The sequence below is a fragment of the Natator depressus genome, chromosome 23 (genome assembly GCF_965152275.1).
Source record: "Natator depressus isolate rNatDep1 chromosome 23, rNatDep2.hap1, whole genome shotgun sequence".
Lineage (NCBI taxonomy): Eukaryota > Metazoa > Chordata > Testudines > Cheloniidae > Natator > Natator depressus.
In genome coordinates, this window is record NC_134256.1 from 11,065,095 (window position 1) to 11,136,601 (window position 71,507).

Here is a 71,507-nt window from a genome sequence, read left to right on the forward strand (position 1 = left end):
GTAAGTGAGGAAGATGGTTCCGATGATGATGAGAGCAAAGAGGGAAATTACAGCAGTGGTCAGGAGAATGATCTGAGCTAACAGCAGTTTAGACCTCTCTATATTTTCTGGTGAACAAGGCAAGAGAATCCCCTGTAGTTATTCAAAATCTGTAACATATATTTGCATAGCTCTAGAAATATCTTTCTATGTTAAACATAGAGAATAATTTTACATTGTTCCAGGTATTTTTGTTTGTTTTAGGCTAACCTATGATTATAAGTATTTGACAAATGCAACAAATAAGGAACTCTTGGACTTTGTAGAAAGCAAGGAGCACAACACCACACCATTTTCTTTTTTCCTCTCATTTGGTCTTATTGTAATTATTATTAAATATGCAAATACATTGTTACTGAAGAGTTAAGGTTGCCCTGTGGTGCCTCATACCCTTTCATAATCATAGAAGATTAGGGTTGGAAGAGAGACCTCAGGAGGTCATCTAGTCCAACCCCCTGCTCAAAGCAGAGAGTGCCTAAATGTAACCTCTGAAAACCAGGAAATACAAAGGTTTCAGAGTAACAGCCGTGTTAGTCTGTATTCGCAAAAAGAAAAGGAGGACTTGTGGCACCTTAGAGACTAACCAATTTATTTGAGCATAAGCTTTCGTGAGCTACAGCTCACTTCATCGGATGCATACTGTGGAAATCGCAGAAGACATTATATACACAGACACCATGAAACAATACCTCCTCCCACCCCACTCTCCAGCTGGTAATAGCTTATCTAAAGTGATCACCAAGTTGGGCCATTTCCAGCACAGATCCAGGTTTTCTCACCCTCCGCCCTCCCACAAACAAACTCACTCTCTTGCTGGTAATAGCCCATCCAAAGTGACCACTGTCTTCACAATGCATATGATAATCAAGGTGGGCCATTTCCTGCAGAAATCCAGGTTCTCTCACCCCCCTCCAAAAACCACACACACAAACTCACTCTCCTGCTGGTAATAGCCCATCCAAAGTGACCACTCTCCTTACAACCTGCATGAAAATCAAAGTGGGCCATTTCCAGCACAAATCCAGGTTTTCTCACTCCCCCACCCCCATACTCACACAAACTCACTCTCCTGCTGGTAATAGCTCATCCGAAGTGACCACTCCCCCCACAATGTGCATGACAATCAAGGTCGGCCATTTCCAGCACAAATCCAGGTTTTCTCACCCCCCCCCACACACAAACTCAAAAGTTAAGGTGCCCCATCTCTGCAACACAACTTGGAGCAGGTAATAGCCATTGGGAATGATAAAGTAAGGGGTTGTGGGTGGAATAATAAGTATATGTGAGGAAGTTCTACAAGAATGTGCCATTGTTTGTATTGTGCTCCATAGATTTGAACTGTAGCACTGGTCTGCATGCTTGCCATCTGTGTTTGCTGTGTGGGGTGCAGCTGTTTGGGGGAGGGGGTAGTTGGAGCAGCTGTCACTGTGGTCTGAGGAGAGAGGTGTGTGTACCTTGAGAGACCCATTGTGCCTCATTTCAGTGCTGCATTGTGTAGGCTGGGCACAGGGGTCTTCTTGTCTTGGGGACTGCCAGTAGTCTGGTGACAATTTGGCAGTGATCACCACGGCTTAGTGAGGGCTAAGTGAAGAAGGAATTCTCAGAGCAATAGGGGGTATAACATTTAACAATTCTGCGGTGGTTTCTGTGGGCTCAGTGTGTAAATGCAAACCAGGTAGAATGGGTCTGAAATTTTCCAAGGGACTATTTTTTCAATCAGAAATTGCCAACTTTTTAAAATAAAAATATGCTGCAGGAACATCTCAATTTGGACAATGTTTCATGCCAGCTTACCCACCCCACCCCCCAGTTCTTGGGCAGTGCACCAGGCTTGCTGTCCTGGAACCAGAGGCTCTATCTCTAGCTTCCAGCAACTAGGATCAACAACTACATGGAAACTCCTCATCACTGGGCTCAGAGCGTGCTCAGTATCTCTGTGGGGATGGTGCATGCACAGCCTGGTCTGCACTAGGTGCTGTGAGAGGATGGAGCATGCTCAGTAAGGATGGAATCTCTGCAGATTTTAGTGGCTACATTCCAAAAAATCTCCACCAAGCATATGCAAAATGAAATTTTTCAGAGGCTTAAAATGTGACCAAATTAGGGTGGATTTTCACAGCCCCACAAACAATATAGTGTTATAGTAGCACTTGGATTCTATGAATCTATGCATGTCTAAGTCCAGAAGGGACCATTGTGATCACTATGTCTGACCTCCGATATAACGCGAGCCAGAGAGCTTCCTTAGGAAAATTCCTAGACGGCAGACCAAACCAGACCAGTGGCTCCACTGTGCTGGCTGCTGCACAGACACATAGTAAGAGACAATCCCTGCCCAAAGAGATCCCAGTCTAAACAAACCTCAGAGTGTGTCATGTGCCCTTGAATGTTGTCCCCAACATTTAAAAACAGAACATGACAATTATTAGTGGCAATCAGATATCAACTACAGACTCCAACATCTGCATAGAGCAGCACTGTGGCCTCAGAGGGAAGGAAGGACCGGTAATGTTGCTGCACCAGGACCTCTGCAGCTCCATGTCTCCTGCTGAACAACTTGTGAACTGGATGACTAGAATCTATTCTCAAACACTTCTCTGAAACAGAATACAAGGCTAGATTCAGCCAAGTCCTGACTCTTTGCTGTTCATGAGCATTAGCAGAAGTGCTGTCTTTTACACGTGAACTTCCATATGGTTAACTTTGCTTTCACACAAGTCCACATTTGTTTAGAGTTAGATTTTGCCACCTGTGGAGGAATAAGGGTACCGTTCCTTTGGGGTCAGAGGCCTGGAGCTGACCTGGTCTGCCTGTCTGAGTAGCTCTGCCCATTGCACCTGAGAGGAGAACTTTATTAGCTGACCCTTAAATAAAGAGAGCAGCAGGAAGGGAGGGACGAAAAGGAACTCCAGCACTCTCCAGGAACTTGAGGGGCCAGAGGCAGTGTCCTGAGGGACTGATACTAGGTACTCCTGGGGGGGAACTGCATCTGAAAAACAGACAGACAAGAGGAGAGACTACCTGGGAGCTCTGTATTGCTGATGGTCTGAGGTAAGAGACAGGAAATCTGTGACTGGAATTACTGGTGTGAGAGATGAATTTGGGGTGAACAACTGCTATGCTTGCGCAGACTTTGAAGTAAGAACATGCAAGGATTTGGTTATGTTTTGTTAAGAAGGCTCAATTAAACAAACTACCCCAACTGAGAAGTAGCTTCCCTGGGTTCCTTGAGAAAGCACCGTCAAATTAACCTCAGAGAGTGTGCTGACCCAGAAGAACAAAGCTTATTCCAATAGGAGGAGAGTGCTATCAAATAGGCCTAATCCTTTACACATCACTCATATGGGGTAGTGCCTCACTCCACAAGAAGCACCATTGGCAGAGTCTCACACTTAGCTTTGGCACACTGGGGAAAAGAGTTTAATTAACATGTTACAGCACCTACTGTAGACAAAAAAAGCCATGTTTACTCTATTAATCATGTTAATCATGACCTGTTAACATGTTCTTAAATATGTCTGACTCAGTCTACACTAGTTGTTATGTGCAGTTTAAAAAAGTGTTAATTAAATGGGCTAGTTACATTTTCTAACACAATTTTTTTAAAGAAATGATTTCCTTATTAATCTGTGAAATTACTGGTCATCCTAAATATTTTGTCTTATTAGAATAATAGAATATCAGGGTTGGACGGGACCTCATCTAGTCCAACCCTCTGCTCAAAGCTGGACCAATCCCCAATATTTGCCCCAGATCCCAAACATCCCCCTCAAGGATTGAACTCACAACACTGGGTTTAACAGGCTAATGCTCAAGCCACTGAGCTATCACTCCCACTCTCTTCTCTATGAAAACAAATACATTCCACTTGCCAGAACTTACACCAAGCAGCAGTATGAGTAAGCACCTTTTTCGGATTCTGTACTTCTGTTTCCGTAATATGAAAGACACATAATTTGACATTTTGATAAAAATAGCTTAGCAGTTAGTCACTACTTTGACCCCTGGACCATTACAAATCAACATAGCCTATTGTTAGGGAGTTATAAACAAATAAACAAACACAAGAACTCAGTGATGGTGTCAAGGTTCCTTCCCCACTCTGAACTCTAGGGTACGGATGTGGGGACCTGCATGAAACCCCCCTAAGCTTATTTTTACCAGCTTAGGTTAAAACTTCCCCAAGGTACAAACTATTTTACCTTTTGCCCTTGGACTTTATTGCTGCCACCACCAAGTGTCTAACAAATATATAACAGGGAAAGAGCCCGCTTGGAAACGTCTTTCCCCCCAAAATCCTCCCCAAACCCTACACCCCCTTTTCTGGGGAAGGCTTGATAAAAATCCTCACCAATTTGCATAGGTGAACACAGCCCCCAACCCTTGGATCTTAAGAAGAACGAAAAAGCAATCAGGTTCTTAAAAGAAGAATTTTAATTGAAGAAAAAGTAAAAGAATCACCTCTGTAAAATCAGGATGGTAAATACCTTACAAGGTAATTAGATTCAAAACATAGAGAATCCCTCTAGGCAAAACCTTAAGTTACAAAAAGACACAAAACCAGGAATATACATTCCATTCAGCACAGTTTATTTTCTCAGCCATTTAAAGAAAACAGAATTTAATGCATATCTAGTTAGATTACTTACTAAGTTCTAAGACTCCATTCCTTTTCTGTTCCCAGCAAAAGCATCACACAGACAGAGAGAATCTTTGTTTCTTCCCCCCTCCAGCTTTGAAAGTATCTTGTCTCCTCATTGGTCATTTTGGTCAGGTGCCAGCGAGGTTATCCTAGCTTCTTAACCCTTTACAGGTGAAAGGGTTTTTCCTCTGGCCAGGAGGGATTTTCAAGGTGTTTACCCTTCCCTTTATATTTATGACAGATGGGTATCTAGATCAGAGCCAAATTTCATAGCCCAAAAGCCAAAACACTGGATCCAAACCCACAAGTGTTTTTGTGGGAGCAATTGAAAGTCTGGATTCAAATTCTGGATCACGTCTCTGGTAATCCTTTGTAAAACTGTCAAGCTGTGGATCAAAAGCTGCAGCCTCTAAACCACAAAATTCCCCTTGATGTCAAGGACTGAGTAAGAGCTGCAAGATTAGCGTGATAAGTACAGAGAAAGTGAGGCAATGCAGAAGGAAGGTTTCCATACCTTTGCGATGATAAATGAGGAAAGCAATCCCAATGGCTATGAGCATGAGGGCAAGAACAAGAATGTCCATGAGAATCTTGTCATCTAGCACCAGTTTAGGAAAGTCCATGTTTTCTGTAGAACACAAAAATATGGCCTGCACTTTCTGAAAATATCCATTACAGAGATTTTTTTTCTGCTCCGGAATGTTTTTTCCATTTACAATATAGAAAATGATTCTAGGTTGTATGTGTGTGTGGTATTTGTTTGTTTGTTTGCTGAAACCACAATCACAATTATTAGGCAGATGAAACAAAGGCTCAGGCTTTCAAGAAAACAAGGAGCACAGTGGCATAAAGGGGGAAGAAGGGTGGGACATGCTGCCATTTTAGAACATAGATGACTTTATTTTCCCTTGAAGAACAGATCACAAACTACTAAAGCCAGATGAATCCAGTCAGCACCCGTTGTCAGACAATTCCCTGAATTATAACCCAAGGCTGGATTTATAAGCGTTTGTCCTTTTCTGTTCACAGATTCTGGTGGAAGCACAGTACTTTCCATGGAACATCCTGATGGTGAACTTTGCTTTGACAGAAAAAACAATGTTTGTTTAGGGATAGACCATGCCACCCTTATGCTGCAAGTAGCTCCACTGGCAGAACTTGGCCCTTAGGCTTTGCTTGTGTTGGGAATATGAGTATGGTGGAAAAGGTGTTACCTGTCAGGCTTTCATTAACATCACCCCAAGTACCTCATGTGGACAAAGACCCTAGTGTGATGCTGTAATGATATACGACAATTTATTAATCATATTCTAGATAAGTGGCCGATACACATGTCCAACCTTCATGCTGGAAAGTTTATTCGTATTGTCCACAAAACAAAAGGGGAGCAGGTAGGTAGGCTCTCTGAAAACCAACTTTGTTCTCAGAGAAACAAAGGTTCCCAGGCAACAGGACAGACCTACAGTAATCCAGGAGCATGGCCGATTAAAACACAATGGCACATCCATGCAAACAGTGACAATCACCCAGGCCATTAACTTTGAGGGCCCTGGCAGTCACCTTTACCACCTGGAGAAGCAGTTGGGATAAGTGAAATGGACTCCCTAGGAGATAAAGAGTCAAGGGTATGTGAGGTAATATGTTTTATTGGACCAACTTCTTATGGGGAGTAAGACAAGCTTTCGAGCCACACAGAGCTTTTCAGTGTTATTGTAGCTGTGTTGGTCCCAGGATATTAGAGATAAGATATATTAGAGAGACAAGGTGTGTGAAAAATATTACCTCACCCACTTTGTCTCCCTGGGAGATACACTGATAAATCTGGACACAGGGACAATGAAACCTGTAAAGGGGGTGAGATAAGAATCGGACGGGGACAATCAGAGGACAGTGGAGGCAGATGGACAGACAAAGTTCAGTCTCTAGCATTTGCTCACTGAGGATGTAAGTTGGTTTTTGACCCTCTGTTCTGTAACTATCTGCTCAGCTTCTGAGAAGTAAAATTGAGACTTGATAAAATAATTTAATTTGTTTAAAATCTTTTTCTATCTGACTGCAGATCAGACTTGGTTTACCACGAATTTGTCTGTAAGTTTGGAATTCCCACGCAGTGCCATCTCTGAAGAGGAAATTTGCAGGTGACCCCAAATGAGGGAAGAACTCTAGAGCCTGCAGCACCCCTTCTCTGTTTTGAGTTGAATGTATATGAGAAAAGGGTCCTTTTTCTAGTGAAGGGAAAGCTGCAAAAAGATGGAAGTGGGCACTCACCTAGGGGAACTGCTGAGGGCCTAAGAAGTGGTGGAAGGTCTGTAGGTAACAACTAGAGTTAATCATGACCAGCTAATTTGTTTGCAAACCTGTTTGTCTTCATCAACACTAGCTGCTTTATTGAGTTTAACAAAGTGTTCATTAAATATGTTAATTCACACACTTTCTAACACATCTCCTTTTCCCAGGGAAGACAAAGTGTGACTAGAGACAGCTACTTTGGGGCAGAATCAGGAATAGTGGCTGTGTTATAATTCTGTGGGTGCTGTTCAGAAAGAGGGATAGGAAGAGACAGAAAGAAGAAGCTAAGGGAAGGAAGTGTGAGGCTATTGGAAGGAGAAGGGTGAGAGACTTTAGAGGAGTCACAGACTGTGCTAAGGGTACCAGGAATCAGGGGCAGTCAATTATTTTTTTCAAGGTCCAGATTTCTTGGTCAAGGTCTAGTCAAGGTTCAGACTCCAGAAAAAATAATTAAAAAAACCAATAATAATAAATAAAATAAAAATATTTTGAGGTCAGTTCAAAAGAATCTGTCAGTCCAGATTTGGCCTGCTCTCCACCTATTGACTGCCCCTGTACCAGGTTATATGGGTAGGAGGGGCCTAGGAGGCTGTGCAACCTTCTTTAACTGGAGAAGAGACGTTAATGCAAGATTCTACTGTAATTACAAAATATTAAATATTTAATAGTGCATTTCAGGGGTTCTGCATTCATCCTTATTATAGAGGGTGCACAACTGGTTCAAAAACTCTACTCAAGGAGTAGTTATCAATGGTTTGCTGTCAGAATCGGAGGGCACATCTGGCGGAGTCCTGCACGGTCAGTCCTGGGTCTGATACTATTCAATATTTTCATTAATGACTTGGATAATGGCACGGAGTGTACACTTACAAAATTTTCAGATGACACCAATCTGGGAGTGGTTGCCAGCACTTTGGAGGGCAGGATTAGAATTCAGAATGACCTGGATAAATTGAAGAATCGGTCTGAAATCAAGATAAAATTTAATAGACAATTGCAAAGTACTGCACTTAGGAAGGAAAAGTCAAATGCACAAATGCTTAAAGTAGAATTACTGACTAGGTGGCTGTACTCCTGAAAAGAATCTGGGGATTATAGTGGATCACAAGTTCAAAATGACCCAACAATACACTGTGGTAAAAAAGGCAGATATAATTCTGGGCTATATTAACAGGAGTACCATATACAAGATACAAGAGGTACCTGTTCCACTCTACTTGGCACTGTGGAGGCCTCAGCTGGAGGACTGTGACCAGTTTTGTGTGTTACACTTTAAAAAAGATGTGAACAAATTTGAGAGAGTCTAGATGAAAGCAGTAAAATTGATTAGAAATTTAGAAAACCTGACCAATGAGGAAAGGTTAATAAAACGGGGCATGTTTAGTTCTGAGAAAAGACGGGGGTGGGGGGCTAATAGTCTTCAGATATGTTAGAGGCTGCTCTTAAGAAGACAGAGATCAATTGTTCTCCATTTCCACTGAAGGTAGGACAAGAAGTAATGGGCTTAATATTCAGCAAGGGAGATCTAGGTTAGATATTAGGAAAAACTTTCTAACTATCAGGATAGTCAAGCTGTGGAATAAGCATCAAAGGGAGGTTGTGGAATCCCCATTATAGGAGGTTTTTAGGAACAGGTTAGACACCTGTCAGAGATGGTCTAGGTTTACTTGGTTCTGACTCAACATGGAGGAATGAACGGTAGGACCTCTTGAGGTCCCTTCCTGGTCCACATTTCTATGATTCTATGTGCAGTGCTATGTGGCTGTCATAAATATAAAGGGAAGGGTAAACCCCTTTAAAATCCCTCCTGGCCAGAGGAAAAATCCTCTCACCTGTAAAGGGTTAAGAAGCTAAAAGTAACCTCACTTGCACCTGACCAAAATGACCAATGAGGAGACAAGATACTTTCAAAAGCTGGGAGGAGGGAGAGAAACAAAGGGTCTGTGTCTGTCTGTATGATGCTTTTGCCGGGGATAGAACAGGAATGGAGTATTAGAACTTTTAGTAAGTAATCTAGCTAGGTATGTGTTAGATTATGATTTCTTTAAATGGCTGAGAAAGGAACTGTGCTGAATAGAATGACTATTCCTGTCTGTGTGGTTTTTTTTTTTTGTAACTTAAGGTTTTGCCTAGAGGGATTCTCTATGTTTTGAATCTAATTACGCTGTAAGGTATCTACCATCCTGATTTTACAGAGGGGATTTCTTTACTTCTATTAAAAGTCTTCTTGTAAGAAAACTGAATGCTTTTTCATTGTTCTCAGATCCAAGGGTTTGGGTCTGTGGTCACCTATGCAAATTGGTGAGGATTTTTACTAAACCTTTCCCAGGAAGTGGGGTGCAAGGGTTGGGAGGATTTTGGGGGGAAAGACGTGTCCAAACTACGTTTCCCAGTAAACCCAGTTAGTTAGAGTTTGGTGGTGGCGGTGGAGATCCAGGGACAAAGGATAAAATTAATTTGTACCTTGGGGAAGTTTTAACCTAAGCTGGTGAAAGTAAGCTTAGTAGGTTTTCATGCAGGTCCCCACATCTGTACCGTAGAGTTCAGAGTGGGGGAGGAACCTTGACAGTGGCACTGCTTTATTATGGAAAGTACTTTAGATTTGGACTCCATCTCCTATTATTAGGCCTTATTCAAGGATTAGGACAAAACACAGTGTGCTAATTATCCCTCTTCTTGTACATGAGCCATGAGAGCCACCAGGAGTTTAATAAAAAGTCTGCGGAGTGATACTTCCTAGAGGGAGGGGTAGGGAAATAGATGGAAGCAGCACCTCATGGACAGTGAATAAAATCATAGAATATCAGGGTTAGAAGGGACCTCAGGAGGTCATCTAGTCCAACCGCCTGCTCAAAGCAGGACCAACACCAACTAAATCATCCAGCATAGAGACCTCTTGTGCCAGAAGGGAAGAGCTCACAAACCCAACCAAATTTACCCTTTTCAGCTGGCGTTGACTCTGCAAAGGAATAACAGATATTTCAGTTGGAACCGATTGCCTTCAAATGGGGACCCTGATTCTGCAGTTGGACCCCTCTGCTTATGGAGACCCATTGAAGTCAGCTGGAGCCAATGTGGGTGCAGACATCTTTCTATGTGAAACCAATTGCTGGATGAGGTCTGGTTTAACAAATAAATTTGTAATGGAGAATGTGCATGGGAAGGAAACATGCACGGACATTAAAGCTGAAGCGACTCCAGCTGTAGCTAACCTGCTCTCAAGCAGTAAGCCAAGTGACCGAGGCACGATACTAGGGTTATCTCACCAATGATCAGAGCTGTTGTCCATCAGCATGTCTCAACGTGACTTGAAATCAACTGGAAACTATAAATAGAAATGCAAATATTGGTGCATTTTCTGATTTAAATACAGCCTAGAATAATGTAGAAATGTAGGCTCTCTCCTTTGTCAATTGTATTTTTGAAGGACTTATTTTTCTAAAGAATAGTAATAATAACACCTACCTAGCACTTTGCATGAGTAGATCTCAAAGGTCAGGATTGTTACCTTCTGAATGCCTAGCCCCACTATGAGGGTTTCAGTTGTTCTCCCTTCTCCCCGGCATGAGCTGGGAGGGTTGAACCTCTGTCCATCCTGTATATGCATGAGCCAGAATACTAAATAACTGAAGGCGTTAAGGTGGCATAAACTCACGCCTCTGAAACTTGGAAAATACAAAATGAAGGTAAATTCCACTAAAATAAAATCTTCACTTTTCTACACAAAAAGGGGAAAAAGTGTGATAGATAGATAGATGACGACTATGAAGTGCCATTGTGAATGATAATGAATAGCCATTGAGAACCAAGGCTAGGAAGAAAAACATGAGAATTGCTCTAGAGCTTGGAGCATTTACCTAGGATATGTGAGACCCAAATTCAAATAACCGCTCCGAAGACCATTTAATTATTTAACCACAATGGCACAGGAGAGCTTGATGAAACCTCACACCAGCACATCTCATAGCTGAGTGGGAAATTGAATCTCGGTCTCCCATATAAGTGCCCTAATCATTGGGTTAGAAAGAGGGCACTGCCATTGTGGGAATCTAGTCATCTTTTGCTTTTAGCAAAATGCAAAATTTCAAGTTGGGTCAGAGGAAATATATTATGACTTTTGATTCCCCAAACATTTGTTTTGGTTCAACCCAAAACAAAATATATTTCCAATTTTTTGTAATTACCAGTGAAGAAAAAAAATCCACTGTTTACCCAGCTCCAGTTACAGTAAAGGTAAAGACACAAATATTTCAAAACAACTTCTGTTCATGTTCTGTTCAATTTTTAAATAGATTTTAAACACAAAATATGCAATATCCAGCAATACATCACACCTGGTAGGTTTTATTGCTGCATTATAAACACAGGAGATTTTATTGCATTCATTTCTGAGGTTTTTAGACTAGTAAACACGGAGAAAAGAATTCCAGAGAATCTGACTATTCATTAATGCATTATCAGTCTACACACCTGTATTTACTTACTGTAAATTGGTTTGTATATATATAAAAGCTTTGAACTGATATTTTCATTAACTGTAGTTGGGCAGACACATAGAATCAGAAGATTATGGCAGGAAGAGGCCTCAGGAGGTCATCTAGTCCAATCCCCTGCTCAAAGCAGGACCAACCCCGAATAAATCATCCCAGCCAGAGCTATGTCAAACTGGGTCTTTAAGCCCTCTAATGATGGAGATTCCACCACCACTCTAGCTAACCCATTCCACTGTTTCACCACCGTCCTAGTGAAATAGTTTTTCCTAATATCCAACTGAGACCACCCCCACTGCAACTTGAGACCATTGCTTCTCGTTCTGACACAGGTCCTTTTTTAAAAAATAAATTCTTAGTAACTGGACAGATACAGGTTTCAGAGTAGCAGCTGTGTTAGTCTGTATTCGCGAAAAGAAAAGGAGTACTTGTGGCACCTTAGAGACTAACCAATTTATTTGAGCATAAGCTTTTGTGAGCTGTAGCCACAAGTACTCCTTTTCTTTTTGGACAGATACAGTTTTGCTATATTCAAGTTCTTTTTACACTAAAGAAAGGAAAGAATTATTCTCTATGATTTCCTTACATAGGGCCCGATTCTTTCTCCACTTAATCATAGAATCATAGAATATTAGGGTTGGAAGAGACCTCAGGAGGTCATCTAGTCCAATCCGCTGCTCAAAGCAGGACCAACACCAATAAAATCATCCCAGCCAGGGCTTTGTTAAGCCGGGGCTTAAAAACCTCTAAGGATGGAGATTCCACCACCTCCCTGGGTAACCCATTCCAGTGCTTCACCACCCTCCTAATGAAATAGCATTTCCTAATATCCAATCTAGACCTCCCCCACTGCAACTTGAGATCATTGCTCCTTGTTCTGTCATCTGCCACCACTGAGAACAGCCTAGCTCCATCCCCTTTGGAGCCCCCTTTCAGGTAGTTGAAGGCTGCTATCAAATCCCCCCTCACTCTTCTCTTCTGCAGACAAAATGTAGGTCCTTTTCTGAAGAACTGCTTCTTAGCCAGTCATTCCCCTGTAGCGGTGCATGGGATTCTTCTGTCCTAAGTGCGGGACTCTGCACTTGTCCTTGTTGAAACTCATCAGATTTCTTTTGACCTAATCCTCCAATTTGTCTAGGTCACTCTGGACCCTACCCCGACTTCTGTTCTCATATAGACAAATGTAAACTTCCCCGGTGCTGCACCAGTGTAAACAAGACCAGACTTGCCTCCTTTTTATATTGAACATCTGTTCTTGCTTTCACACCATGCCCAGGATATAGCCTGCATGTGATAGGCGCTCTTTCTCCCTAGTTTTCTAAAGTTGTCTATTAAGTTGATGTCCAGGTTGGGAGGATGATGCTTCTCTGATAGTTCACCCCAAATTCCCATGTACCATTTAGAACAGGGGTGGGCAAACTACGTCCCACGGGCCGGATCCGGTCCCTCAGGGCTTTGGATTCGGCCCGCGGGATTGCCCCCCGTGGTGCTGCAGGCCCCACGCCACTCTCAGAAGCGGCCGGCACCACATCCCTGGAGGGGGGGTGGGGGGTAGAGGGCTCCGTGCGTTACCCCTGCCTCCAGGCACCACCCACCGCAGCTCCCATTGGCCGGGAACCTGCATGCTAATGCATCCAAAATCCTCTGGTATAGTGCCCTTGTCTTGTAATTATTGTGCATTGTTCACATCCGTATTACTGTGTGAGCCTCAGTTTGTTGCAGTTTCTACAGGTTTTGTCCTTAAACCAACAGTCAGTTGCACTGTGAGACTGTTTTCCAAATGAAAGCACCAGTCTGTGTTAGCACTGTCCATGTTGTGCTTCCACTTGACTGCCAGTTTGTTTATTGCACAGATCACATGACGTGGTTGCAGCTCCACGATGTCTTCAGGAGCAGTTTCCATTGATACAGCAAGTTCTAGCACGTGTTGTAGGGTCCAATCAGCCTCAGTCAATAATTTGTTTGGATTCCTTCATTTTGCTTATTACACAATTACATCATTTAAATTCTCCTGAAACTGGCCATATTCTGTTAAGATCCTTCAATCAGCCACAGATTCAGGTATTGTTTCATTTTCTTTTTTATTTCATTTATAAAATCAGAAACGCTCTGCAATCGCCAGTGGCTTTGGCGAGAGGCGATTTTGGAGAATTTCCACAATCTCAGCAAATGCTCTGTCTGCTGGTTCAACGGGAGCTGTCAGGCTACATGGCATGTTGTAGGCTTTAGTCCTCATTACATTCAGTAAAATTGACACCTTTTGCTCAACACTGATACCATTAGCTATCATAATGTGTTCCAGTCTCTCATCACAGCTCAATGGAGGGCCAACCCACCAATCAAACAAGTCAGTTTTCCCCAAACAGTGAGACATTTATAAACTTTTTTTTTCTGGAATGATCAGTTTTCTCACAGTCCAAGTGGCTGCAGTTTCCTTTTAGTTTAGGACTTTGCAGTTATTCTCTGTTCCACTGTACTCTGGGATTGGGCTTTCCTCCTGGTTACCAATCATTATGTCATCTGTTCTTTACAAAGCCAAAACAATATGAAGGAACAACACAGGCTCCAAATAATCCAAATAAACAAATTTATTCCAGAGAAATGAGTTTTCTAAATATACACAAGCTTGCATGGCCTAGGTCCATACATATTGCTGCGCTGACTGGTTTCCGTCAGCTTCCAGTTCAGAAACTAAGGTGAACACAAACAGAGAGCTCATAGATGATTTAAAGGGATATTACTCTATATACTACAGAACTGCAAAATAAAAATACTTAGAATTTTAAAAGGCTTTTGGTTATCATTGGTCACAGTTTCCTGAAAGAAGGATCAAGCAGATGGTCAATCTGAGATGGGACTGACAGGTGGTAAGTAGATGGTATGACCCAGTGGCGGATTAAAGATTTTGCCGCTCCTAGGCCTTGAAATAATTGCCGTCCCCACTGCAGCTCACCTCTGCTCCGCCTCCTCCCCTGAGTGCACCACTGGGTCCTGCTTCTCCCCGCTCCCTGCCAGTGCTTGTACGCAAAACGGCTTCGCAAAGGAGGGGGGAAGAGGGGGAAACACGGCATGCTTAGGAGAGGAGGCCAGGATGGGGATTTCGGGAAGGGGATCAAAAGGGGCAGGGAGGGGGCAGGGAATGGAGGAGGGGAAAGTGTGGGGTTGGGGCGGGGCCGGGACAGAGGGCGTGAACTGGCACCGTGGGAAGCAGCCTTTGGCTGCTATTATAGAATTGCTGCCCCTGCAAATTTGTCGGCCTAGGCATTAATACGCAGCCGGTATGACCAGGTTACTATAGTCAGACCCCCTGTGTAAGAGCTGAAGACTCATGAGATTCCACGCTGCGATAGGTAAGGTCAAGAGACCTCAGGGTGGGGTGCTCTCAGAGGGACTAGAAAGGGGTCAGTGGTTCATCTGCCTTGTAACTATGACAGTAAATCTTGTGTGGCTGGGTAGAGAGATGGGAGTTATTTTATATTCCCTTACCTCGCTGTGTGGTACACAGGCCAGTGACAAGCCATTAATTTGTTATGTTATAAGTTTGGTGATGGTATGTCTCTGAGATAAAGAGGACTGTGTGAGACAGGATGGTTTTTTTCCATTAATATCCACCCAGCTGCTCTCACTGTGACAGTTATTGTCAGGTTTTCTAAGAAGCTCTTCATGCTGGGTAAAGGGCAGCTGAGCTCTTGAAAATATTGAAATCTTGAAAACCTAATTTTGGTGCTGATTTCTCTTGAAGATCTGCAACATTAATATCTTTTTCTTAACAGCCTAGTCAAATAATAATATTTTTCAGAAGTGACAAATGAGATCATTTGTGGTTGAAAGCGAGTAATTAAGATGGCAGCTCACAAAGTACAGAGTAAAAACTACAGTTCAAATTTTATTGGAGCAAAATTTGATGTTATAGGTTAATGGCCATAATTTGAATAATGGTGCTGTTTTAGAGATGGCATTATGGATAATAGAGACTAAGTGTAATTTGAATTCATTGATGGGAAATTTGATTTCATAGATACAGTGGGATGAGTGAGTGACAGTGCCACATTAAGCTCATTCATCTTCTCTTATAGAACAAATTCTCATTGCTGTTTCTTTGTGTGAATTTTTCAAGAATGGATAAACAGCACCCGAGAATGAACAATTGTTAAATGTGAACAACACAGACCTGTCAGTTACACTGAAAAAGGTCACCTGCTTGTCTTGGTAACTAAGGTAAACTCCAATTTTCTTGGGCTTTTTCTGCACCATGACCCGGGTCCATGGATCTGTTCTTGCCCAATAATCTCTCCCATTCAGACCCAGAGCCCAGAATCCCTCTTTAGGCGACAGGGAAAGTTTTCCTTTTCTCTGTATGGATTTTCTGGCCACTCCCAGGTCCCAGTCAGTGCTGCTCATGACATCCACCTCCCAGTAGTGCTTTCCAGAGGAGAATCCTTCAGAGCCCAACACACAGACAGTCGAATCAAACCTCTCTGGATTTGGTAGAACTTTCTGAGGTTGGGCTTCATGTTTCAAACTCTTCTGATCCCCAGCAATGGAGAAGTTGGGGTGGGCTGTGCCTGCATCAAGAGTGATGTCATCTACAAAGAGAGATTTGGATTTAAGAAAACTTTGTCTCATGCAAGCATAAACTGAAACTTGGAGAAAATGGCTTGTGGGCCAATTCCTGCTGTCCTTACTCAGGCAAAACTCCCATTGATATCGGGTTTTGTTCTATTCTGACAATGTGGTTACGCTGAAATATTTCAGAGATGTGATATTTGATTAAACTGTACTGAGAAATGGGAGGGATCCTGAAATGTTTATCGTATTGTTACTCAAATGTATTGTGCCAGATTCTGATATAAGTTACACTGGTAGAAAGAACAGAATGAGTAAGGCCTGAGAGGAAATGGAGTAAAGCTCCAGTTGTTATCTCCACGATAGCAATATGTTCTGTTTCTAGGTTTTTTTTTTTAATTATGAGGATGATTTCTGATTACCAGGAAGGATGTGAATTCTGTTACCTGCATACTTGTAAATCCTTCTCCAATCTGAAATGAAAGTGAGAAACAACAGACATTGAAGTCAAAAGAGGCATCTATTACCTATTTTCCTCCTTTTGGCAGCAGAAATATCCCAGGTTGATAACTATCAAAGGTAATATCTTTTATTGGAGTAACTTCACCCACCTTATCTCTCTATATCCTGGGACCGACATGGCTACAACTGCACTGCAGATAACTGAGATAGTCAGACACAATACAGAGTGATGTACTTGTGCAGAAAAGAGAACGTAAAGCACATTAATGGTGCACACACACTGTGGTTATTGTATACTTTTGGACCCCATAATGTGGCTCTCATGGAGTCACCAGGTCTGTTCCATCCTTCACTCAGACCTCAGTCTCAAGCAGAGACAGCACCACAAGAAAATATGGTGGTGATGCTGGGAAAGTGGGGAGCTGCATTCATAGAATCATAGAATATCAGGGTTGGAAGGGACCCCAGAAGGTCATCTAGTCCAACCCCCTGCTCAAAGCAGGACCAATCCCCAATCAAATCATCCCAGCCAGGGCTTTGTCAAGCCTGACCTTAAAAACCTCTAAGGAAGGAGATTCTACCACCTCCCTAGGTAACGCATTCCAGTGTTTCACCACCCTCTTAGTGAAAAAGTTTTTCCTAATATCCAATCTAAACCTCCCCCATTGCAACTTGAGACCATTACTCCTCGTTCTGTCATCTGCTACCATTGAGAACAGTCTACAGCCATCCTCTTTGGAACCCCCTTTCAGGTAGTTGAAAGCAGCTATCAAATCCCCCCTCATTCTTCTCTTCTGCAGACTAAACAATCCCAGCTCCCTCAGCCTCTCTTCATAAGTCATGTGCTCTAGACCCCTAATCATTTTTGTTGCCCTTCGCTGGACTCTCTCCAATTTATCCACATCCTTCTTGTAGTGTGGGGCCCAAAACTGGACACAGTACTCCAGATGAGGCCTCACCAGTGTCCAATAGAGGGGAACGATCACGTCCCTCGATCTGCTCGCTATGCCCCTACTTATACATCCCAAAATGCCATTGGCCTTCTTGGCAACAAGGGCACACTGTTGACTCATATCCAGCTTCTCGTCCACTGTCACCCCTAGGTCCTTTTCCGCAGAACTGCTGCCTAGCCATTCGGTCCCTAGTCTGTAGCGGTGCATTGGATTCTTCCATCCTAAGTGCAGGACCCTGCACTTATCCTTATTGAACCTCATCAGATTTCTTTTGGCCCAATCCTCCAATTTGTCTAGGTCCTTCTGTATCCTATCCCTCCCCTCCAGCGTATCTACCACTCCTCCCAGTTTAGTATCATCTGCAAATTTGCTGAGAGTGCAATCCACACCATCCTCCAGATCATTTATGAAGATATTGAACAAAACCGGCCCCAGGACCGACCCCTGGGGCACTCCACTTGACACCGGCTGCCAACTAGACATGGAGCCATTTATCACTACCCGTTGAGCCCGACAATCTAGCCAGCTTTCTACCCACCTTATAGTGCATTCATCTAGCCCATACTTCCTTAACTTGCTGACAAGAATACTGTGGGAGACAGTGTCAAAAGCTTTGCTAAAGTCAAGAAACAATACATCCACTGCTTTCCCTTCATCCACAGAACCAGTAATCTCATCATAAAAGGCGATTAGATTAGTCAGGCATGACCTTCCCTTGGTGAATCCATGCTGACTGTTCCTGATCACTTTCCTCTCATGTAAGTGCTTCAGGATTGATTCTTTGAGGACCTGCTCCATGATTTTTCCAGGGACTGAGGTGAGGCTGACTGGCCTGTAGTGCCCAGGATCCTCCTTCTTCCCTTTTTTAAAGATTGGCACTACATTAGCCTTTTTCCAGTCATCCGGGACTTCCCCCGTTCGCCACGAGTTTTCAAAGATAATGGCCAAGGGCTCTGCAATCACAGCCGCCAATTCCTTCAGCACTCTCGGATGTAACTCGTCCGGCCCCATGGACTTGTGCACGTCCAGCTTTTCTAAATAGTCCCTAACCACCTCTATCTCCACAGAGGGCTGGCCATCTCTTCCCCATTCTGTGATGCCCAGCGCAGCAGTCTGGGAGCTGACCTTGTTAGTGAAAACAGAGGCAAAAAAAGCATTGAGTACATAAGCTTTTTCCACATCCTCTGTCACTAGGTTGCCTCCCTCATCCCTCTAATCACATAATTAGAGACCTAGTGTCAGGGCCTAACTCCCGCTATATTCACAGACATGTAAGGATTTATTTGGGGTGAAATTCATCCCTGGACAGCGAGCAAGCGCTAGGACTCTGCAGCACAAGGTACACACCTATGCCCTATTTTGAAGAAATGTGTGGGATCTAAGTGATATATGTCGGATATAAGCCTATTTGCATAGGAGAGACTTTCACCCAATGGGAGCAGGAATTGATCTGTAGCATTCATCTGTCCATCCTAGTACATTTGATCAAAATAATATTCTAACAACAACAAAGATCCTTCAGTTGCCTTATTTCTAACTGTGAGAACTTCATTTCTATTTGCATCAATTTTCCATCGTGGAACTGAATTGACTTTTACATTCAAAGAATCAACACACACTTACTCAGTTCTCCTTGGAGTTCATCTGCAAAGAAAAAAATATGTTTTTAATGCACACACCTGGGGAATTTCAGCTGGGTTAGCTAGCAGATATTACGCCTCTCCCCAAAAGCTTCTAATCTGATACCTCACAGCAATTATGTTGCTTTTGTCCAAACCAGACTCATCCCCCTACTGTAAAACACCTCAATAAATCCTGTCACTGCAATAAAGGAAATTCTGAATATTGTCACTGCTTTAGAGATGCTACACACTGCCTCTTTCTGGAGTCCAAACACAAGACAACGAACAGCAGAGATGCTCACAGAGGGAGTTTGCCTGGGATCTGCCTGAGAGGAGGTACGCTGAAGGCTGCATTAGGGAGGCTGTGTTGGTGAGTATCTGAGTGTCTGTTGTGGGGACAGTTGGACAGTTTAACCATGTGCTTGATTGGTTATTTGAAAAGTGTGAATTGGGAGTGCTTTGTTCCAGGTGAGCCTTGAGTCGGCCTGACTGTTATAAAAAGCCAGTGAGCTGCGAACCAGCGGACAGCAGAGAGGCTAACAGAGGGAGTTTGCCTGGGAGTTCGACTGGGGAGAGCCCACTGAGGCTTACATCTTGCCGGCTTCTCTGAGTAGTTACTACAGCTCCTGAGGAAGCTTGTAGAAGGAAGGTAATATGGATGAGAAGTGTTCAGCTGTTGTGACCTGCACTGGATATGCTATGTTTGTCTTTCTGCCACAGGACAGAAGCGACTTTGTCTGTACAAAGTGCAAGCTGGTCTCCATATTGGAAGAGAAGGTTCAAGGTCTGGAGAAACAAGTATCCACCTTGCGTTGCATAAGAGAAACTGAAGATTTCCTGGACAGATGTCAGGATATGCTTCTACGGACACAATGTTCTGATGATTCAGAGCAGGCTGCGCAGTGGGGACAGGAGGACGGTGAAGAAATTTGGCAGCATGTGACGTCCAGAAGAAGAAAGGGGAGCGTCCATGTACCAGCAATGCAGATGCAGGGGAAAACCGTTTTCATGTTCTCTTCACTGGTACGAATGTGGAGAGTGGACTAGATGATACATCTGAGGGAAGGGAACAGAAGGAGACTCCGCCGATTGGAAGGCTTGAGATGCACTGTCCTAGGGATGGGGGTTCCACAACCACCATTCCCAAGAGGAGGAGGCGGGGGGGGGGGGTGGTCGGGGACTCTCTCCTCAGGGGGGCTGAGTCATCTATCTGCCGCCCTGACCGGGAAAACCGAGAAGTCTGCTGCTTGCCAGGAGCTAGGATTCACGATGTGACAGAGAGACTGCCGAGACTCATCAAGCCCTCCGATCACTACCCTTCCTGCTTCTCCACATGGGCACCAATGATACTGCCAAGAATGACCTTGAGCAGATCACTGCAGACTACATGGCTTTGGGAAGAAGGATAAAGGAGTTTGAGGCGCAAGTGGTGTTCTCGTCCATCCTCCCCGTGGAAGGAAAAGGCCCAGGTAGAGACCGTTGAATCATGGAAGTCAACGAATGACTACGCTGGCGGTGTCGGAGAGAAGGCTTTGGATTCTTTGACCATGGGATGGTGTTCCAAGAAGGAGGAGTGCTAGGCAGAGATGGGCTCCACCTAACGAAGAGAGGGAAGAGCATCTTCGCAAGCAGGCTGGCTAACCTAGTGAGGAGGGCTTTAAACTAGGTTCACTGGGGGAAGGAGATCAAAGCCCTGAGGTAAGTGGGGATGTGGGATACCGAGAGAAACCACGAGCAGGAGAGCGTGAGAGGGGAGGGCTCCTGCCTCATACTAAGAAAGCAGGACAAACAGCAAGTTATCTCAAGTGCCTATACACAAATGCAAGAAGCCTGGAAAACAAGCAGGGAGAACTGGAAGTCCTGGCACAGTCAAGGAATTATGATGTGATTGGAATAACAGAGACTTGGTGGGATAACTCACATGACTGGAGTACTGTCATGGATGGATATAAACTGTTCAGGAAGGACAGGCAGGACAGAAAAGGTGGGGGAGTTGCATTGTATGTAGGAGAGCAGTATGACTGCTCAGAGCTCTGGTATGAAGCTGAATAAAAACCTGAGTCTCCGGATTACATTTAGAAGTGTGAGCAACATGGTTGATGTCATGGTGGGAGTCTGCTACAGACCACCAGACCAGGGGGATGAGGTGGACGAGGCTTTCTTCTGGCAACTAACAGAAGTTACTAGATCGCAGGCCCTGGTTCTCATGGGAGACTTCAATCACCCTGATATCTGCTGGGAGAGCAATACAGAGGCGCACAGACAATCCAGGAAGTTTTTGGAAAGTGTAGGAGACAATTTCCTGGTGCAAGTGCTGGAAGAACCAATGAGGGGCAGAGCTCTTCTTGACCTGCTGCTCACAAACAGGGAAGAATTAGTAGGGGAAGCAAAAGTGGATGGGAATCTGGGAGGCAGTGACCATGAGATGGTCGAGTTCAGGATCCTGACACAAAGAAGAAAGGAGAGCAGCAGAATACGGACCCTGGACTTCAGAAAAGCAGACTTTGACAACCTCAGGGAACTGATGGGCAGGATCCCCTGGGAGAATAACATGAGGGGAAAAGGAGTCCAGGAGAGCTGGCTGTATTTTAAAGAATCCTTATTGAGGTGATAGGGACAAACCATCCCGATGTGCAGAAAGAATAGTAAATATGGCAGGCAACCAGCTTGGCTTAACAGTGAAATCCTTGCTGATCTTAAACACAAAAAAGAAGCTTAAAAGAAGTGGAAGATTGGACGAATGACCAGGGAAGAGTATAAAAATATTGCTTGGGCATGCAGCAGGGAAATCAGGAAGGCCTAATCACACCGGGAGTTGCAGCTAGCGAGAGATGTTAAGAGTAACAAAAAGGGTTTCTTCAGGTATGTTAGCAACAAGAAGAAAGTCAAGGAAAGTGTGGGCCTCTTACTGAATGATGGAGGCAACCTAGTGACAGAGGATGTGGAAAAAGCTAATGTACTCAATGCTTTTTTTGCCTCTGTTTTCACGAACAAGGTCAGCTCCCAGACTACTGCACTGGGCAGCACAGCATGGGGAGGAGGTGACCAGCCCTCTGTGGAGAAAGAAGTGGTTCGGGACTATTTAGAAAAGCTGGACGATCACAAGTCCATGGGGCCGGATGCGCTGCATCCGAGAGTGCTAAAGGAGTTGGTGAATCTGATTGCAGAGCCATTGGACATTATCTTTGAAAACTCATGGTGATGGGGGAGGTCCCGGATGACTGGAAAAAGGTTAATGTAGTGCCCAACTTTAAAAAAGGGAAGAAGGAGGATCCTGGAAACTACAGGCCAGTCAGCCTCACCTCAGTCCCTGAAAAAATCATGGAGCAGGTCCTCAAGGAATCAATTCTGAAGAACTTAGAGGAGATGAAAGTGATCAGGAAAAGTCAGCATGGATTCACCAAGGGCAAGTCATGCCGGACTAGTCTAATTGCCTTCTATGACGAGATAACTGGCTCTGTGGATGAGGGGAAAGCAGTGGATATGTTGTTCCTTGACTTTAGCAAAGCTTTTGACATGGTCTCCCACAGTATTCTTGCCAGCAAGTTAAAGAAGTATGGGCTGGATGAATGGACTATAAGGTAGATAGAAAGCTGGCTAGATTGTCGGGCTCAACGGGTAGTGATCAATGGCTCCATGTCTACTTGGCAGCCGGTATCAAGAGGAATGCCCCAAGGGTCGGTCCTGGGGCCGGTTTTGTTCAATATCTTCATTAATGATCTGGAGGATGGTGTGGATTGCACCCTCAGCAAGTTTGCAGATGACACTAAACTGGGAGGAGAGGTAGATACACTGGAGGGTAGGGATAGGATACAGAGGGACCTAGATAAATTGGAGTATTGGGCCAAAATAAATCTGATGAGGTTCAACAAGGACAAGTGCAGAGTCCTGCACTTAGGACGGAAGAATCCCATGCACCGCTACAGACTAGGGACCGAATGGCTAGGCAGCAGTTCTGCAGAAAAGGACCTAGGGGTTACAGTGGACGAGAAGCTGGATATGTGTCAACAGTGTGCCCTTGTTGCCAAGAAGGCCAATGGCATTTTGGGATGTACAAGTAGGGGAATTGCCAGCAGATCGAGGGACGTGATCGTTCCCCTCTATTCGACATTGGTGAGGCCTCCTCAGGAGTACTGTGTCCAGTTTTGGGCCCCACACTACAAGAAGGATGTGGAAAAATTGGAAAGAGTCCAGCGGAGAGCAACAAAAATGATTAGGGGTCTGGAACACATGAGTTATGAGGAGAGGCTGAGGGAACTGGTCTTGTTTAGTCTGCGGAAGAGAAGAATGAGGGGGGATTTGATAGCTGCTTTCAACTATCTGAAAGGGGGTTCCAAAGAGGATGGTTCTAGACTATTCTCAGTGGTAGCTGATGACAGAACGAGGAGTAATGGTCTCAAGTTGCAGTGGGGGAGGTTTAGGTTGGATATTAGGAAAAACTTTTTCACTAGGAGGGTGGTGAAACACTGGAATGCGTTACCTAGGGAGGTGGTGGAATCTCCTTCCTTAGAAGTTTTTAAGGTCAGGCTTGACAAAGCCCTGGCTGGGATGATTTAGCTGGGGATTGGTCGCGCTTTGAGCAGGGGGTTGGACTAGATGACCTCCTGAGGTCCCTTCCAACCCTGATATTCTATGATTCTAAGACATGAGATTAATTTAAAGATTATTAGGAATAAAACAACAGGGAGCCCTGCACAGCTCTTTATAGATATTTTACTAGTATAGTTAGTTTAATAGAACTGTATTGAAGAAGAACCAATTCAAAGTTAGTTTTTTCTGCTTTGGTAGTCATCTCTTCTTGCACTCATTTGTGTGTGTGTGTGTGTGTGTGTGTGTGTGTGTGTGTGTGTCTCTGGGTGTGTGTCTGGGTGTGTAATGAGTTAACAAATACTCACAAATATTAGATTGTAACCACTTCCGAAGCCTTCACCATGAAACACCCCACATATTCCACTGTCACACACTGCCAACTGCTATCTCCATGCTCAGTATCCAACCAGACTCATCTGCCAGCCATGACAGGCCTCTGAATAAGCCTCACCCCATGAGGAGGAAATCCCAACCCTTCTCTCAGCATGGAAACTCTACCGACTCCTTTTCTTCTCATGGAAACTTCCCTCACAACCCATCACTCCCATCTGCTAGTCTCTCTTCATCAACACACAGACAATCATCAATCTCTCTTGTATCACATTTTTTGTCTCCCAAAACGTCCCCCAAATATTACACAACCAGACATCCTCCAAGCCACAGAAGTCAATGGGACTTAACCATTTTCTTTCTGGATTCTTCCTAAAAAAGAAAAGCAAAAATAAAACCATGTGTTTAAGCCTATACTTCCAATTTTGTCTCCATAGCATACAGAAATAATATAATAACCAAAACCAAGACAAAGTTTGGAAATTTACAAAATATTGTAAGTACAGAAATAGTAAAATGCAAGAATCAAAGCCAATGGTACTTGTATACCACTGCAGATTCCTAGATTCCAATGCCAGAAGTGACCACTGTGATTATATATCCTGAATCCTGGGATAAGACAAGCCACAGAATTTCCCCAGAGTAATTCCTAGAGACCCTTGCTAAATTTTTCCAGTGGTTAATTACCATCATCATTAAAACTGTACTTCTCATTTCCAGTCTGAATGTGTCTAGCTTCAGCTTATAACCCTAGATCGTATTATACCTTCCTCTGCTAGTATGAAGAGCCCATTAGCAGAGAAAGGCATAGCATGATCCAATGAAAGCCGAAATTAGACAACGTCAGACTGGAAATTAGAGCTGATTGGGAATGTTTTCAAAGAAACGGTCTTTAGCTGCAAAATGCTGATACTTCAAAACTGATTTTTTTTTTTTGAGAAATAGTGTTCTGTTCACGGAAACAATGAATCAAGAAGCTTTTCATAAAAGAAGGTTTCAGTTTTTAAAAACATCCCGAAGGGGGGGGTTCACCCGCCACCCATGGCAATGGGCTTTTAATACATTTCAAAATCTGTATGAGGAGTTTGATATCCTAAAAACAAGCTATTTTTTTGATTTACAAATGCATGGTTTTGGTTGGTTGTTTTTTTTCTCTTTTTTAATGTCAGGTATATGTTAAATGTTTCATCCACTCTAAAACAAAAATATTTCGAACAATTTCTTTGATACTTAAAAAAATCTTCCCATAAGAAAGAAACAGATGGGAGCAGAAATTAAAACAACAAATGCCCAAGGGTGGATAAAAATCAATGATTTTATTACAAAAATCAGACTTCTTTAATTTATATCAGATTTAAAAAAAATAAAATTTTCTTTTTAAATATAAACATATTTAAAATTAAATGTCAAGGCACCAATCCATGTTGGCTCTGCTACTCCTCTCCCCTCTGACTCTTTCACTAGGAGGGTGGTGAAGCACTGGAATGCGTTACCTAGGGAGGTGGTGGAATCTCCTTTCTTAGAGGTATTTAAGGTCAGGCTTGACAAAGCCCTGGCTGGGATGATTTAGTTGGGGATTGGTCCTGCTTTGAGCAGGGGGTTGGAATAGATGACTTCCTGAGGTCCCTTCCAACCCTGATATTCTATGATTCCATGATTCTCTAGCTCCACCAAGACCCTAGGGTCAGGAGTGGAAGTGAAGAGATTCCCTCTGTACCATCTCTCAAAGACATGGAGGTGCACCCCTCAGGCCTGGCCAATGTGAGAGGCATTGGAGGAGCTCCCACACTGTTCAAGCTTTGCAGGAGTGTGTGTCCTGCCCTCCCTAGACCTCAGGAGGCAGGAGGGTGGTAGTGGAGAAGACACAATTGATATATCAAAAAATCAGCAAGGGTAATAGAATATTTCATATTTTGAGTGTGGGACACCCACACACAGTCACTAGCTCACAGGGCGTCATCCTACTGCCATTATTGACATCAATGGCAAATTCCAAATCACATAATTAGAGACACAATGTTAGGGCCTAACTCCCGCTATATTCACAGACATGTAAGGATTTATTTGGGGTGAAATTCATCCCTGGACAGCGAGCAAGCGCTAGGACTCTGCAGCACAAGGTACACACCTATGCCCTATTTTGAAGGAATGTGTGGGATCTAAGTGATATATGTCGGATATAAACCTATTTGCATAGGAGAGACTTTCACCCAATGGGAGCAGGAATTGATCTGTAGCATTCATCTGTCCATCCTAGTACATTTGATCAAAATAATATTCTAACAACAACAAAGATCCTTCAGTTGCCTTACTTCTAACTGTGAGAACTTCATTTCTATTTGCATCAATTTTCCACCATGGAACTGAATTGACTTTTACATTCAAAGAATCAACACACACTTACTCAGTTCTACTTGGAGTTCGTCTGCAAAAAAAAAAAAAAAAAAATTAATGCCCACACCTGGTGAATTTCAGTTGGGCTAGCTAGCAGATATTACGCCTCTCCCAAAAAGCTTCTAATCTGATACCTCACAGCAATTATGTTGCATTTGTCCAAACCAGACTCATCCCCCTACTGTAAAACACCTCAATAAATCCTGTCACTGCAATAAAGGAAATTCTGAATATTGTCACTGCTTTAGAGATGCTACACACTGCCTCTTTCTGGAGTCCAAACACAAGAAAACGAACAGCAGAGATGCTCACAGAGGGAGTTTGCCTGGGATCTGCCTGAGAGGAGGTATGCTGAGGGCTGCATTAGGGAGGCTGTGTTGGTGAGTATCTGAGTGTCTGTTGTGGGGACAGTTGGACAGTTTAACCATGTGCTTGATTGGTTATTTGAAAAGTGTGAATTGGGAGTGCTTTGTTCCAGGTGAGCCTTGAGTCGGCCTGACTGTTATAAAAAGCCAGTCAGCTGTGAACCAGCGAACAGCAGAGAGGCTAACAGAGGGAGTTTGCCTGAGAGTTTGACTGGGGAGAGCCCACTGAGGCTTACATCTTGCCAGCTTCTCTAAGTAGTTACTACAGCTCCTGAGGAAGCTTGTAGAAGGAAGGTAATATGGATGGGGAGTGTTCAGCTGTTGTGACCTGCACTGGATATGCTATGTTTGTCTTTCTGCCACAGGACAGAAGCGACTTTGTCTGTACAAAGTGCAAGCTGGTCTCCATATTGGAAGAGAAGGTTCAGGGTCTGGAGAAACAAGTATCCACCTTGCGTTGCATAAGAGAAACTGAAGATTTCCTGGACAGATATCAGGATATGCTTCTATGGACACAATGTTCTGAAGATTCAGAGCAGGCTGCGCGGTGGGGACAGGAGGATGGTGAAGAAATTTGGCAGCATGTGACGTCCAGAAGAAGAAAGGGGAGCGTCCATGTATCAGCAATGCAGATGCAGGTAAAAACCATTTTCATGTTCTCTTCACTGGTACGAATGTGGAAGTGGACTAGATGATACATCTGAGGGAAGGGAACAGAAGGAGACTCCGCTGATTGGAAGGCATGAGATGCACTGTCCTAGGGATGGGGGTTCCACGACCACCGCTCCCTAGAGAAGGAGGCAGGGGGTGGTGGTGGGGACTCTCTCCTTAGGGGGACTGAATCATCTATCTGCCGCCCTGACCGGGAAAACCGAGAAGTCTGCTGCTTGCCAGGAGCTAGGATTCACGATGTGACAGAGAGACTGCCGAGACTCATCAAGCCCTCCGATCACTACCCCTTCCTGCTTCTCCACATGGGCACCAATGATACTGCCAAGAATGACCTTGAGCAGATCACTGCAGACTACGTGGCTTTGGGAAGAAGGATAAAGGAGTTTGAGGCGCAAGTGGTGTTCTCGTCCATCCTCCCCATGGAAGGAAAAGACCCAGGTAGAGATAGTCGAATCATGGAAGTCAACGAATAGCTACGCAGGTGGTGTCGGAGAGAAGGCTTTGGATTCTTTGACCATGGGATGGTGTTCCAAGGAGGAGGAGTGCTAGGCAGAGACGGGCTCCACCTAACGAAGAGAGGGAAGAGCATCTTCGCAAGCAGGCTGGCTAACCTAGTGAGGAGGGCTTTAAACTAGGTTCACTGGGGGAAGGAGATCAAAGCCCTGAGGTAAGTGGGGATGTGGGATACCGAGAGAAACCACGAGCAGGAGAGCGTGAGAGGGGAGGGCTCCTGCCTCATACTAAGAAAGCAGGACAAACAGCAAGTTATCTCAAGTGCCTATACACAAATGCAAGAAGCCTGGAAAACAAGCAGGGAGAACTGGAAGTCCTGGCACAGTCAAGGAATTATGATGTGATTGGAATAACAGAGACTTGGTGGGATAACTCACATGACTGGAGTACTGTCATGGATGGATATAAACTGTTCAGGAAGGACAGGCAGGACAGAAAAGGGGAGTTGCATTATATGTAAGAGAGCAGTATGACTGCTCAGAGCTCCGGTATGAAACTGCAGAGAAACCTGAGAGTCTCTGGATTAAGTTTAGAAGTGTGAGCAACAAGGGTAATGTCGTGGTGGGAGTCTGCTGTAGACTACCAGACCAGGGGAAAAGGTGGACGAGGCTTTGTTGCGGCAACTAACGGAAGTTACTAGATCGTAGGCCCTGGTTCTCATGGGAGACTTCAATCACCCTGATATCTGCTGGGACAGCAATACAGAGGTGCACAGACAATACAGGAAGTTTTTGGAAAGTGTAGGGGACAATTTCCTAGTGCAAGGGCTTGAAGAACCAAATAGGGGCAGAGCTCTTCTTGACCTGCTGCTTGCAAACAGGGAAGAATTAGTAGGGGAAGCAAAAGTGGATGGGAACCAGGGAAGCAGTGACCATGAGATGGTGGAGTTCAGGATCCTGACACAAGGAATAAAGGAGAGCAGCAGAATATGGACCCTGGACTTCAGAAAAGCAGACTTTGACAACCTCAGGGAACTGATGGGCAGGATCCCCTGGGAGAATAACATGAGGGGAAAAGGAGTCCAGGAGAGCTGGCTGTATTTTAAAGAATCCTTATTGAGGTTATAGGGACAAACCATCCTGATGTGTAGAAGGAATAGTAAATATGGCAGGCAACCAGCTTGGCTTCACAGTGAAATCCTTGCTGATCTTAAACACAAAAAAGAAGCTTACAAGATGTGGAAGATTGGACAAATGACCAGGGAAGAGTATAAAAATATTGCTCAGGCATGCAGGAGGGAAATCAGGATGGCCAAATCACACTGGGAGTTGCAGCTAGCGAGAGATGTTAAGAGTAACAAGAAGGGTTTCTTCAGGTATGTTAGCAACAAGAAGAAAGTCAAGGAAAGTGTGGGCCTCTTACTGAATGATGGAGGCAACCTAGTGACAGAGGATGTGGAAAAAGCTAATGTACTCAATGCTTTTTTTGCCTCTGTTTTCACGAACAAGGTCAGCTCCCAGACTATTGCACTGGGCAGCACATGGGGAGGAGGTGACCAGCCCTCTGTGGAGAAAGAAGTGGTTCGGGACTATTTAGAAAAGCTGGACGATCACAAGTCCATGCGGCCGGATGCGCTGCATCCGAGAGTGCTAAAGGAGTTGGTGAATCTGATTGCAGAGCCATTGGTCATTACCTTTGAAAACTCATGGTGATGGGGGAGGTCCTGGATGACTGGAAAAAGGCTAATGTAGTGCCCAACTTTAAAAAAGGGAAGAAGGAGGATCCTGGAAACTACAGGCCAGTCAGCCTCACCTCAGTCCCTGAAAAAATCATGGAGCAGGTCCTCAAGGAATCAATTCTGAAGAACTTAGAGGAGATGAAAGTGATCAGGAAAAGTCAGCATGGATTCACCAAGGGCAAGTCATGCCGGACTAGTCTAATTGCCTTCTATGACGAGATAACTGGCTCTGTGGATGAGGGGAAAGCAGTGGATATGTTGTTCCTTGACTTTAGCAAAGCTTTTGACATGGTCTCCCACAGTATTCTTGCCAGCAAGTTAAAGAAGTATGGGCTGGATGAATGGACTTTAAGGTGGATAGAAAGATGGCTAGGTTGTCGGGCTCAACGGGTAGTGATCAATGGCTCCACGTCTACTTGGCAGCCGGTATCAAGAGGAATGCCCCAAGGATCGGTCCTGGGGCCGGTTTTGTTCAATATCTTCATTAATGATCTGGAGGATGGTGTGGATTGCACCCTCAGCAAGTTTGCAGATGACACTAAACTGGGAGGAGAGGTAGATACACTGGAGGGTAGGGATAGGATACAGAGGGCCCTAGACAAATTAAAGGATTGGGCCAAAATAAATCTGATGAGGTTCAACAAGGACAAGTGCAGAGTCCTGCACTTAGGACGGAAGAATCCCATGCACCGCTACAGACTAGGGACCGAATGGCTAGGCAGCAGTTCTGCAGAAAAGGACCTAGGGGTTACAGTGGACGAGAAGCTGGATATGAGTCAACAGTGTGCCCTTTTTGCCAAGAAGGCCAATGGCATTTTGGGATGTACAAGTAGGGGAATTGCCAGCAGATCGAGGGACGTGATCGTTCCCCTCTATTCGACATTGGTGAGGCCTCCTCAGGAGTACTGTGTCCAGTTTTGGGCCCCACACTACAAGAAGGATGTGGAAAAATTGGAAAGAGTCCAGCGGAGAGCAACAAAAATTATTAGGGGACTGGAACACATGAGTTATGAGGAGAGGCTGAGGGAACTGGTCTTGTTTAGTCTGCGGAAGAGAAGAATGAGGGGGAATTTGATAGCTGCTTTCAACTACCTGAAAGGGGGTTCCAAAGAGGATGGATCTAGACTGTTCTCAGTAGTAGCAGATGACAGAACTCAAGTTGCAGTGGGGGAGGTTTAGGTTGGATATTAGGAACAACATTTTCACTAGAAGGGGGTGAAACACTGGAATGTGTTACCTAGGGAGGTGGTGGAATCTCCTTCCTTAGAAGTTTTTAAGGTCAGACTTGACAAAGCCCTGGCTGGGATGATTTAGCTGGGGATTGGTCGTGCTTTGAGCAGGGGTTTGGACGAGATGACCTCCTGAGGTCCCTTCCAACCCTGATATTCTATGATTCTAAGACATGAGATTAATTTAAAGATTATTAGGAATAAAACAACAGGGAGCCCTGCACAGCTCTTTATAGATATTTTACTAGTATAGTTAGTTTATAGAACTGTATTGAAGAAGAACCAATTCAAAGTTACTTTTGTCTGCTTTGGTAGTCATCTCTTCTTGCACTCATTTGTGTGTGTGTGTGTGTGTGTGTGTGTGTGTGTGTGTGTGTGTGTGTGTGTCTGGGTGTGTAATGAGTTAACAAATACTCACAAATATTAGATTGTAACCACTTCCGAAGCCTTCACTATGAAACACCCCACATATTCCACTGTCACGTACTCCGAACTGCTATCCCCATGCTCAGAATTCAACCAGACTCATCTGTCAGCCATGACAGGCCTCTTAATATACCTAACCCCATGAAGAGGAAATTCCAAACCTTCTGTCAGCATGGAAACTCTACTGTCTCCTTGTCTTCTCATGGAAACTTCTCTCACAACCCATCACTCCCATCTGCTAGTTTCTTTTCATCAACACACTGACAATCATCAATCTCTCTTGTATCACAGTTCTTGTCCCCCAAATATTACACAACTAGGCATCCTCCAAGCAAAAGAAGTCAATGGAAAATAACCTCTCTCTTCCTGGATTCTTCCTGAAAAAGAAAAAGAAAAATGAAACCATGTGTTTAACCATGTACTTCCAATTTTGTTTCCATAGCATACAGAAATAATCTAATAACCAAAACCAAGACAAAGTTTGGTAATTTATTGTAAGTACAAATATAGTAAAATGCAAGAATCAAAGCCAATCGTACTTGTATACCACGGCAGATTCCTACATTCCAGTGCCAGAAGATACCATTGTGATTATATATCCTGAATCCTGGGATAAGACAGGCCACAGAATTTCCACAAAGTAATTCCTAGAGACCCTTGATAAATTTTTTAAAATGGTTAATTACCCTCACCATTAAAAATTGACTTCTTATTTCCAGTCTGAAAGTGTCTAGCTTCAGCTTGTAACCCTAGATCGTATTATACCTTCCTCTGCTAGCATGAAGAGCCCATTAGCAGAGAAAGGCATAACATGATCCAATGGAAGCTGAAATTAGACAATGTCAGACTGGAAATTAGATCTGATTGGGAATGTTTTCAAAGAAACGGTCTTTAGTTTAAAAATGCTGATACTTCAAAACTGAATTTTTTTTGCAAAATAGTGTTCTGTTCACTGAAACATTGAATCAAAAAGCTTTTCATAAAAGAAGATTTGAGTTTTTTAAAAACATCCCATTTCAACATTTTTGTAATGAGAAGTTTTGAATTTGAATTTTCACGTCAAAAGATGTTTTGTTTAGAAATTTAGGTAAATGTACATATAAAACAAATTTTAAAAAGCGAGAAAACTTTAAAAACTAAACAAAACATTTCAAAATAACATGTTTTAATTGACTTAAACTGAACTCCATTGGGATGGGAGGCTTTTGGTTTGTTAAACGTTTCAAGATTTCAACAATTCATCCTGCTTCAGGATGAGAAAATGTTTTGAAATGTTGAAAATTCTAACGGGACAGGAAAACCAACTCAGGCCTACTATTACTAATATAATTTTTAAAAAGAAGCTACGTTGATAAAGAGCTGTTTGATTAAGTTTGAGGACATTTGTCCTAGCTCTTGTAAGGTGAGGTTGGAGGGCATCAGGTGGAAAGGTAAAGAATGTGTCCCCACCTTCTAACACAGCCCATCACCTTTTCATCTTTCTAGGAGCAGGAGTGTCTGGTTTTACATGTTCTGATGATGCACATAAGGAATGTGCTGATGCCGTCAGCCCTTTCACCTCAGTGCAATGCTAGGAAGGAGCCAATCCATGTTGGCTCTGCTACTCAACTCTCCTCCCTTACTGCACCAAGGCCCATAGACCAAGAATTGTAGTGGGAAGATTTCTCACTACCAGTGCCCCAAAACATGGAGGAGAGAGGAAAAAATTCCTGCCTGCACCTCTCAGGGAAACACCCTGGCCAAGGTGACAGGGCTTGGAGGGGCTCTAACACCCCTGCAGCATGACAGAAGTGTGTGTCTTTAACTCCCCAGACCTCAAAGGGGGGGAGGGGAGATTATTAAAAAAATACAGGGGATGGGGGGAAAACCAGAAAAAATAAAGGTCTATATTTGACAGCAGGAGACCCACACAGAGAGTGTGTTGTTACTTTTATTATTAAAGTCAATGACAAATTGTAAATCATATAATTGATGACACAATGTCAGGGCCTCATTCCTCCTATATTCACAGGCATGTTATGACTGATTTAGAGTGAAATTCATCCCTGGAGAGAGAGAAGGACTAGACCTGTGCTGCACAAGGTAGACACCTATGCCCCATTTTGAAGGGATATAAGTGACATAGGCCATTGAATAGGAAAGACTTTCATCCAATGGGAGCAGGAATTGATCTGTAGCATTCATCTGTCCATCCTAGCACATTTTATCAAAATAATATTCTAACAACAACAAAGATCCTTCAGTTCCATTTCTAACTATGAGAATTTCATTTCTATTTGCATCACTTTTCCACCATTGAATTGAATTAACTTTTACATTCAAGGAATCAACACACACTTACTCAGCTCTACTTGGAGTTCATCTCAAAAGAAAAAAATATGTTTTTAATGCCCACACCTGGTGAATTTCAGCTGGGTTAGCTAGCAGATATTACGCCTCCCTAAAAAGCTTCTAATCTGATACCTCACACCAACCAGACTCATCCCCCTACTGTGAAACTCCTCAATAAATCCTGTCACTGCAATAAAGGAAATTCTGAATATTGTCACTGCTTTAGAGATGCTACACGCTGCCTCTTTCTGGAGTCCAAACAGAACACATGAGACTAATTAAAAGATTGTTAAGAAAAAAATATTTTTGCTCCCGTACTTCTAACAGGGAGCCCTGCACAGCTCTTTATAGATGTTTTACTAGTGTAGTTAGTTTAATAGAACTGTATTGAAGAAGAACCAATTCAAAGTTACTTTTCTCTGCTTTGGTAGTCATCTCTTCTTGCACTCATTGGTGTGTGTGTGTCTGTGTAATTGGTTCACAAATACTCACAGATATTACATTGTAACCACTTCCGAAGCCTTCACTATGAAACACCCCACATATTCCACTGTCACACACTGCCAACTGCTATCCCCATGCTCAGTATCCAACCAGACTCATCTGCCAGCCATGACAGGCCTCTGAATAAGCCTCACCCCATGAGGAGGAAATCCCAAACCTTCTCTCAGCATGGAAACTCTACAGACTCCTTGTCTTCTCATGGAAACTTCCCTCACAACCCATCACTCCCATCTGCTAGTTTCTTTTCATCAACACACTGACAATCATCAATCTCTCTTGTATTCACAGTTCTTGTCCCCCAAAACATATAATTGATGACACAATGTCAGGGCCTCACTCCTCCTATATTCACAGACATGTTATGACTGATTTAGGGTGAAATTCATCCCTTTGGAGAGAGAAGGAGTAGGCCTGTGCAGCACAACGTACACACTTATGCCCAGTTTTGAAGGGCTAACTGGGATTTAAGTGATGAATAATCCATTCCACAGGGGAGATTTTTCACCCAGTGAGAGCAGGAATAGGGCTGTATCTTTTCAACTTTTTCTTTTCAACTCTCTCTAATGCTAAAAATCAATGAGGGAAAATATAAAATCTATTTTTCTCTTCAGAAAGCAAACCCAGAATATGGTAGAGATTGGCTCAGACGCTACCCATAAATAACTGAGTCCAAAACAATCAGCTCTATTTCATAGAGTCATAGAATATCAGAGTTGGAAGGGACCTCTGGAGGTCATCTAGTCCAACCCCCTGCTCAAAGCGGGACCAATCCCCAACTAAATCATCCCAGCCAGGGCTTTGTCAAGCCTGACCTTAAAAACTTCTAAGGAAGGGTATTCCACCACCTCCCTAGGTAATACATTCCAGTGCTTCACCACCCTCCTAGTGAAAAAGTTTTTCCTAATATCCAACCTAAATCTCCCCCACTGCAACTTGAGACCATTACTCCTTGTCCTGTCATCTGCTACCACTGAGAACAGTCTAGATCCATCCTCTTTGGATCCACCTTTGAGATAGTTAAAAGCAGCGATCAAATCCCCCCTCATTCTTCGCTTCTGTAGACTAAACAATCCCAGTTCCCTCAGCCTCTCCTCATAAGTCATGTGTTCCAGACCCCTACTCATTTTTGCTGCCCTTCGCTGAACTCTCTCCAATTTCTCCACATCCTTCTTGTAGTGTGGGGACCAAAACTGGACACAGTAGTCCAGATGAGGCCTCACCAATGTCGAATAGAGGGGAACGATCACGTCCCTCGATCTGCTGGCAATGCCCCTACTTATACACCCCAAAATGCCATTGGCCTTCTCGCCAGCCACAGCCCCAGGTCAGCAAAGAATTTAAAGCACCCCTTTAGTTTAGAGCATATGGCTAATCTGTTTGACTTCTTCAATGGGACTATGCCTGTGAGTAAAGTAAAGCATCTGCTTAAGTGTATTTCACATCTGGGCTTTAGAGATTAAAGGAACATGGGGCTCTCCTTTCTGAAGAGACACTGCCCCTTTCACGCTTCTTGCACCATGCAGACTAAGGTCAAGAGAGACTGAGTCCCATTCTCACACATGGCAGGGCAGTCTCCCATGAAATTTAGCTTGGCCAGATTTCATACTTTAACCTGATGCGACATGAAATGTTTTGAAGTTGTTCTCTTTTTCAACATACTTTGGAAACTAGAACTGGACACGGTGCACAGTAATGGTCTAAACAATGCTGTATACAGCAGTATTATCACCTGCCAATTGCTACTTGATATTCCTAGGCAGAGCCATTCAAAGATCTGGACCCTTTTTGCTACCGGAAAATTCTCCCTAAGGCATTTTCATGGATAACCTCTCCAGGGCATTACCTTTAGGGGGGCAGTTTTAGTTTGTGGATGGAGCTATACAGAAGCCAGGCTGATGGAGGCTGCACTGAGGATGCTCTTCTGGCTAGCACCATCTACTTTTTGTCAGCGCTGACCCCTTGTGGAAGGTTTTATCCTGACACTATTCACAGGGTGCACTTCATCCTAAAAGAACAAGAATTCCAGTACTTTGTTTATTTGTTTGATTGTTCTCCTTATAATCAGGTTTCTAGTAGAGCTATTCAAAAATGGTAATTCTTTTTTGTGAAATTTTCTGAAAAACACACAAAAATCATTGTTTTGTTTGAATTTTTAGTGGACTTTTCAAACAAAAAAAAGATTGAAAAGAGGAAAAATTTTGGTTTCCCCCCACTTTGTCTCCCTCGGGGGGGGGGGGGAAGGAGGGGAAGAAAAGTAGAAGAAAACTAAATAAACCTAAAAACATTTGAAAACTGAATTTGGCTTTGCATGTTTCATCAAGAAATCCAAAAATATTTGGCAAAGTGAAAACTTCTCACAATTTTTCACTTCTGTTGCAAAGCCATTTTTAGTTGAAAAAAGTTTGGATGCAGGTATTTTTGGCCAGCTGTAGTTTGCAATGTGAATACTCTTGTTTATTAATTCAACATTTATTTGCTGTGAGCAGCTGAGCTCTGGCCTGCCCCGGGCGCATGCTGTATACAAGGGGGGAAGAAAAGGGAATCTCCTATGACCCCTTTAGTCTGCTGATTAGCTGAATAGGATCTACCCCAGAATTTGCTGTTAATGAGGTGCATGCACTGTGGAGACCAGAGTCCTGCCCTGTGTGTTTGTAAATGAAGATATACTATAACCTGTTTATAAAAGACATTTGCACTTACCCTGATTCTGACTCCAACCAACTCCGCGTCCTGACAATAAATAAAATAATAATAAATACTAATTAACAATTACAATCACATGGAGATTTTATTAATGTGTTAAATAAATGTGTTAAATAAAACTATTTTCTATAAGGTTTATTCTGAAAAAAATGAGTATTTAAAAATAACATTGTATATTACCACAGGGATGTGTGTATGGCACTTTTCAGGTAATTAAAAAGACCAGGTCTCTATTATTGGAAGTGTGTGCTCATAATTAGACTGAAAATAAAACATAAATAAAAAGTAGTCCATAACAACACTATCCCATGGGCCAAGAATGAGATTTGAGGCCCGGACTTTCAGCATGAGCTATAGCAGTAAATCATTCAGGATGCTAAAGTAGTGGACCAGACAGTAAAGTGGGACAAAGTCCCCCCCACACCCCTATTTGTGGCTACAAGAGCATGGTGGTAGATATACAGAGAGACAATGTACTATGCACCCAGTCAGTGGGGCACTCAATAACCCTCTAGTGGTGACTGGGCTGCATAAAAAGCTTTATGAGTAGAGCTCGGTGAATAATGGATTTTTCCTCTTCAGAAAAGACCAATCAAATAGAGCAGTGGTTCAGAAGTGGGTTCCTCGGACCTCCGGGGAGAGTGGGGTCTGCCCTCATTTATGTGGGGGTCTGTCCCTTAAGGAGTACTACAGTGGGACCAGAATGTGCCAGAAAAGTATTCTGGCACTTTTGCTGCATGGCAGGATGCCATTTTGTTCTCAAAATGATGTCCTTCATACAATGTGATCTTTCACACACCATGTGTGAAAGGTCATGCTGCTGGGGGTATTCCCACACTGGTGCGGGCATTTGGGTACCACCAGTACTTGCCCATTCAGAATTACACCACAAAATAATTTAAATTAAAGTAAAAATCAGTCTGATGTGATAACTTGTAATGATTGCAGACTCTTTATTTTTGGTTCCTTTATAATTCTTATTTTAATTACAAAACATATATTTTAAAATAATAAATTTATCTAACTAACAGAATAATAACAACAACAACAACATGAAATTTATGTATAAAAATGAAAGTGGTTCAGGAAATTTAGTCAGATGCCACAGGAGTCCTTGGAGGAAAAAGATTGGGAACCACTAACATAGAGCACTAAAGGCAGCTAAGAATACACATGCTTTCCCAATAATACTTTTCCATGTAAGCAATTGTAGTAGCTGCCCCAGGGGTGTTATGCAGTTGTGAATGGGAGGGAAGGTGGAGTGTGGGTCATCATGAATGGGAGATTGTCCATTAGAGGGTGTCTATCACACAATGTAACTATGAATATGTGTCCCATACAACGAGTTGCATTGACAACCCCAATTTATACTGATGAAAAGCAAAACATTTTGCATTTGCTTTCAAGAAATCTATAGAAAGTGTAATGGACTCTACATATTATTATGAGAAAGAAATATATTTCATCACTACATTATTTAAAATCAATATGTAAAAAGATGAGAAACCTATCTACCTTGTTCTGCACTGATGAGTGTCCCTTCAAAAGAGAACAAAGCAACACAGAGAAGGTTAGAATGTTTAACGGTAATATCACATATGAGCACTGACAATCTACATCAGATATTTATTGCAGCATTTTCATATTGTCCCCAGAAATATCCCTCTGCTGTTATATGTTATGGACATATGGGCCAGATCTTCAGCTGGTATAGATTGGCCCAATGACATAGAAATGTGGGACTGGAATGGACCCTGAGAGGTCAGCAAGTCCAATTCCCTGTGCTAAGGCAGGGCCAAGTAAACCTAGACCATCACTGACAGCTGTTTGTCCAACCTGTTCTTAAAAACCTCCAGTGATGGGGACTTCACAACCTCCTTTGGAAGCCTATTCCAGAGCTTAACTAATTTTAGAATTAGAAAGATTTTCCTAAAGATTTTAGCTCGCTTGCTAAAAATATCAATGTAGCCATGGTGGCATGGGAGGCTGCATGGGCTAGCCACCTGAGTACAATGCCACCCGGGACCCTAGATATGCACTAAGTAGCTCAGGTGCACCTCAGTAATCTGTATTGGCTGTGCAATGGGATGTATTGCAGCCCAGAATCCCCTGTAGACTATGTACTACAAGTCCACCCTTGGGCATTCCCCCGTTATCACAACAAACACTTGGCAAAACTTTACATTGATCTGCCCCATTTGTTACCTTTTTCAGGATCTCTCCTTCTGTTTCCTAAAATAAAAGTCAGAGGTAATGTATGAAAACACCCACAGAGATGAAAGTAGCAATTACTCATTACCTAAAATCCTACAGCCTTTAAATTCTAAAGTCCCGTAGACATGGAGTGGTGTGTGTTTATTAAACAGGATCTCAGTGTTATTCAATAGAAATCACCTAGCAGAGTAGTAAGTCTACTATATATTTTAAAGCTAGCTGTACAAAGGACTGTGACTCAGCATTGCAATGCCTAATCTCTAGGTGCCCCGCCTCCCAGCACAGTATACAATCTGGAGTTAGGCACTCACGCTCCCTAAACAATGTGTGGGGAGAGTTAGGTCCCTATGAATGGGCTACACAAAAGCCAGCATGCTGTGAAGGGAAATGCCTAAGCTAGCCAATAGGAAATGCTGAGGAGAAGGGAGTGGCTGAAGTCCACTGAGGACCGACAGCCATGAGCCCTCTCTGGCAGCTAGGGGTCTAAACCCCACCTTTTACTAACAGGTTCAACTAACTAGGTTCAAGTCCCTTCTCTGGCTGAGAGGAGCAGGGGTGTGATCTTTGTCCCAGATTACCCCAGTGGGTAGGGTGCTCCCCTGAAAAGGACTGGAGGGAAGGCTACAACCCAGTATCAAGTCTCTGCTCCTGTCAGGCAGAAGAGGGAGTTGAATCTGGGTCTCGAACATTTTGGGTGAGTGGTCCAACCAGCAAGTTAATGGCTATACGGGCGTTAGTGACATCCTCTTCTGGCATCATTTTGTGCAAGGCCTGGTCTGGTGGGCAATGCCTAGTTTGACTATCCTGCTGAGGCTTAGGTGTGAGCTTAGGCACCTGGTCTCTGGACTTAGGTGGCTTTGCATATGCCAGCAGCAGAAACGTAGGCCTCATGGGGATTTTTCCAATGGAAATGCAGGCGTTGAGGGACTTCAGACAATTACAGGGTCAGGTGGCAGCAGAGAGGGGGTTTTGAGGACCTGAATTTTGGATGTAGGCATCTAAAGTGACTCAACTCCTTTTTGGATCTAGCCCCAGGTCTATAGCTATAACCTCCTCTTCCCGATTTAGCAAACTGCATCATGCAGAAAAAGAAATGTGTCTACACTAGGTGAGGAAAGCTCTATAGGGACATGGGTTAGGGTTACTGCACTGGCTGGGTGCCTTGCTTGCCCTGACAAGAGTTCAGTGTGTCAGTCCTGATGAAAACACTTAAGGATATCCCCACATTATGGCCCCAATCCCATATCCTTCCAGGCAGACCCTGATGGTGTATGGAACGATTACCAGGATCAAGGCCTGTGGTTGCACCAGTTTGGGATTCCTGGAACACCCATCCTCTAACACCAACTCTTCCGTTTCATCTTCCTCCTGGAGAATGTCCAGAAGGGCTGTCACTGCCCCACACCACCACCACCACTCAAGAAAGGATTTGAGCAAGAGGATATTGCCCCCCCCCCCGAGGCAGTGTTAGGTCTCAGACACTGTGGGCATGTCTACACTAAAAACTTAAGTTGACCTACATTAGGACAACTTCCACCCACCACAGCAATTACTGCAGTGGTTCATGTCCACACTACCCTCCTTCGGTCGGTGGTGCATGTCCTTGCCATGAGCTCTTCCACTGACCTAAAAGGGACAGTGTGGGGAGCTGAGAGCCAGAGTTCTTAGCTCAGCTCACAGTTCTCCACCAGGAGCCCAGCTACCCCAGGGTTCCTGCCAGGTGCCCCCTCTCAGCTCTCCAGCCTGCTGTAAGCCCGGAGGGTCCCCCCGCCATGCACTCTTGGCTTTGCATATCCTGCTGGAAGCATAGCAGCCGCCCTGGCACTCGGCTGCGCACTCCCCACCATCTCTGCTCTCGGCTCTGAGCTCCCCGCTGGGAGCATGGCAGCCCCCTGTGCTCTTGCCTCCATGCTCCCCAACAGGACTGGGGCAGTTGCCTGGGCTCTCGCCTCCCCACTCCCCGCTGTGAATGGGACAACCGCCCAGACTCCCAGTGGGGAGCCGGGAGCCTCGGTGCAGCCAGGCTCCCAGTATGAAGCGGGGAGCTGGGACCCCTGGAGCAGTCCGGCTCTGGGTGGGAAGCGAAGAGCCTGGGCAATAGCCCAGCTGGGAGTGGGGAATGGGGAGCGAGGGGTGCAGCCTGGCTTGGAGCAGGGAGCCCAGGCAGCAGGCAGTAGCCCAGCTGGGACCGGGTGGCGGGGGCAGCCGGGCTTGGAGCAGGGAGCCTGGGCAGCAGCCTGGCTGGGAACAGGAGTACTTTCTTGTCAATTTCACGCAACTGTCTACATGGACAGTGCATTACCCTAACTAAACCGACATAAGCCCTACGCCTCTCGTGGAGGTGGAGTTATTATGTCAGTGTAGTAGGGCGCTTACATCAGCCGAGCAAGGCTGTAGTGTGTACACCGACATAGTTAGGTTGACGTAAGCTGCCTTATGTCAACCTAACTATTTAGTGCAGACCAGGGCTAAGAGGGAGCTGGCTTTGTACCTGACATTATTGTCAGTGTCAGAAGAAACCTTGCCCTAGCCCTTCCCCAAAGCACAGGGTTTACCAGGGGAAACGCCACCAAATATATGCTGAAATTCCTCCTGGTCTTGGAACACCCTATTGATTGGGCAGGGGAGATGTTGTTTTCCTGGGCTTGGTTTCTAATGCCAAATCTCCCTCCTCCTTTGCTCAGGGTTGCAGTGGGATAGAATTTAAATCTGGATCCTGAGACAAAGTTCATGGTTTGTCTGTCTATAATTCACTGAATCAAAATAATGGAGCCAAACACTCACAAATATGTGAGGGGTTGAGTCAAAAACTGGTTCCAATTTTGGAGCCTGTTTCTAGTAATAATTTATACTATTTGCAGGTAGTGGGACAAAGACTGCAGCCCTCCTCACCAAATATTCCCCTTGCTGCTGATTTCAGTAAACACTGAGTAAGTGATTTAGTATAGTATCAGCCATAGGCCATTGCACACACTACAATAAATAGAAAAAATAATTTAACACAATAGTCAATAAAATAGATGCAAATTTTAAAAACACAGGACTAGCACTTCCCTAAATCAGTTACACTTTAAAATTACCACGCTGAAAACAATATACAAAACTAAAATTAAAAAAAGAAAGAAAGAGGAATACATTATTTTGTTTAGGTCAGAAGTAGCCTGTCACATACATTATTTACACAGAATTTGGTCTTATATTATAAATATGAAGAAAGTCTAGAAATGTAGAAAGAAGATTTTCCTACTTAAACAATAATAAATGAAGAAGATGATCCCGATGATGATAACAACAATGAGGACAACAACCAGGCCCACGAGAAACTTTTGTGGTTCGAAGTTAGCCTCAGCCATTTTTTCTGTAGAACAAGACAAAAAAAAAACAAAAAACAAAGATCATTAGTTACTGAAAATATCCAACACATAGATGTGTCCTGATCCAGAAGTGCCTTTTCATTTTAAAGATAGAGAACGATTCTAGGTTGTTTGGGGTCTTTTGTTGTGTGTGTTTGCTGGAAGCACAATTAAAATTATTTGACAAATAAAATGGACGAGATGGATACAGACCTGGCAAGATTTCAAAACAAACAAACAAAGCATCAGCACAGCATCATAATTTCTCATTTATTATTTTTATTCCTCAATATTACATCAGAGAGGTTATTTATTAAACAAATAGTTTTCACAACATACAAAATCTTTAAGCATAAAAAGGGGAAAGCTACAGTCTAAAATTTATCCCAATGAGTCGCCAATAAATCCTGACCACAAACTGACTCACTAGACTTGGGTGGTCAGGAATTTTGTTAAATTCTCTGAAGAATTCCCTCATTTTAGGTTCTCAACATGCACTTCTTTTCCGTTGACTTTCCTTAAAATTGTCAGTGCCTAAAAGGGCTGTTTGCAGTTCACCAATGGTTCTCACCTTTTATTATTATGATATTACTCATAATCTATCTTAATAAACATTTTGGTATTATTGAAAGTAGAAAACAAAGAGCGCAGTCTTACCAGTCTTCTTCTCAGAGGTTTCTGGGGGGAAAAAAAGAAAAAATGTTTTACCCATTGTTTCCTCAAAACTGTGTATTCATACATGTGCACAGGGGTGGGAAATAGATCAGATGACCCACTGAAGGAGAGTGTGTGCCCACATTTTACTAATCAAATAATTTCCATTGTGACAAAATGAATAGTTCTGCTACCTTGTAAGAATCATTTGTGTCTGTTTCCTATGCAGAAAGGGTGAGATTTTTGATGTTCTTTAGCTAATCAATTCTTTTCTTCTCTCTTTTCATGTTCTTTTTCATGTTCTTTTCATGTTCTCTATGTATATAAATCTCCCCACTGTATTTTCCACTGAATGCATCCGATGAAGCGAGCTGTAGCTCACGAAAGCTTATGCTCAAATAAATGTGTTAGTCTCTAAGGTGCCACAAGTCCTCCTTTTCTTTTTGCGAATACAGACTAACACAGCTGCTACTCTAAAACCTTCTTTTCTTCTGTGTGTTTGGGCAAATGGTGAGATAGGTAAATGCATTGTGTTTAAGAAAACATTGTTTTAAGAAAAAAATAAAAGACCCTACAGACATGCTAACCAGCTTCCTGGAGCTTACCTGAAGTCACTGAATGTTCTGGGTTCTTAGCACCTCACATGCCTCAGGACCCTGTGAACTCGGATTGTGGGAGGGGGCACACAGTTCATAGCTTATGTAGGCTGAGCTCATTGTATGCACCAGGGTCTCTTTGCATCTCTCCATCCCCACACAACTCTACACTGCTCAGGGAGGTGAAAAATCCACACCCTTGAGTTTTGCAGTTAAGCCGACCTACACCCAGTGTCGACAGCACTAGGTTGATGCAAGAATTCTTCTGTCAACCTAGCGTTTGCCTCTCGGGGAGATGGATTCACTCCAGTGATGGGAGAACCCCTTCTGTCGCTGTAGTGTGTGTCTACACTGAAGTTCACCAATGATTATTATCTTTTATTATGATGATATTACTCATCATCTATCATAATGAACATTTTGGTGGTATTGAAAGTAGAGAACAAAGAATGCAGACTTACCAGTGTTGTTCTCAAAGGTTTCTGGGAGGAAACTTATTCTTCTCCTTTCTCGCTTTATTTCTTTCTCTTTCAGTGTTTCACCATTTTTAAATTCTATTGGGACAAACAGAGCAAAGATGAGAAGGGGGAGCTGTTATGCTGAAAGGGGTTACTTATGCCATCAACTGATTCTTTCATCTACAGACAATTACAGAAGTGGTTGAAAGTATTATGCTATCTCTGCTATGCAGGTGCTAGGCGATCCATGTGTCCTCCATTTCCCCTTTCCAGTTTGCAGATTTCCACCAAAATTGACAGAGTTCTGCCCATCGATATCTCGAACATTCCCTGAAACTCTGGAATTGATCGGATGCAGCGTTCTAAAATAGTCATATTACATCCATTAACACAGCGGCCTGAAACTCTAAGTTATGCTAAAGAATAGTTAACCAAGACTGCCATGTAGCTTTGTAAAGTTTGGCTAAGAGAGATAATAAAAATGTTAGCAAACAGAATTACCAGGATCACCTCTGAAGCCTTTTTTAAAACACAAGTGTTGCTACATTAACTATCTCCTAGTCATCTATTACAGGCTGTTCTAGATAATGCAGCTGATTTCTCCAGTTTCCTCTCTCAGGATTGTGACGTGGCTCACAACACTGAACAGAAGTTGACGACCTTGCTCTGATTTGGTCACAGGCTGCAGATCCCGCCCATTCTTGGTAACCCAGTGGAGTTCGGGTTTGGGGAACCACCCTGTTGACCTGCAGGTTAGGTCAATCCCCGGCCCGGGGACCCAGCACATCAATGGACACAGAAGCCACAGTTCAAACAACAAGAGAGAGATTTGGAAGGGAGTAGCTTTAGGGAAACGGCATTGTCCCTTTGTTATGGCTTTATTTTTAAAACTCAGGGCACTCTCCCACTTTCTGTGTTTTTCCTTCTGGACTTCAAAGAAATTCTTCACCTGCTTCTCCAGGGAATTCCAGATCGTGTCCAGTCTCCACAATGAATGGCAAGTTGTATGGCTGCCTGGCCTCCAGAATACCACATGCCAATGCCAATACTCAGGCCAGGTCTACACTCAAAAGTTAGGTCGACCCAGCTACATTGCTCAGGGGGGTGAAAAATCCATGCCCTTAAGTGGTGCAGTTAAGGCGACCTAAGCCCAGTGTCCACAGCACTAGGTTGATGCAAGAGTTCATCTGTCAACCGAGCTTTCACCTCTCGGGAAGATGGATTCACTCCAGTGATGGGAGAACCCCTCCTGTCGCTGTAGTGTGTGTCTACACTGAAGTTCACCAATGATTCTTACCTTTTTTATTATTTTTATGATATTACTCCTAATCTATCATAATAAACATTTTGGTGGTATTGAAAGTAGAGAACAAAGAATGCAGACTCACCAATGCTCTTCTTAGGGGTTTCTGGGAGGGAAAATCTTACTCTCTTCTTTTCTTTCTTTTCCAGTGTTTCACCATTTTTAAATCCTACTGGGACAAACAGAGCAAAGATGAGATGGGGGAGTTGTTATGCTGAAAGGGGTTATTTATGCCATCAACTGGTTCTTTGATCTGCAGACAATTATAGAAGTGGTTGAAAGTGCTGTGCTAGCTCTGCTATGCAGGTGCTAGGCGATCCATGTGTCCTCCATTTCCCCTTTCCAGTTTGCAGATTACCACCAAAATTGACAGGGTTCTGCCTGTTGATGTCTAGAGCATTCCCTGAAATTCTGGAATTGATCGAATGCAGCGTTCAAAGATTGTCATATTACATCTATTAACACAGAGGCCTGAAACTCTAAGTTATGCTAAAGAATAGTTAAGAAAGACTTCCGTCTAGCTTTGCAAAATTAGGCTAAGAGAGATCATAAAAATGTTAGCAATCAGAATTAACATTAACATCTGCAAATTTGCCATCTCACTGTTCACCTCCTTTCCCAGATCATTTTTGAAGATGTTGAACAGCAGAGGTCCTAGTACAGATCCTTGGAAGACCCCACTATTTACCGCTCTCCCTTGTGAAAACTGACCACTTATTCCTTCTCTTTCTTTCCTGTCTTTAAGCCAGTTATTAACCGATGAGAGGACCTTCCCTCTTATCCCATGACAGGTTACTTTGCTTAAGAGCCTTTGGTGAGGGACCTTGTCTAAGGCTTTCTGAAAATCCAAATACACTGTATCCACTGCATCACCTTGGCCCACCTGTTGACTCCCTCTAAGAACGGGTGAGGCATGAGTTCCCTTTACAAAAGCTGCATTGACCCTTCCCCAAGATAGTGTGTTCATCCAACTGCCCGATAAGTCTGTGCTTTCCTACAGTTTCAACCAATTTGCCTGGTACTGAAGTTAGACTTATCAGCCTGTAATTGCCAGGATCACCTCTGAAGCCCTTTTTTGAAATACAAGTGTTGCTACATTAGCTATGTCCTAGTCATCTATTACAGGCTGTTCTAGACAACGCAGCTGATTTCTCCAGTTTCCTCTCCCAGGATTGTGACGTGGCTCACAACACTGAACAGAAGTTGACGACCCTGCTCTGTTTTGGTCACAGGCTGCAGATCCCGCCCATTCTTGGTAACCCAGTGGAGTTTGGGTTTGGGGAACCACCCTGTTGACCTGCAGGTTAGGTCAATCCCCGGCCCAGGGACCCAGCACATCAATGGACACAGAAGCCACAGTTCAAACAACAAGAGAGAGATTTGGAAGGGAGTAGCTTTAGGGAAACGGCATTGTCCCTTTGTTATGGCTTTATTTTTAACTCAGGGCACTCTCCCACTTTCTGTGTTTTTCCTACTGGAAATTCTTCACCTGCTTCTCCAGGGGATTCCAGATCATGGCCAGTCTCCACAGTGAACGGCATGTTCTATGGCTGCCTGGCCTCCAAAATGCCACATGCCAATACTCAGGCCAGGTCTACACTCAAAAGTTAGGTCGACCCAGCTACATTGCTCAGGGAGGTGAAAAATCCACACCCTTGAGTTTTGCAGTTAAGCCGACCTACACCCAGTGTCGACAGCACTAGGTTGATGCAAGAATTCTTCTGTCAACCTAGCGTTTGCCTCTCGGGGAGATGGATTCACTCCAGCGATGGGAGAACCCCTTCTGTCGCTGTAGTGTGTGTCTAAACTGAAGTTCAGACAAGCCCTTAGTTTGGGATCTCAGAGGTCTGGGCCTGTTTGTCTGTCCCCTATTCTCTGCACTTTGGGGAAACATAGAAGAGAGAAATGCCTTTAAGCCACCTTCACTCTTTGTATTCTGGGTCCAGGTAAGGGCTGCCCAGCACCCTGGTGTAAGTTTGAGCAGCTGGTCCCCATGGAGCCTGGTAAGCAGTGGATATCCAGGGCACATTGTGCTCTGCCCAGGTGCCTAACACAGCCCAATCTGCCCTTCTATTGGAGGCTGGCTGCTGAGTGGGTGTAAAGTCATTAAGCCAGCCAGAGACCTGCCCAGGGCCTATTCTCAAGGGGCCATTTCTGCCCACTTTAAGACCCTGATACACTGCCAGTGCAGCAGTGTAGGAGCCCTTGGTGTGACTGAAAACCAGGCCCAGTGTTTCATAGTCTGTGCATTTAGGGCTCAGTTTCCCCCTATAGGCACATTCTAGAGGAAGGGGCCAGTGGGGAGTTGTCCTACCCCAGAGCTCCTACGTGTACACAGGCTGCTACATGCGACTTGCAGCCCCTTGCAGAGCTGGGCAGCTCCACTGGCTGGTTCAAATGGGGCTGAGCTCGGTCTGCCTCCTGCTCAGCACCCTCAGGGCACTGTGTGGACAGGGTCTGGAGTCTGCCTGGCCTTTATACAAGTCGCAGAGAGGGACAAGGCTCCTCATGCCCTCTCCTCACTGCACATCTGCATCATGGACAGGCAAAATCTGACCCTGCCCAATGAAATCACCAACCTGCAATTTGAAGCTCGGTTGCAGCATCAGCACTCCACTCGTTAGACTTCACAATGCAGCTGTACGTTCCCCTATCAGCTGGTCGGACGTTCTTCAGCTTTAAAGACACATTCCCTGAGATGAATCCATCCTTCAACAGCACGGTCCGTCCCTGGTAGTTCGGCCCTGGCACATCCTGGCCTGGCTGGGCTCTGTATTCATGGACAGTCTCTATAGCTGCCTGGATGATTTTCTTCCACTGCACTTCCATCTTGGCTGGCTGCATCCCAGTGGAGACCTGGCAGGGTAAGACCACATCCTGGCCCACGATCCCTGTGACAGTTGGGGATGAGCTGACTTCAAAACTCTCTGAAAGAAGCAAACCCAAATGAGGGAGTGTCCACACTGCAACTGGGGGAGTGATTGCAGCTCAGTAGGCATTTCAGTGCCAGCTTGAATCTAGCTAGCCTGGCTAAAAAGAGCAATGAACACATGGTGGCCTCGGCTTTAGCTGTATAAGCCCGCCTGGAACTCTGGGTACATACTCACATTCCTAGCTCACGCAGGGGTTCATGCTGCTGTGTCTTCCGTGGTATTTTTAACCAAGCTAGCTTGATTCAAGATAGCACAGGTGTTCCTACCAGAGCTGCAATCAGTTCTCCAGCTATAGTGTAATTGTACCCTCAGGGTTTGTCCAGAATAAAACTGATGGTGCCTGTAATAGCCATGAATTCCAAGTGCTGGGACAGGAATCTATTTTCATAAATTAAAGAGTGGAAATACTCTGCAAATATGTACTTGATTGCTATTGATATTGTTAATTCATAATGAGGATCTAAGACTATTCTTATTATTAAAAACCTTAGCTTCTCAGTTGATATTGATCTGATAGCATTGACCAAGGAGGATTAAAAGAGAATTACTGACAAGGTAGACCAGGAAAGTAGAAAATTTGGCTTAAGCATCAGCACAGGTAAGACAAAAATTATGGCAACTGGAAGACAAGAAGAAGAGGTAAAGATTAAAGTCAAAGACAAAGAACTAGAAGAAGTGGAAATATTGTGCATCTTTAGGACAAGTATCAAAGAATGGGAATTGTGAAAATGACATAAGAAGAATAAGATGAGCTGATATTGCAATTTGGAAAACTGCCACATCTGGAAGGCTAAAGACATTTTTGTAACAAAGAAGCTCAGCATGTAGGAGACAAGTGCCTTGCTGATACCGCTGTGGAGGTTGGAACACTGGAGTATGAGGAAAGCTAGCTAATAGAAGATATTGACTGCAGAAATTAACTGGCTGGGGGGAATACTGAGAGTTTCCAGACTTCAGAAAATAAAAAAAATGAAGTGATAAGAATATGGGTAGGGCAAGAAACAACTCTTTTGCAGAAGATTCAAGAAGGATAACCACGCTGGTTTGACATGTCAGGAATGGTCCTGAAAAGGATACCATATATGGTGATACATATCAGAGTGCAAGGAACTAGAAATAGAGGAAGACTGAGAATGCATTGGGTAGAAACCGTGACATAAACCAAAAAGGTTTAAGGACAAACTAAGCTGTGAAGCTGGTTCAAGACCGAAAGTGATGGAAAGATGTCACTCATCCCCCATCGTAATTGCTGGGCTGATAGATGGGAGTCAAAGAAGAATGAAATTCAGTTTTGTTATTGCACCTTTGACGTACAAGACATTGTATAATAGATCAAACATGCCAAATATTTAACAAGAGCCTGCCTGGGAGATTGTAGGGCTGGCCTATGAGAACTTGTTGAAAAATGATAAGATATGTTTCAAGAAACATAGAAAAAATATTTTTTTTTGTTTGGTGTGTGAAACAATTCAAATTTTTCCAATGTTTTGATTAAAGAGAAGATTTTTTGGTTGTTTTTTTGGAGGAAGCAGCTTATGTGTTTTTTCTCACTTTTCTCCTTTTTCAGTTATAAAATAGGAAATGGGTGAGGGGGATGGAGAAACGGGAAAAGGAGGTCTGTTAAAAGATCATAAAATTAAAAAAAAAATTCTTCAGAAAATGGACATTGTTGGGAAAAGGACATTTTCCTATTGAAAAAAAAAGTTTCAAATGAAAATGTCAACGCTCTGTTTGCCCTGATCCCAGCCATCAGCCACCAGGTGTACCAGTGCAACCTGCTAGATATAAACAGAGCAAGATGCAATTTCCACTAGTGCAGCTTATCCAGTTTAAAACTGGGATAAGCTCAACCAAGCCAAATTGTGTTTTTTTCTTTTCTACACTAAGGGCTTTGCATTGGTCATCTTTCCCTGATGGCTAGAATTGGGGCAGATCCACAGAGAAGACAAATAGCACAGCTCCACCTCCTACTGACAGCAGGTTTATGATGAATTGAGCACCTCACTGGAGAAACCAGGGCTAACAAAGGCTCTGAAACTGCAAGGTCCTGAGAACCTGCTGTGAGATGCCGAGCTCAGTAAGAGCTGAGAGCACCCAGATGCGTCCAGGACCAGATCCCCAAATGCCTCCTGAATCGCCTGTTTGTGTCTCAGTAACACGAATAAAAACATTTTCTCTGCTGAAACACAGATACCAGCAGGGGTTTCGTGCAGGTTTAGGTCTCTCTCTCCAGGGATTTTGTGCTGCAGAGAAGTGTTTTACCAATAATGCTTTTACCTGAAAAGGGAATCACTGCTAGGAGTATGGCACAGAACAAGCGGCTGGAGAGCTGTCCCCGTAGCTCCATGCCTCTGGTAGCTCATGTGGGAAGAGACGCAGGGGCTGATCTGAAATGAGAGCAGCAATCAAAATAGACACAGATGCTCAGAAATACAAGACACCGGATTTCTCATTATTCCCCCTTGAAATACACCACGGTGTTCCTCCCCTTCCTTTTGTGTCACTAAACGTTGGAGGGAAAGCTGAACAATATGGGAAGGTGTCACTACGTACAGCCAGTGTGGGAGTGAGTGGGGGGGGGGGGGGTAGATCACATGAGAACCTTTGCTGTGGTGGAAGGGACACTCACTGTCATAGTCCTAGTGCTTGGGGAGGGAAAGGCCATGTGATTCCAGCACTACTGCTGTCCAAGCATGGCACAGTGCTTGCCCTTCTCCAAGACTGCTGGAGGCACTGACTCTCCCTGAGGCACAATGGGTCAGAGATGCAGGGCATGTCTAGGCTGCAGTCATTGCCTGTGAGGTCTTTAATCTCCCTAGCCTGAGTCCTGCAACAGTGAAGCCGAAGCAGCACAAGATTCAGTCCAGGCTGTACAAACCAACCAGCCCAGAACCCAGGATAATTAACTGCGTGAGTTAACTGCGATTAATCAACAGCCCTAATTTTAAAATGTTATTGTCTTCATTGGCCAAAACTGTTGTGACCTTTTGTATGCTGCAGATTTGGAGTTTATTAAATGTAACTGTCTAAGCAATTAACTGCAAGGTCGACATTTGATAGTAATTGGACAATAATAAGTTATACAATTAGCTGAAAATTGTAATATGAAATAAACAATGGGTTGAGGGGCTTTAAAAGACCTGTAGATTGTTAAGCACCTCAACCTGAGTATAAGTGGATAGCTTGGTGACCTAAATGTAGGTAGGTAAGTTCCTGTCTATAACATGTCTTCAGTCAGGGCAACTGAACTTTAATAAACCAAATTGGTCCTGATCACCTGATGTTTCAGTACTCAGTTATCTAACAGAAACCCATTTATTTCCCATCCAAACAAAGAAATGCCATCATGTTTTGTGTAAGGCCTCGCATGCCAATGCTCATACAGCTGAGTTCAGAGAAATGGGGGAAGATCAGCTTTAACATAAACCTATTGGGCCAAATTTTGTTTTCCTTTAATGGTACCCCACTCCAGGCATAGTCCCAGTGAGGTCCCTGGTCAAAATTTTCCAAAGTGACTAGCAATTTTGAGTGCCCAATTGGAAACACTTGAAAACCAATGGATTTTCTGAGACTTTTTATTACTAGACTGTTTTCTGATGGCAGGTGTTTTTTGGGTTTTTTTGCTAAGTGTCCCTTAGCATAAAAAATGCTGACGTCTATACTCAGGGAATGACACCATGACAGCAGAGTTAATAAGGCTAGTTTACACAGTGACAAAATGAGTATTTCCTTCTACCTGACAAGACTTATATGCTACTGTTTGCCACGTAGGCAGGGTGAGATTTATGGTATCTGTTATATTGTAATTTCATTTCTTTTAATTGCTTGGGCAAACAATGTGATAGTTAACTATATCATTTTTGCTTCAAGTCACTTTTGAAAATGTTACCCTTAAGGCACTGCTTACCCACTGACTATTTCTGTACTTAAAACATTACTTATTCTTCAAGCCAATATTAAAATCCAATCTACCTGCCTAGCTATGAATCAGCATTTTAAAGCACTTATCGCTGTGGCAACATACATTCATTAAGTGCCTGAGAGTTCAACCGCTGGAAGGTCTTTGAATTTGAACTCCATTGAATACAGTGGGTGCAGGATTGAACCCTTATAAACAGTTGTGGTGCAACTTTAAGTTTAAGTGAAAACAGGAGGAAAGACTTGCCCGAGAACGAACAGAAGGAGGAAGGTCAGAGAATTGCACCAACAGGAAGAGGCAGGTCTACATGACTGGAAATGGCCTACTAAGAAGAACAGAACTGACCGGAGAATGGAAGGGTGTGCTGACTGCTGCAAGCTAAGATATGGGATGTGGACCTAAGGATGAAAAGGATCCTAATGGAATGAGGAAAGAATCCACTGACTGTCCTTCATGTGGGAACAAATGATACTGCTACATTCTCACTGGAATACATCAAGGGAAGTGATGCCAGGCTGAGGGAGACACAAGAAAATGGAGGATCAGGTGATCTTCAGTGGGATTCTACCTGTCACTAGAGGTGAGTGAAGGTGAGACAAAGTTATGATGATCAACAGATGGCTCAGGCAGTGGTGCTATAAGGAAGGCTTTGGAATGTTCAAACACTAGGAGGCATTCACAGACAGAGGACAATTCTCATGGGATTGACTCCACCTGAGTAGGGAGGGAAATAGACTTCTGGGATGGAGGTTGGCACAACTGATTAAAAGAGCTTTAAAGTAGGAATTCGTGGGAGACAGTTGGAAGACGCTCATGGAATCTCCATGCCTGATTCTAACATTGAGGGGGAGGAAATCAAGTAAGAGAGGACAGAGCAATGGAGAAAGGAAGAACAGAGAGCAGGAAAATGGAAATCAAGAGGAAAGATAGTGCTGATACCCATGACTGTCAGGGTTCCTTCCCCACTCTGAACTCTAGGGTACAGATGTGGGGACCCGCATGAAAGACCCCCTAAGCTTATTTCTACCAGCTTAGGTTAAAACTTCCCCAAGGCACAAGGTTTTTGCCCTTGGATTAGGTAAACGCTGCCACCACCAAGTGATTTAACAAACAAACAATCAGGGAAAGGACCACCTGGAGTTCCCATTTCCCCAAAATATCCCCCCAAGTCCTTACACCCCCTTTCCTGGGGAGGCTTGAGAATAAACAAGATGAGCACAAACCCCTTGGATTTTTAAGACCCAAAAAACCCCAATCAGATTCTTAAAAGTCAGAACTTTATTAGAAGAACAAAAAAAAAAAAAGATAAGAGAACAACTCTGTAAGATCAGAATGGAAGATAATCTTACACAAAACAGGAATACACATTTCCTCCAGCACAGCAAATTTCACAAGCCAAAACAAAGAAAACCGAATGCATTTTCTAGCTCGATTACTTACTAACTTGACAGGAGTTGGAGGGCTTGCATCCTTGACCTGTTCCCAGCAAAGGTATCACACAGACAGACAAAAGCCTTTCCCCCCCATCCAGACTGAAAGTTTCTTGTCCCCTCATTGGTCATTTTGGGTCAGGTGCCAGCCAGGTTACCTGAGCTTCTTAACGCTTTACAGGTAAAAGGACTCTGCCTCAGGCCAGGAGGGATTTTATAGCACTGTATACAGAAAGGTGGTTACCCTCCCCTTTATATTTATGACACTAGCGGTCAGGTAGGCAAGACTGGCAGTAGAATGACTGTACCTAGTCAGGTGAGGAATCTGGGTGAAGCCAAGCAGAAATAACAAAGATGTCTGTACACCAATTCAAGAAGTGTAGATAACAAAATGAAGGAACTAGAACTACTGGTGTAGGAAGTGAAACCAGATATTATAGGGATAATAGAAACATAGTAGAATAGTATTAATGATTGGAGTACAGGTATTGAAGGGTATGTGCTGTTCAGGGAAGACAGAAATAATGGGAAGGGTGGTGGACTAGCTTTGTATATTAATGATGAGGTAGACTGAAAAGAAATTAGAAGTGATGGAATGGATAAAGCAGACCCTGTTTCAGTCAAACTCACCTGAGGGAGAAAAGCTACTAGAGGTACCCCTGAGATAGTACTTGAGGTATGCTACAGACACCCAGAATCCAATATGGATATGGATAGAGACGTCTTTAATATTGTAATGCAATAAATACTGCTGGGAATTGTGTCATAATGGGAAACTTTAATTTCCCAGATATTGATTGGAGGACAAGTGCTATTAATAATGGTAGAGCCCAGACATTTCTGGTTGCGACAACTGACAGATTTCTTCACCAAATACTCTCTGAACCAACTAAAGGTGATGTCATTCTAGATTTAGCATTGGTAAGTAGTGGGGATCTCATTGAAGAACTGGTTGTAGAGGACAACCTTGGTACGAGTGATCATGGGCTAACTCAGTTTAAACTAAATAGAAGGATAACCAAAAAAAAGTCTGCCAATAGGGTCTTTGATTTCAAAAGGGCAAACTTTAAAAAATTAAGGAAATTAGTTATGGAAGTGGACTGGACTGAAGAACTCAAGGATCTGAGTGTGGAGGAGGCTTGGAGTTACTTTAAGTCAAAGTTGCAGAAACTATCTGAAGTCTGCATCTCAAGCAGGGGAAAACAAATTGTAGGGAAGATTTGCAGATCAAAGTGGATGAGCAAGCATCTCAAACACATTGTTAAGAGAAAGCAGAAAGCCTACAAGGAATGGAAGATTGGAAGGATCAGCAAGGAAAGCTACCTCTTAGAGGTCAGATAGTGTCAGGAAAAATTGAGAGCTACCAAAAGCCAAGCACAGCTGAACCTTGCAAAGGAAATTAAAACCAATAATAAAAGGTTCAATAGCCATATAAATAATTTTTAAAAAATCAAAGAACTGGGACCACCAAGCACTGATGATGGGGTGGGCAAGGGGGAGAGATTAAAGATAATCTAGGCATGTCCCATCACCTAAACAAATATTTTGCCTCTGTTTTGAATAAGGGTAATGAAGAGCTTAGGTGTAGTGGCAGAGTGGCTAATGGAAATTATGATATGGAAGTAAAAAAATAGGACATCTGAGGAGAAAGTCAAACTCAGAAATCTTAGTGGGACCAAATTGGGAGGCCCAGCTAATCTCCGCCCAAGAATATTAAAGGAACTGGCATGTGAAATTGCAAACCCAGGTGCAAGGATATTTAATCTGTAAACTCAGGCGTCATATCCTATGACTAAAGAATTGCTAATATATTTCCTATTTTTGAGAACGGGGGGGGGGGGAGTTAACCAATAAGCCACAGGCCTGTTAGTTTGACCTCAATTTTTAGCAAGGTCTTGGAACAAATTTTGAAAGAGAAAGTAGTTAAGGACATAGAGGAAAATGGTAATTGGGATAAATTCAACATGGTTTTACAAAAGGTAGATCATGCCAGACCCACCTGATCTCTTTCTTTGAGAAGATAACTGATTTTTCAGACAAAGGAAATGCAGTAGATCTAATCTACCTGGATTTCAGTAAGGCATTTGATGCAATTCTGTTGTAACAATCAGGCAAGGTACTAACAAACTTCAACAGAACTTTATTTTAAAAGTGGAAACCTCTTTACCAAGCTGCTGCTGCACCCTCGGTAGCTCTCACTCAGCCTCCTCAACTCCCTGCCCCCTTCCTGTTTCCTGTCCTTTCAGACTCCCAACAGCCAGTGCTCCCAGTTCTAATAATTACAAGCAGCATCTAAACACCACAAATTCCACATGGGGAATTATTAAATTGGAAAAGATGGGGATTAATGCGAGAACTGTAAGGTGGATAAGGAACTGGGTAAAGGAAAGAATACATCAGGTCATACTGAAAGGTGAATTGTCAGGCTGGAGGGAGGTTACTGGTGGGGTTCCTCAGAGATCGGTCTTAGGACCAATCTTATTTAACTTTTTCATTAATGACCTTGGCACAAAAAGCGGGAGTGTGCTAACAAAATTTGCAGATGACACAAAATTGAGAGGTATTGCCAATATGGAGAAGACCAGAATATCATAGAAGATTTAGACAACCTTGAAAAATGGAGTAATAGAAATGGGATTAAGTTTAATATTAGAAAATGCAAGGTCATGCAATTAGGGACTAAGAAGATGAATTTTTGCTGTTAGCAGGGGATGTACCAGTTGGAAGCAACAGAGGAGGAGAAAGACCTGTGTGTATTGGTTGGTTACAGGATGACTATGAACCACCAATGTGACGTGGCCATGAAAAATGCTAATACTGTCCTAGGATCCATCAGATGAGGTATTTCCAGTAGAGACAGGGAAGTGTTATTACCATTGTACAAAGCACTGGTGAGCCCTCATCTGGAATACTGTATGCAATTCTGGTGTCCCATGCCTGAAAAAGATTAATTCAAACTGGAACAGATGCAGAGAAGGTCTACTAGGATGATCAGAGGAATGGAAAACCTACCTTCCAAGAAGAGATTCAAGGACCTTGGCTTGTTTAGCCTAACTAAAAGAAGGCTGAGGGGAGATATGACTGTTCTCTACAAATACATCAGACAGATGAAGTTAAGCATCAGTGTTGACAAAAGAACAAAGGGATACAAACTGGCCATCAACAAGTTTAGACTTGAAATCAGATAACTATGGTTTCTAACCATCAGAGAAGTGAAATTCTGGAACAGCCTCCCAAGGGGAGCCTTGGAGGCAAAAAACCTACCTGGTTTCAAGATTGAGCTTGATAAATTTATGGTATGATGAAATTGCCTACAATGACATATGGCCCATCTGTGACTGCTAATAGCAAATATCCCTAACAGCCACAGAGGGGACACTACATGGGGAGGTTTCTGAGTTAGTACAGAGAATTATTTCCCAGGTATCTGGCTGGTAGGTCATGCTGATATGTTAGCTCAAATAATCAACATGTTTGGGATCAGAAAGGAATTTTCCCATGGGTTAGATTGGCAGAGATTCTTAGGGTGTTTTGCCCTCCTCTGCTGCATGGGGCACAGGTCACTTGCAGGTTTAAATTAGAGTAAACGATGGATTCTCTATTACTTGAAGCCTTTAAATAATGACTTGAAGACTTCAGTAACTCAGCCAGAGGTTATGGGTCTATTACAGGAGCAGGGGTGGGGTGGGGGGGGATGAGGCTTCAGGGCCTGTGATGTGCAGGACATCAGACTAGATGATCACAGTGATCACTTCTGGCCTTAAATTCTATGAGTCTACACATTTGGGGATTTCATTCTCAATAAACCTGTCACTCACTGCTAGTGGCACCTCCTGCTGGCTGTCCTGGGGATTAGCTCTGGCCAGGCATTGCACACGCACACCCCAGCAGTGTCTCTCCTGTCATCCTCTCACACTGTAGACCCCTCTCACTCCAGGAATTGCAGCCTCCTCTTCATGATTTGGCCCTCCAGCCGGGTCACCGTATTTGCTCCCCCCTTCTGGAGTAGATGTAACAAAGTCTTTCCAGAACTCCCAGGCAGTCTGCTGTCCTCTGCCTTGTCCACAGTGGTTGGTAGGGGAACCTGGGCCCACTCTTTACTCTGGGTTCCAGTTCAGGGACCCTACACACAGCAGTTCCGGGTTTTCCCCTCCCAACCCTCACTGTTCCTTCCCTCGACTGCTTCTTGCAACTCCTGGTTCCCCTCCTTGCTCTGGGTGTAGCAGTTCCAAACCCTCCTCCCTTTTTCCAGGGAGTGACTGTCCTTTCCAGCAGCAGCCCTTCTATGTTGCCAGCTTCCTGGCTTTATAGGCCCCACCTGTTCCTGCCCAGCTGAGCCTCCTTGTCATCAATTCCCTGCTCTCTGGCTCTCCCTCCAAGTGCAGTCTGTGAAGTAATAGGCCTACCTGGCCACCTTAACCCCTTCCAGACCTGTGTGGAGTGGACACCCCGTCACGGAACCAATGCAAACAGACAGCCTTAGCTTTAGCACTTCCCTGATCTGAGCACATAACCATCCCATATCATATAACCCACAATAACAGTCTGTCTCTTTTTCTCCAGCTAGTACCCAGACCATATAGAGAGCTTTACGAGTCTGCTATTGACTTCAAGTTGATCATTGTGTTTCTTTATCTGAGACAGTAGAGGATCATACCTTTAGATACAGGAAGCCTAGATTCAGTCAGCACAGACAGCCTTAGTGATGGCATTTATTGGGTGTTATGTGGGGAGCTGAACTTCTGTGGTTGCTAAAGCACAGAGTGGCCTACTCCAGCCAGTGAGAGTATGTATGTAATCCATGCTGAAATGACATGGCTTCCTCTCCCCTTCTAGTGACTATGGTGTGTACACAGGTATATAAGTCTGCTAGTGCTTCTGAACCTGCTAACTTGCACTTTGGGCAGTTGTAGTCTGTGCTTTCAAATCTAGGAGTCCTAGGTTCAGTTCCCTCAGGGGGCATTGATATACTTAGCATTCATTTAATGTACATTTTGCATGAAATAAAACTAAAATTTCAGCAAAGGTGAAGCTGGGTAAATACTTTAAACAATTATATGAATATTCAGTTCAATCTTTTAAATGAATTCAAACCACAAAATATGCAACGTGTCTGCCCAAAAGTAAATTATGCCAGCTGTGTTATGTTGCTGTGTTATTTATTCTTTCGGTTTTGTTGCATGAACCTGAGAACTTTAGACTCATAAATATTGAAAGGAAATTTTAAAGCATCAGATTATCTCTTAATGTATCTGGCAGCCTACACACCCCTGTTGATTTAGTGTACAATGGTTTGTGCAAACAGCTCTGAAAATTACCTAAAGACTGGATATTATGCTTTCATTTTCACTAATAGAGTTGTGCTATTACAGAAGATTTATTTATGAATTCTTAGTAACTGGACAAATAAAGTTCTGTCACATTCATATTATTTTATATTAATATAAAAGAAGTAATTATTCAATGTAATTTCCTCATGCAGGGCTCGATCCATTGCTCATTGTAATTAGTGGAAATACTTTCAGTGACTTAATTAGGCATTGGATCAGACACATACAGAGACTGAACTTGTCAAATAGATGTTTTGGGTGACGGGAAATGTGTCCTGCACATTTGTCCAAGGATTTCTATGGCAGAGGCTGAAAGAATGTTAAGAACAAAAAGCTTGGGGGAAGAGATGTCTCTTCTCTGTTTGTCGAGCATCCCTCTGAATGGGCAGGCAAAGCAATGCCACAGGAGTCAGGTTAGCAATGTTGGTGGTCAAAAAGTGGAATGTGAGAATCAGCATAATTCCAGTCAAAGTGAAGAGTGTTGTGTTGAACAGTTTGATGTTAGGGTCACCAATAACTGAGATGATATTTGTCACAGTTCAGGGCAAATGCACCTGTATTCCCCCTCATGGTCTACCAAGGGCACCTGCTTTCAGACTCCCAGCGCCGCCCCCCATTCCCCCCCTCCCCGAGCCATCACCTCTCTTGAGTGGAGACAAGTTATAAGTTACCACACATTTCTTTCTAAGCAAGCACATTCATTATTAAGGGGAAAGCTTTACATAGAACACATTAAAAACAATAAATGTTCCGATATGCATGCTGAATGCTTACCAGAGGCCACCCCCCATGGGGTCTCCATAGGCCAAAGTCCTTCCAACCTTTCCCAGGAAGGATTGGGGCCCTCCCTTGTACAGAAGGTCCAGTCCATTTGCTGGACCAGAAAGAAGTCCCTGTGTTAGTTGAAACTCAAGCTATTTATCCAAAAGTTATTTTTTGTCTGTTTGTCTCCAGAGAATTCAGTTAAAACCAATATATGGGAGCCTGTCCAGGTGCTGGTAGCTCTTGAGAGGTGTTACAGCCTGAGTGAATTTGCCTACTCAACCCCACTTCTCTGAGTTCCTGGGGCACATGTGCTTCCCCTCTCCCATGGGAATATACAATCCCTGGCCTACAGTGATTCATAAACTCAAAACAGTAAGATCTCCCAACAATATTCCAGGAAATTGCCATATCTGTCACAGTGCTGAACACTAACCCAGGACCTATCCTTGCAACAAAGCCTGATGCCAACTCTGTCCACATATTTATTCAAGTGACACCATCATAGGACCTAATCACATTAGCCATGCCATCAGGGGTTCATTGACCTGCACATCTACCAATGTGATATATGCCATAATGTGCCAGCAATGCCCCTCTGCCATGTACATTGGCCAAACCGGACAGGCTCTACGCAAAAGAATAAATGGACACAAATCTGACATCAGGAATCATAACATTCAAAAACCGGTAGGAGAACACTTCAATCTCTCTGGACACTCAGTAAAAGATCTAAGGGTGGCAATTTTGCAACAGAAAAGCTTCCAAAACAGACTCCAAGGAGAAACTGCTGAGCTTGAATTAATATGCAAACTAGATACCATTAACTTGGGTTTGAATAGAGACTGGGAATGTCTGGGTCATTACACATATTGAATCTATTTCCCTAAGTTAAGTATCCTCACACCTTCTTGTCAACTGTCTAAATGGGCCATCTTGATTATCACTACAAAAGTTTTTTTCTCCTGCTGATAATAGCTCATCTTAATTAATTAGCCTCTTACAGTTTGTATGGCAACTTCCACCTTCTCTGTATGTATATCTATATCTATATCTGTATCTATATCTCTATATATCTTCTTACTATATGTTCCATTCTCTGCATCCGATCAAGTGAGCCGTAGCTCACGAAAGCTTATGCTCTAATAAATGTGTTAGTCTCTAAGGTGCCACAAGTCCTCCTGTTCTTTTTAGTGCTGAACTGGCAGTTCTTAAAACTAGGAAGCTGTGCAATGGAAGAGGACTCTGAGACAATGTGCTTTATAAAGAGAAAAGCCAGTGGGATACTGAAATGCCCGGTTACAAACTATACAAGAAAGACAGACTAGGCCACCGTCATGCTGTATCTGAAAGATAAATAGGATCAAGTTCAGAGGAAGTTTCAAGAGGTAGAAAGGCTATAATAGCAACTCAGGGTATGTCTACACTGGAAACTTCAAAGCGCTGCCACGGGAACGCTCCCGCCGCAGCGCTTTGAAGTGCGAGTGTGGTCGCGCGCGAGCGCTGGGAGAGAGCTCTCCCAGCGCTCCTGGTAATCCACCTCCACGAGGGGATTAGCTCCCAGCCAGCGCTCAGAGCCTGTCTACACTAGCGCTTTAAAGCGCTCAGATTTGCTGCGCTCAGAGGGGTGATTTTTCACCCCCCTGAGCCAGCAAGTGAGAGCGCTATAAAATGTAAGTGTAGACATACCCAGAGACACCAGTGTGGATCAAAGGGTGTGCCCGAGAAGAGGCCAGTTGTGACATACTCATAAACTTTACAGGGGTGTAAAGTAACTGTATGAATTCAGGAAAGGGACCCGTGCATTGTTGTAGATGGCTAAATAAAGACCTCTGCTTAATGTGCAGCTGTGGTCACAAAAGCAAACAAGACATTAAGTTTCATGGAACAGGGTGGAAAATAATATGGAAAATACTAGAATGGCATTATATAAATCAATAGTGTGGCCTCAGCTGTATGTAGTACTAGTCAAACCATCTCAAAAAAGCTATTGCAGAATTAGAGGGGTTCAAAGTTGGGTGATGAGAAAGATCAAGAATGTGGAAAAGCTCTCCTATGAAGAGAGAGTGAAACAAATGTTTACTTTAGGAAGGAGACAAGAGGGTATGAATGATCTAGAGAAGCTAGATTGAGAACTTCTGTCCTCTGTGTCTCATAACACAAGAACAATGAGACAGTCAATAAAATTAAAAAGGTGACAAATTCAAAAGTGATAAATAATAATAGTTTGTTGTAAAACAAATTATTAGAATCTGGATCTCACTGCTAAAGGAAGCCATTGAGACCAAGATCTCTGCAAGATTTGAAAAGTTATTGGGCACTTCAACAGATAACGAATATCCAGAATTATCATAACTTCCAGAGTTAACAACAATGTTGGAGGGGATATTGAATTCAATGTTTCGGTACTTAAATCAGATTATCCATCAGCTGCCTACTATGGGGTTCTCACACCTTCCTCTGGTGGTGGCCACTGTCACAGACAGGATAGTGGAACAGGACCTTGAGTCTGATACAGTCTGGCAATTCCTGTGTTACTATGACAAAGCTGAATCCTGAAATATCGGATATGGAGGTTATTACTTGCCTTTAGTTCACCCCAAAATGACCTGTACCATTTAGATCAAAGACATGGGGACAATAGCAAGATAACCATATTGGAACTACACCCCAAGTATGAGCGATTAACAAATGATCTATAGCAAAACGCTTGATAAAAAGCAGTAAATGGTCTGTACTTACAGATTCGGTATGAAGGTAATCTAATCCTCTAGTTCCTTCTAAAACTTCCAGCAACTGTCCAGATAATCAATAAAATAAGAAAACCAGGGAGAAAGAGATCCTATAAAATGAGTGCAATATCCGGTGGGTGGAATTCAATATAAAAAGGAGGAAATTCTCTTCTTGTTTACACTGGTGTATCCCCAGGAGAGTTGGCATTTGTACATATCAGAACAGAGTTAAGCCCAATGTTTACTCAACTTAGATATAAAATTCATAAGTCTACTGGAAATTTAACTCATCAAAGCCTTTTGCTTATAACCAGAACAACTGTCTGAGATCTGAATGATCACTATCAGGTGAAACACATCATAGAGACAGTAGATCTGAAGCAGGTAGATCGAGTGTATGTGTACTGAAGCCAAATGGTTAATGGGAATGGAGTCTGGAACTGAAGGTTTTATTAGAAACAAACAAAAATTGTTTTATTACAATGTTTTAGTATTTTTATAAAGGCATGAAAATAGCAAAACCCAGCATGAAATATTCCAAAGCCACCAAAGCCCAAACTCATGGAGACACATCATGAGCTGGTGCAAATTGGTGTATGACTCCAATGGCCGTGGGTCTCCTCCAGGACTGCCTAGGTCACTTGCCATCCTCTCCCTTACCACACACTTTGCAATATTATTCTAATACACACTCAGTAAGAGGGGCAAGGCAGGATACGTTGCTGGACATGGAGCCCCTTGGGTAAACTGTCTAATGTTTTCCTGGAGGTGGGAAGTGAAGTTGCATTTGTGCATTGTGATGGTGGGTGTATATTCTGTTCAATATCTGTCAGTGATGGTTTTGTCTCTTTGGCTAGGTCGATGCTTACTGCAGCGTGTAGAGTACATACACTACATGCCCCCAGTGTGGGTATAAAAACCAGTGTAGACAGTGGGGCACTGCTCAGGTGAGTAGGGTAAAGACACACCAAGTGTATATTCCCTACTCGGCTCTCTTCACGCCAAGCAGTGACTCTTACATCTACATTGCTATTTTTAGCAGTTTAGTCTCCATGGCCTCTCCGCTGCCAGGGCCTATCCCTGCAGCACTAAAATACTCTGGTGGTGGGAAAAGGCTCTGGCAGTGGAGAGGCAGCGGGGAAAGTCTCTGGTATCTCCCCATGGTCTCCCCCCTGCCAGACCCTTTCACTGCCACATGTAGCTTCACACTGCATTGTGGACACAGCCTGCATTTCACTGCACCGTGTAGCTACACTTATTCTATGTGCCGCCACCGGTGTGGTCAAGGTCTTTGATTGGATTCAGAAACCCCATCCAGCTACCCCGCCATTCCCCAGATCCCAGCAGAGGGCCAGATGAGCCCCTTACTTCCCTGACGCTCTCTCCTCCTTTCTCACGTGTCTTTCTCACACAGCGTATTTTCTGCTAGTTATTGCACAACCTTTTTTTGCCTCTTCAGAGCCTGTAGGAAGCAGCAGGTTTTCCAAACCGGTTTTGAGAGCGATGATAGTTGTTTACGCTGCCGTATGCTCATGTTTATTTGGTATGACTGGGCATTATGGTAGTCACCTTGATGGAAGGACAATGTGTGGCTTCTGTCCCATTAAAACTAATGGTGAAAAGCAGCCATTTTTGGATGAGTAAAATTCACAAGTTTCATGTCATCAGTCATGAGATCATGCAAAACATCCCTTCCCTTCTCCAGTGACAGATATGGCAGTTTCCTGCAGTGTCCTTGGGAGACCTTATTTAATTCAGCTTAAATATCTTTGGGGTCCATTGTATTAAATGAATGGTTTATGTGTTATTGTGGGCCGGGATTGTATGTAACCTCTCAATGGGGGATAGATGCGACTCAGGAGAGATCTGGGTGTTCAAAGGACCATACTGAACAATGTGCCAGACAAGAATGGATTTTCAGAACAAAAAGCGTGAAGTGGTTTTCCTAGAGATTATCGAGGGGGGAGGTGAACAGAAATTTGCCACCTCCAGTTATGCAAAAACTCAGCCTTTTGAAACTACACACTGAGGAGTGGGCCATTGGCAGCTCTTTGCTTTTTAAATGAGTCCAAGATCAAAGGCTAAAGCTGTATAAAGGAAAGGCAGAATTATTCATGGTGGTTCTGGTTCTGAATCTGAGACAATTATGAACTGGGAACACCTATCTGTGAGTTTCTACGATTGACACCCACCACAGCATGAGGTTGGAGTTGGGGTGATCTCTGGTGAGATTTTAGCATGTGTGTAGGTACTTTTATTGTTTTAAGATGTTTTGCTCATTTATTCTTAAAATGAAAACTTTCTTATAAAGAGCTGTGTGGTACCCTATAACCAGAGGCCATTATGCCTTTCATCACATTTGGAGAGAAAGCAAAGGTCAGACGCTGGCCTGGTTAGACCATCTGACTTGTTGGGGGATATCACAGTGCAGGCAGGGAACTGTACAGTCTGGAAAAACTCCAGTCAGGAGGGAGAGAGATACGGGTCTGCGACCATGAGAGGTGACAACTCGGGAGCCAGGAGCCTGAGACTGGTCACCCTTGGTGGCCCATGGGGTGGGGGAGTACAGGAGCAGTTGCCTTGAAGTTTGACACCCCCACCAAATACTTTGCAACACATGATACAATAGTGAGAACGGAATCTGGAAGGCAGAAGGAGAGGAGCCCTGGGGAGTACCACAGAGACCCTGGTGTGGGGGGAGGATGTGATGGTTCTTGGGGACCCAGGACTGTGAGCCATCTTATCTTTGACATCTAGCAAGCAGTAGCCTTGCCTGTGGCAGCTGGGTGGCAGCTCCCTCACACTACCAGCTTTTCAACCATTCAAGTACCCTCCTTTGGGCTGGGCCAGCCCTGTCTTTGCCTTGCAGGTTAATGATAGGTGCACCCCAGTCCCCGTCTCCCTTCAAATCATTGCCCTAACACGGGCTATTCACAGAAATCCCAGATCCTCGGCCCTCAAAGGGGCACTGTACTCTACTTTTACGTTAAATCACCGCTTCAGTAAAAATACAGTGCTTATGAGCACTTAGAACAACATACAAATAGGTGTATTTAAGAAAGAATAGAGACGTGAGGTAAGTGGGGAAGTGGGATACCGGGAGGAAGCACAAGCAGGAGCGCGTGAGAGGGCAGAGCTCCTGCCTCATACTGAGAAAGAGGGACGATCAGCAAGTTATCTCAAGTGCCTATACACAAATGCAAGAAGCCTGGGAAACAAGCAGGGAGAACTGGAAGTCCTGTCACAGTCAAGGAATTATGATGTGATTGGAATAACAGAGACTTGGTGGGATAACTCACATGACTGGAGTACTGTCATGGATGGATATAAATTGTTCAGGAAGGACAGGCAGGGCAGAAAAGGTGGGGGAGTTGCACTGCATGTAAGGGAGCAGTATGACTGCTCAGAGTTCAAGTATGAAACTGCAGAAAAACCTGAGAGTCTCTGGATTAAGTTTAGAAGCGTGAGCAACAAGGGTGATGTCGTGGTGGGATGAGGTGGATGAGGCTTTCTTCCGGCAACTCACGGAAGTTACTAGATCGCAGGCCCTGGTTCTCATGGGAGACTTCAATCACCCTGATATCTGCTGGGAGAGCAATACAGCAGTGCACAGACAATCCAGGAAGTTTTTGGAAAGTGTAGGGGACAATTTCCTGGTGCAAGTGCTGGAGGAACCAGCTAGGGGCAGAGCTCTTCTTGACCTGCTGCTCACAAACCGGGAAGAATTAGTAGGGAAGCAAAAGTGGATGGGAACCTGGGAGACAGTGACCATGAGATGGTCGAGTTCGGGATCCTGACACAGGAAAGAAAGGAGAGCAGCAGAATACAGACCCTGGACTTCAGAAAAGCAGACTTTGACAACCTCAGGGAACTGATGGGCAGGATCCCCTGGGAGAATAACATGAGGGGAAAAGGAGTCCAGGAGAGCTGGCTGTATTTTAAAGAATCCTTATTGAGGTTACAGGGACAAACCATCCCGATGTGTAGAAAGGATAGTAAATATGGCACGTGACCAGCTTGGCTTCACAGTGAAATCCTTGCTGATCTTAAACACAAAAAAAGAAGCTTACAAGAAGTGGAAGATTGGAGAAATGACCAGGGAAGAGTACAAAAATATTCATGGGCATGCAGGTGGGAAATCAGGAAGGCCAAATCACACTTGGAGTTGCAGCTAGCAAGAGATGTTAAGAGTAACAAGAAGAGTTTCTTCAGGTATGTTAGCAACAAGAAGAAAGTCAAGGAAAGTGTGGGCCCCTTACTGAATGAGGGAGGCAACGCAGTGACAGAGGATGTGGAAAAAGCCAATGTACTCAATGCTTTTTTTGCCTCTGTCTTCATGAACAAGGTCAGCTCCCAGACTACTGCACTGGGCAGCACAGCATGGGGAGGAGGTGACCAGCCCTCTGTGGAGAAAGAAGTGGTTCGGGACTATTTAGAAAAGCTGGACGAGCACAAGTCCATGGGGCCGGATGTGCTGCATCCGAGAGTGCTAAAAGAGTTGGCGGATGTGATTGCAGAGCTATTGGTCATTATCTTTGAAAACTCATGGTGATCGGGGGAAGTCCCGGATGACTGGAAAAAGGCTAATGTAGTGGCCCATCTTTAGGAAAGGGAAGAAAGAGGATCCTGGGAACTACAGGCCAAACAGCCTCACCTCAGTCCCCGGAAAAATCATGGAGCAGGTCCTCAAGGAATCAATTCTGAAGCACTTAGAGGAGAGGAAAGTGATCAGGAAGAGTCAGCATGGATTCACCAAGGGCAAGTCATGCCTGACTAATCTAATTGCCTTCTATGACGAGATAACTGGCTCTGTGGATGAGAGGAAAGCAGTGGACGTGGTGTTCCTTGACTTTAGCAAAGCTTTTGACACGGTCTCCCACAGTATTCTTGCCAGCAAGTTAAAGAAGTATGGGCTGGATGAATGGACTATAAGGTGGATAGAAAGCTGGCTAGATTGTCGGGCTCAACGGGTAGTGATCAATGACTCCATGTCTAGTTGGCAGCCGGTATCAAGTGGAGTGCCCCGAGGGTCGGTCCTGGGGCCGGTTTTGTTCAATATCTTCATAAATGATCTGGAGGATGGTGTGGACTGCACCCTCAGCAAGTTTGCAGATGACACTAAACTGGGAGGAGAGGTAGATACACTGGAGGTTAGGGATAGGATACAGAGGGCCCTAGACAAATTAGAGGATTGGGCCAAAAGAAATCTGATGAGGTTCAACAAGGACAAGTGCAGAGTCCTGCACTTAGGACGGAAGAATCCCATGCACTGCTACAGACTAGGGACCGAATGGCTCGGCAGCAGTTCTGCAGAAAAGGACCTAGGGGTTACAGTGGACGAGAAGCTGGATATGAGTCAACAGTGTGCCCTTGTTGCCAAGAAGGCCAATGGCATTTTGGGATGTATAAGTAGGGGCATTGCCAGCAGATCAAGGGACGTGATCGTTCCCCTCTATTCGACATTGGTAGGGCCTCCTCTGGAGTACTGTGTCCAGTTTTGGGCCCCATACTACAAGAAGGATGTGGAAAAATTGGAAAGAGTCCAGTGGAGGGCAACAAAAATGATTAGGGGACTGGAACACATGACTTATGAGGAGAGGCTGAGGGAACTGGAATTGTTTAGTCTGCGGAAGAGAAGACTGAGGGGGAATTTGATAGCTGCTTTCAACTACCTGAAAGGGGGTTCCAAAGAGGATGGATCTAGACCCTTCTCAGTGGTAGCTGATGACAGAACAAGGAGTAATGGTCTCAAGTTGCAGTGGGGGAGATTTAGGTTGGATATTAGGAAAAACTTTTTCACTAGGAGGGTGGTGAAACACTGGAATGCGTTACCTAGGGAGGTGGTGGAATCTCCTTCCTTAGAAGTTTTTAAGGTCAGGAATGACAAAGCCCTGGCTGGGATGATTTAATTGGGGATCGGTCCTGCTTTGAGAAGGGGGTTGGACTAGATGACCTCCTGAGGTCCCTTCCAACCCTGATATTCTATGATTCTATGATTATGTAACTAGAAGCAAGAGAGAGCAGTGGAAAGAAATGGTTCCAATACAAAACAAAATCATAAAATGTTAATCTGGGACTATACTTATTCGTAATTATCTTTCTTACCTAATAAAACAGGTTTTCCCCCAAAAGTTCAGTCTGTTGCAGAACTCATAGGTGCCGACTCCGTGGGTGCTCTGCGGTTGGAGCACCCACAGAAAAAAAATAGTGGGTGCTTAGCACCCACCAGCAGCCAGCTCCCCTCCTCCCCTCAATGCCTCCCACTCACCAACAGCCCCATCAATCAATTCCTCCTCTTCCTCCCTCCCAGCACCTCCCACCCACCGCAATCAGCTGTTTTGTGGAGTGTAGGAAGCTCTGGGAGGAAACAGGAGGAGCGGGGACGGGAAGATTTGGGGTGGGAGTTGGGACTAGGAGGAAGGGGTTGGGTGGGGGTGGGGCCTGGGGCGGAGTGGGAGGTTGAGCATCATCTGGGCCCATTGGAAGCTGTTGCCTATGGCAGAGCTGGCTGGCTTCGCAGAAACTGGGATCCAAGTATTCATGAAAACACCCCTGCTCTGTAAGGGGTTTCCTCACTGAATGGACCCAGAGTGCGTGTTATATTGAAACAGTCTTTGGCCTTCATTCATAAACAGGAACATTCTTTCTGTTGCAACGCTCCTTTTTTTACCTCCAAATGGTTTTGATTGTTTGCGGTTGTCTCTGATGGTTTTCCATTGAAAGTCTTGGGATGGATCAAGGCTTTAAACAACTGAGCCTTGCATTGCATCTTCACCTAACCAGGGAGGGTGACAATTCCCTCCTGCTGGAATGGACCATCACTGAGACACATTAACTCTGGTAACTAACTTTCATACCTGAGTCCATACAGCATACTTTCAACATAGTTACATAATTCCTTAAATATTACCTGTACATATATCTGGCAATGATTGTGAATCTTGACAAGTTACGAGCTTTCTGGAGATACCTTACATGTTATCCCTTAGTGATAAATACCCTGCAAGAGATGTGTCTGGTGTAGTGAGTGTGTCAGGTCTGAGATGAGAGTTGTTTTCAAACAAAAGGGGACCATTTGCCATGGGGGAATGAGACCACACAACATTCCTGTTGGGGGATGGGAGAATGAGGGACAATGATAGGGAGACACGGGGGGCACACAGAGCCTGTGGAATGGGAGGAGAAGGTAGTCCCCGCAATAGAGGGGGTGGGAGGACGGCTCACAGGGATACATACAGTCACGCCCCACTCTGATCAACTCTCCTCTGCTGCTGAGGGCTCAAGTACCGAAGCCAGACTTTGTCATTGCTCTGAGCCTCCTTCAGCTCATCAGGGTTTAGGGAGCTGGTCTCTCTCTGAGATGCATTGTCCACATGTGGCATTGGTTTCTCTCTGAGATGCATTGTCCATATCTGGCATCTGAGATCAGTACTGTTCCGTATTTCCTGTCCTGCCGGCCTCACCTCCAGCCACAGCCTCTATTTAGGGCTGGAAGTTTGAGAATTGAACGTGGCTGGGTTTTGTTCAAGCCTAATCATATCACTAAAAATCCCCTCTTGTTCATTACTGAGAGAGGATTCAGACAAGTGAATGCACAGCTGGGATGGGGCCAGGTTAAAAGTCACCATGTGATAGAGATGGCCTGGGAGGCTCTCCCAAAGCATAACAGTTTTGCCTCCATAGTGCTCTCTTATCACTGGTAAGAAAGATGCTGCTTCTCCCCAAGGTGGAATTCAGACCTTGGAGGGGGTGGCAAGATAAAGCTTAAGGCCAGAAGGGATCACTAGGTCATCTAGTCTGACCTCCTATATCTCACAGGCCACCAACACCACCCAGCTACCAAGCCCAACAACCAGAATTAGACTAAAGTATCACATGCCTCTGGAGACTACACTATTGTATGCTGTAGACAGAGTACAGGAGGGACCAACGTGCACCAATGCCCGAGGTGCAACAATGCACCTGTATTAATGGAGTTGTGTATGTAAGACACGGGAGATGATTGTTGCACTGTATCCAGCTCCCCTGAGGCCTCAGCTGGAGTTGTGTGTCCAGCTCTGGGAGCCACTCGTTAGCAATGATGTGGACAAACTGGAGAGAGTGCAGAGGAGAGAAACAAAAATTATCAAAGGTTTAGAAAACCTGCCCTATGATGAAAGGATAAAAAAAGCTGGGCATGTTTAATCTTGAGATGAGAAAACTGGGGGCGGGGGCAGTATTTAGGGGCTTAAAGATACAAAGAGTCACCTAAATACTTTTTAAAAATCTGATGGCTAATAATCTAAATCACCCTGAAAGTCAAAGAGATTGATTTTACATCTTCCAAGACAGGTTTTCCAGACCAAATTATTGTCAGTGGAACTTCTCTAAGCTCTCTCAGGCCTGGTGAGCCCACTGCTGGAACATGGTGTGCGGTTCTGGTGTCCACACTTCAAAAGGATTGTGCCTAACCCACTTTTGAAAACGAGATTTAGGGGCCTGTAAATGAGTCCACTCACAGCTATGCGCCCCCTGGTGGCCAGGCCTGGCACCCCAGCACTCTCCCTGGCTAGCGCCCCCTGCTGACCATTGCTCCAGCCCTGTGGTGGTTTCTGTGCTAAGTAACTTGGACCTCTGCAGGGTCACCATGTTTAGTCCTCCCCCCTTCCAGGGGGAGAACTGTCCAAAAATGTCTTTAACAGAAACAATTCCTTCCACCTTCTCTGGGGTGACTCCTCAGTCTGTCTTCAGCTCAGTCTGCTATCCCCTTGCTGGGCTTGGTGACACTCTCTATGTGCTTGTACGCCCCCTTCCTTGGGGCCAAGAGGGGAATCCAATCCCACTCTCAAGGCTAGGTTCTGGCCCCTGTACTGAACAGCTAGGTCTGCTCCTTTACCTGTGCTGGGGTTTTCCCTGGGTCACTTCCTACTTCTCGTCTCAAGTTCCCTCTGGCAGACCCAGAACCCTGCATTGAAAGATCCATTGCACCACCATGGCTGGCCTGGATCAGCTGACTCAGGCTTGCAGGGCTTGGGCTGCAGGGCTA

At 44.0% G+C, this 71,507-nt stretch overlaps 1 protein-coding gene across 1 annotated transcript; it reads right to left on the reverse strand.

The window, feature by feature from the left end:
• Positions 1-15,516: 15,516 nt before the first annotated feature.
• Positions 15,517-50,656, reverse strand: LOC141976804 (butyrophilin subfamily 1 member A1-like). The gene is made up of 8 exons (XM_074937968.1): positions 50,587-50,656; positions 47,956-48,303; positions 45,462-45,545; positions 44,077-44,169; positions 43,023-43,043; positions 42,260-42,370; positions 16,473-16,499; positions 15,517-16,046 (listed from the first exon to the last, which is right to left on the reverse strand). Exons 1-8 carry the CDS (start codon positions 50,654-50,656, stop codon positions 15,517-15,519), a joined length of 1,284 nt encoding a protein of 427 aa, XP_074794069.1.
• Between the last annotated feature and the right edge of the window lie 20,851 nt (positions 50,657-71,507).

What these genes read in the sequence shown, in the direction of transcription:
- LOC141976804 (XM_074937968.1), bottom strand. Translation starts at nt 50,656, where the DNA reads ATGGAGCTACGGGGACAGCTCTCCAGCCGCTTGTTCTGTGCCATACTC. An exon ending in AACCTTTGAGAACAACACTG is followed by an intron (nt 43,044 to 44,076) that starts GTAAGTCTGCAT and finishes TTTTCCCCCCAG; the next exon opens with AAACCTCTGAGAAGAAGACT. An exon ending in CTTCATTTATTATTGTTTAA is followed by an intron (nt 16,500 to 42,259) that starts GTAGGAAAATCT and finishes CTTTCATTTCAG; the next exon opens with ATTGGAGAAGGATTTACAAG.